The sequence below is a fragment of the Protopterus annectens genome, chromosome 3.part0 (genome assembly GCF_019279795.1).
Source record: "Protopterus annectens isolate FY-2018-M chromosome 3.part0, PAN1.0, whole genome shotgun sequence".
Taxonomy (NCBI): domain Eukaryota; kingdom Metazoa; phylum Chordata; order Ceratodontiformes; family Protopteridae; genus Protopterus; species Protopterus annectens.
Window position 1 is genome coordinate 1162042535 of NC_056731.1, and position 72089 is coordinate 1162114623.

Here is a 72089-nt window from a genome sequence, read left to right on the forward strand (position 1 = left end):
CATACTAGGCTATCTGCCCTGGGGCAATTATAAGCCTAGCCCGATTCTGTATGGCTTACGCCACCCCTTGATTTGAGTATACTGTGCCCTTTTTAAGGTTTAGTTTACTGTGCCTCTGTCTAATAGTGACACTGGAGTAATCCCTGGGAGAAACCTATGATCCCCCATCCACCTATCGAGATTCTTCTTGAAGAGATTCAGTGAGGTGCTCTGCCTCACATGAACTGGAATTCTAGTCCAGAGCGAAGGGAGCCTCTGGGTTATGAACCTGTCCCTCCAGCAAGTTTTATTTATTTCTGTGCAGAGGTTCAAGTCCCTCGAGCGTGTGGCTCTAAGGGATTTAGATTTACTAAGGTGGAGCATGTCCATTAATTCTGGATTTGACATAGCTTTGTATGTCAGGCATAGATCGCCTCGAAGTAGGCGGTATGCAACTGAGTAGAGCTGGAGTTTTTTAACCGAGCAGCATATGGCATCTGTTTGAGACCCTTGATCCTCTTGGTGAGATACTTTTGGGGTCTTTCTAATTGCTGCAGGTGTTGGGTAAGGTACATCCCAAAAGGGGCATTGTATTCTATGATGGGCCTGATGAGGGATGAATAAAGGGGCACGATTACCTCTCTTGATCTAGATGTGAAACCCTTCATGGTGAGGTGGGCTATGTAGAAGGTCTTTCTAACCACTTTGGCAATGTGGTTTTCAAAGGAGAGATTGCTATCAACTTGGGTCCCCAGGTCCCTAATAACTTTCTCTGTACTTAATGGGTTTCCGCCTATGTGGTAATTTTTGGGCACATTGTTTTTGCCAAAGGGTATGACTATACATGTTTTGGCATTTAGCTTTAAACCATGGCACTGGCACCAGTTATCTGTCTCTGTGAGACCTTTTTGAAGGATGTTTGTGTCAGCTGGAGAGTTGATTATGGCGCCCATTTTGCAGTCGTCTGCGAACTTGGTGAGCCATAGTCCTCCCATGTTTGCCTGTACCTCGGAAAAGTATATACCGAACAAGAGTGGTCCCAGAACAGAACCCTGTGGGACACCACTTGTGACTGGTTTCGAGTCGGACATGGCTCCAGCAACTCTCACTCTGTGGGTTCTGTCTTTGAGCCAGTTTGCGACCCATCTTGTGACATAGGGGTTTATATTTAAGCTGGATAGCTTATCTATGATACCCGAGTGGGGTATTGTGTCAAATGCCTTTGCAAGGTCCAGATAGGCTGTGTGGACTACCTTCCCTTCATCTATGGTGTTGGTGACTGTTTTGAAGAAGTCAACCATGTTCAAAAGGTAGGATCTGCCCTTGACAAAGCCAAACTGGGTAGGATCTAGTGTCTGTAGGTCCCCAATGTCTTTGTTTATGAGCTCCATGATGATCATCTCCATAGCCTTGCAGACTAAGCTAGTCAGGCTTATGGGGCGATAGTTTCCAGGGTCCGTAGAGGCTCCACCTTTGTGGAGTGGGACCACTGTTGCTGTACGCCATTCTGTGGGCACATATCCTGTAGTGAGGCTGAGATTGTATAGCTGTTTTATTTGAGGGATTAGTTCCTCTTGGAGTTCATGTAGGATGCAACCTGGGACGCCATCTGGTCCCATGGAAGCAGTGTTTTTTGCTTTGGAGAGGGCAGCCTTCACCTGAGCATCACAGATGTTTGGGAGGCAGCCCTCTGCCGGGATAGATACTTGCTCTTTTTGGGGGGAGGGGGTGGAGAAGTTTGCACTGAACCTGTCTGCCAAGACATTGGCGATGTCTGTGGGTTCAGTGTATTTTTTGTCATTTAGAATCAACTCAGAACAAGTCTGGGAGTTGCATCCCAGGTTTCTAACATAACTGAAAAAAGCCTTATGATTGTCTTTGGTGTCCTGTGCAATTTTTCTCTCGAAGCTGGCCTTGGAGGATTTTATGAGGGATCGTAATTTTTGCTAGTACTGATCAGAGATGCCTTCCCTATTAGGGATTTTGCTCTATCATGTAGTAGCTTCCTCCTTCTGTTGTACAGTTTATTTATGGCAGGGGTCCACCAGACTGGACGCCTGCCTTTGGATGATTGGGTCTTGGTTTTGTTTGGGATAGCATGATCCATGCATTCCTGGAGATGTCTGTAGAATGCATTTATATAGGATTCTGCAGTTTGGGCCATAGTTTCCACTGGCCCTGGGGCCTTGAAGGATTCCACTTCGGTTTTGAGAAGTGAGAAGTTCGCTTTTGAGAAGTTTTTCACTGTGGTTTTCTGGGCTGGGGTGGGGTCGGGATGTGGACATCCAGTGAAATTAATTTATGGTCTGATCTTACCAATGAGGGATATACTTCTGGTGTGGAGCATTGAGTCCCCTTGTTGGTAATGATCAGGTCTAGTATGTTGTCCCCTGTTGTGGGAGTGGTGACTAGTTGTTCCATAGCATTTGAGTTTATAATTTCCAGGAACCTTTGGGCTAAGGTGCTGGGGCTTGAGTAGTGCTCCCAGTCAATGTTTGGGTAGTTGAAGTTGCCCAATATAATGGTGTTCGGAGAGATCTTCATGTTCTCCAATGTTTTCAGGAAAGCAGAGTGGGATTCCTGACTTTGAGAGGGTGGTCTGTAGGATGCTATAAACTGAAAAGCAGTCTTGCCCACCGTCAGCTGCACATGGATGGTCTCTGATACTTCATGCAATGCCACTAACCTGGATGTGTGGATATCCTTGATAAATATGGAAACTCCCCCTCCTTTTGTGGTTCGGTCCGGGTTTTGGGGCCGAAAAGCATGATATGAGGTATAGCCTGGTAGTGCTGGGGTGCTCTCTGAAGCTTTGAACTAGGTTTCTGTCACTGCACAGATATCGATGTTCTTCATACTGAGGAGAGCTTCGAGTGCATGCATCTTGAGGCTAAGACTTCTGGCATTTAGCAGCATTACCCTTAGTTTCTTGTTCCTTGTACTGTCTATGGGGGTGGGTTTGACTTTTGAGCCTTGCCTAAAAAAGGCACTATGGGGGTGGCAAGATCCTTTGCCATTATCCGAAAGCCCAGTGGTGACAGGTGCAAGCCATCCCTAGCAAAGCAACGTGGCTTGTCGAGCATGTCATCCCAGGCTGACAGACACTGGATCCCTTTTGAATGACACCAAAATTTTAGCCAGTTTTTAAAATCAATCATTTTGTCTTTGTACTGTGGCATCATTCTAGGTGAGGGTAAGATGCTGCTCAAGGTCAGGGTCATACCAGCCTGGGCTACATGATCAGAGAGCTCCTCTATGTCTCTTTTCATGTAGTCCAGGGAGGTACATCTCAGGTCATTCACACCAGCATGTACAATAACTGAGTCATACACCTGAAGAAGCTTAATTGTTAAAGCGCTTGTGTTTGCACCAAGTAAAGGCCTGTTCTGGATTCCAAAGCTGTCTCCGTCTCTTTTTTTCTTGAATAACTGAGTCATATTTGTATTTGCTTTGGAGTGACCTGAGTGCTTGCATTATGTGGCGGATCCTAGCACCTGTCAGGCAGCTCACCATGACCTTCTCTTTATTCAGCCTGGTGAGCGGGATGTCAGTGTGTCTGACAATAGAGTCACTTATTACAAGAGTATCAGGTGTGTTATTCAGCCTTAAGGGCTGTGGCTGCTTGGCACACTGACTTTGTGGGTTATGTGTTGTGCGTGTTTTGTTTTGAGGTAGCGTTTGCTTGGATGTCTGCTTTGGAGGTCTCTGTTGCTTAGGTAGGCACCAACATCAAAACAGGGATCGGGGGGGGGGTTCACTAGACAGACACCACGGATGAGATGTTAAAGTGCCATGACAGCACCATCATCAAGATGGGGATCAGGGTGAAGGAACCACTAGACACCACGACTTATTTTAAGTGCTGTGATAGGACAAACATTTCTATGGGGGGCAAATTGGTGTATCTAGGGAAATTATTTTTCTGAGCTATGATACAGAATCGGAATTGCCTAGACATATTAAGGCCCTGCTGAGATTAATTATGGTGGCTGCCAAAAAAGCAATAACTAGAAAATGGAAATTGTCGCTCGTCATTTTCTAACAAATAAGACAAGCAGGCAGGGGGGTTTGTTTAGATGCTTTAATATATAGAAACACATCAGGATGGACAGTAGCATCACAGAGTACAAACAAACTAGTTTACAGACAGACCTTGCATACATACACGCTTACACTCAAAAGCTTACTACAAAATGGCAGTCTAGCTTGCACATGCTCAGTATTTATACACTTGTGTAAGCCCTTGGATAGCTTCTTAAGGGTATATACAAATATATTGATCTACAGCCTCCCTCTTAAAAAGATTGCCCTTTGAAAAAACAATATCAGAATTAGACATACATTGCTATATACATTTGAAACAGAACACAATGTTCGTGTCTAAGCTGCATCATATCTACTACAAGGTTTAGAGATGTGGCCATATCTCATAACATAACAGTCTGGACCAAATTTAGCAACAGGGACAGTCTGGGGTGCACAGCTCGTATCAGGAATTTGTGGACTCGTCACAGGAATGGGAATGTCCTCTGGAACTTCTTCTGGAATTGGAACACCAGACAACTTTCTCTGAGATAAAGAATCTTTCTCACAGGCTATGTGCGGTGGTATAGGCTCAGACACTGGTCTCAAATGTTTCCAATCCTGCCTAAGAACTGCTCCTTGTGATTCCACAGTGTATGACCCTGACTCTGGGCAAATATTGTTCATTACACCAATCTGATCATAACCTTTGAAAGTTTGCATCCTTGCCACTTCTTATCCTAATGAATTGAGCGGTTTGCTGGTTTTATCATAGCAGGACTTCTGGGTTAAGTGCTTCTTCAACAGATTTTTTTTTACTGACCTGCTGTTCTTGACACATGGAACCAACAGTTGACTACTGATTGGTAATGTGGTTCTGGTTTGTCTCAACAGAATTCTCTGAGCAGGTAAACCAAGATGTTTATCACGAGGAACATTTCTGAGATTCAGGAAAACGTCACTATTATCTCATTTTGACTACTCAAGTAACTGTTTTGCACTTTGAACTGCATGTTCTGCCAAACCATTAGACTGTGGGTACTCTGGACTACTTGTAACATTAGTAAAGTCCCATTCTTCAGCAAATCTTTTGAACTGTTGGCTTGTAAACTGCGTACCATTGTCAGAAATAACTTTGTGTGGACTACTATGGACTGCAAAATTATGTTTCATCTTAATAATGACAGTACTGAATGCTAGGCTGGAAAGTAGGTCAATCTTGAACCAATTGGAGTAAGAGTCTACTAACACTAAATAATGTTGACCATTGCACTCGAAAATGTCTGAGGCTACTGTTGACCAAGGTAGTTCAGGAATTTTGTTTAGCTGAAGTGGTTCCTTGGGTTGATTTGGTTTTGTACTATTATATACTGAACAAGATAAAAGTGCTCTCTCAATATCTTGTGACATAGAAGGCCAAAATACTACTCCCCTCACCCTTCTTTTGGTAGATTTGGTTCCTGGGCAACCACGATGCAAGATAGTAATGTACTCTGGTTGCAGACTTTGGAGCAATTACGTTTGGACATTTCATAATGAGCTTTGTTAGACAAAATCTCATCATTTCTTGAGGTGAACTAGATTGCTTTGATGGTCAACCTTGATTGATAAAGTGGATGAGCCTCTGTAAAACTGTATCTGTGGCTGTATGATCTCTCAACTCTTCAAGACGTGTGGAAGAAAAATTCTCACTTCCATGACTTCAAAATCAAGGTTCTCATTTTCATGCTGTTCTGTGGTGTTTCTGGACGATCTGGATAACGTATCAGCAAGATAAAGATGTTTGCCTTTCTTGTAGACAACATTGAAATTGCATCATACATTACAGTCGGGCGCTGAATGCATAAGTTTTCTGATAATAGTGACTAAAGGTTGGTGGTCTGTTTCAATCTGGACAGGTCTACCATAAACATAATCATGGAACTTCAAACATGCAAACACAATTACCAAAAGCTCTTTCTTGATCTGGGCATACTGCATCTCCGTTTGGGTAAGAGATCCCGATGCATAGGCACAGGTTGATCCTCTTGTAGAATGACTGCACCAAGACCAAATTTTGAAGCATCACAGGAAAGTGTTACTAGTTTGTGAACATCACAGTATCTGAGAGTTGGTGGACTAGCAATTCTCTATTTCAGGACTTCAAATGCTCTTTGGCGTTCCTCTAACCAAGATCAGTGTACATCTTTATGTGTCAGCTCTCTCAGTGGTGCTGATAGTTGGCTCAAGTCTGGAATGAACTTGCCTAGGTAGTTGACCATGCCAAAATGTTGCAGGGCTTGAGCATTGTCTGGTGCTGGCATCTCAAGAATGGCTGTTTGTTTTGAAGGGTCTGGTCGCAGCCCTGTACTAGTAAATAAGTGAGCAACATAAGTAACTTCTTGTAGCCTGAATTTGCATTTGTGTGGATTAAGCTTAAGTTTCAATTGATGTGCTCTTTCTAGAATGTTTCCTGTCATGCTCTGCTTCATCATGACCTCCTACTTGTATGTTGTCTACTATAATAGCACAAGGATACCCAGAAAAAATTTGTTCCATTGCATGTTGAAAGACTTCACTTGCAGAATTTATCCCAAATGGCATTCTCAAAAATCTGTACCTGCCAAACGGAGTACTGACTGTAGTGAGCAATAATGATTTCCTGTCAAGCTGAATTTGCCAAAATGAACTCTTTGCATCTAAGACAGAAAAAATAGTGTCATTTGGCATCAAGGCCGTGACTTCTTTGTGCATATTGGATGTCTGGGTTTAATTTCATGAAGTACACAACTGGAAGTTTGCCTAGTTTGTCTTCGAAAAGATCAGCATAGGTAGAAAAAATGTACTGGGTGAAGTTAGAGTAGTGGTCTTTTAAGCTAACTTGGTGGACTTCCTTATTAAATGAAAGCAGTCCCATTTTCAAACTGTCTCTGAGCCCTAATAATGACTGGACGTGCCTCTTGACCACATAAGATAACAGGTTGTAGCTTCTGTCTACTGAGTAATATGAAAGTACTACTGAGCCTTTGGTTTGAATTTCTTCACCTCCATAAGCAACAAGCTTCGCACACCTTGCCAAATCAAGCCTTTCACCTTTACACACTCTTGCAAATGTTTCTGACATAACATTGCACTTGAAACCTGTATCAACTTTGAGCTCTGTGGGTTTCCCATTTATTGTAACAGTACAAAATACTTCATTCTTTGCCCTTAAATCTACTGCATAAACTGTTTTATGAAGCACTGACACACCATCAATATAAAGAGTTGGATTGCAGCTTTCTAATTGATCAATTCATTTCTTAAAATGTTCCTCTTAAATAAAATAATGTCAGCCTTTTGATTTACAAAACCTTTTGAAATGATTCAGTTTATTACATTTGTGGCATTGCTGACCAAAAGCTAAACATTTTTCACTTTTAGATTCATAACTTCCAACCAGGGTTGCCAGATGTCCCTATTTGGGCGGGACTGTCCCGAGATCAGCAGCCTGATCCCGAGTGCCGCCCTGCCGGTTTAAATCCCGGCCAGCCTCTGCTTTTTTTTTTGATTGGACCGTATACCTGGCATACAGGCCAATCAAAAATCGCTAAACACGGAACTTCTTGTGTTCCACATTAAACAGAAGTAGCTCCGTGTTTAACAATTTTTGATTGGCCCGTATGCCGGTATCACTAATCAAAATAAACACGGAGCTACTTCTGTTGAATGCGGAACTGCAATGTTCCGCATTAAACACGAGAAGCTCCATGTTTAGCGATTTTTGATTGGCCCGTATGCCAGTATACGGGCCAATCAAAAATTGCTAAACATGGAGCTACTTGTGTTGAATGCGGAACTGCAATGCATTAAACACTAGAAGCTCCGTGGTTTTTTTTTTTTTTTTTTTTTTTTTTTTTGCTCTTCATTTGCCGTGGAAGACTTTTTTTTTTGTCGTCCCTACCTGGTTGGTTGGAAATCTGGCAACCCTGCTTCCAACACAGTTACGACAGTTGGCAATGAAACTAGGTCGGGGCCCATGCTTTGAGATTGCTGACTCACTCTTATGCTTCACTGTACGAACTCTGGAATTTGCTTGAAAGCTCTGGTGTTTACTAGTGAGTGCTGCAGGGGTTACAGTTCCTGACATGTCCTTGGAGCTGTTTCTTTTAACTATGTGCTGCATACTATCAACATAATATTTGCTACTGTGCTTTCTAGAGCTGTTCTCATTTGTGAGCATACTTGTGTGCTTTTCTGTAAACTCGTATATCTGGTAAATCTCAATGGCTTTATCCAAAGTTAAATCACTATTACGAAGCAAAATCTTTCTCACAGCAACATCTTTTATACCACACACAAGTCTGTCCTTTATCAACTCATCACTTAAATCACCGAATATGCACTTTTTTTATTCTCAGGTCAGTCATATATGCTGCAGAAATTTCATCAGGCTTTTGATCCCTTGTGTAAAATAAGTACCTTTCCACTGCAGCATTTGTCTGGAGGTTACACAATTCTCTAATTTTACGTTTTAAGCACTCAGGGTCCTCCCTTGACTCAGCCTGTACAACAATATGATGTTTTTTCCCCTCTCCTGTATAGATAGCAGGTGCATACATAAATGAACGTTTCTTTTCTATGGCCTCTGACCCAGCTAAATTAAGTAGAATAAATGTCTTTGTACGGTCATCTTTATCAGAAAATGCAGCCTGTATGAAATTGTCATACTCTTGCTCACTCTCCAGTTCTCAGCAATACTACTGTACACTGGGCTTTCGAAATCCATCTGCTATGCCCACAAAGTATACACAAACACAATAAAAATATGGCCCTTGTAATTATGTACGAACAAACTGTTCCGTGAGCTTTTAATAACAATCAAATGCGCAATAAATTCTTCGAAATACTGTACTTTGTGAAATATGCAAATATCTGTAATGGCTGTACTCTGTGAAATATGCCCTGTAATGGCTGTACTTTTACGAAATAGCTTTACTGTAACACTGCACAAACATGCGGACACTTTTATACACTTCTGATAACTCAGATATCTTTGCTTAATACAAAAAATATATGCTTTGCAAAAATGCGGTCATTTCCTTTTATTTTATTCATTTTATGCAGTTTTGGCTTTATTTCAAACATTTTCCATAGTAATTCAAACATTTTTACCAATATTGTACATATTGGTTTGTACAAATATCATTTAGAACGTTCTGCATTCCTCGTTTCATATTATATGAAAAGAAATAGTGCTGAGCAAGTTTTAATATCTGAAACCTGTTTCTGACCTGTTTTATGAAGTTTGCACATTTTAGGGATGAATCTTTCCTGTATATTCTACCAGTTCCTAGCAAGTGCTTTAAGTCATTTTAGCCAAGCTGCCTCTAAGTTCATGCCCCTTGGATATGCTGCTTCTGATTCCATGTCCTTTAGACATGCCGCTTCTGGCACCATGTCACTCGTCCTTCTCTAATACATAAGAAAAGCATGCGGCGGGTGTTGTTTAGATGCTTTATTACATAGAAACACATCAGGATGGACAGTGGCATCTTAAAGTACAAATGAACTAGTTAATAGACAGAATTTACATACATCCATACTTACATCTCAATGGCTTACTACAAAATGGCAGTCTAACTTGCACGTGCTCAGTATTTATACACTTGTGCAACCTCTTGGATAGCTTCTTAAAGGTATACACATATATTGATCTACAGAAGTCAAAGTATAAACCAACTGTACTAGAAGTAGTGAAGATAGTACCAGAGATAAAAATAATAAAATAACTGGAATTGGGATCCTTAGAAAAGAGTAGGAGCAAATTGCATAGAAAAAATGGGATGTATGGGAACAATACATACAGAGAAGGAATGAGGTTTAAAAGGAGGCAGGATTTGAATGAGCTATGTAATGTTTGACTGACAATGATTGGGTAGATTATAAGTCATGTAAAACGTTTACAACTAAAATTATGTTAATATGGATTTTGATGTGTAATGCTTGCAGCTAAGATTATGTCAATGTGGTTTGTTTTCATTTATATAAATGTATGATTGCCTATGTCATAAGTGATAATCTAATGAAGATGTTTCTTTAAAAAAAACATTTCTATGGGGATCAGGGAGTGGGGAGATATACTAAACACCAAGGGTGATTCTGTAAAGTGCCATACCAGCACCGACATCATAACAGGAATCAGGGTGAGGGGATACACAAGTCCACCAGGGACTCATACATATGTGCCATAATGGCAGCAAAACATTATAGATGTGGAGGAACCACAGAAGGGTAGTAGGGACAGGTATAGGGGTTGTGATGTGTGTGTGTGTGTGTGTGTGTGTGTGTGTGTGTGTGTGTGTGTGTGTGTGTGTGTGTGTGTGTGTGTGTGTGTGTGTCTGACTGGGTCTATGTACTTGTGTGTGTGTGAAAGGGAGAGACGTGGTGGTATGCCACTGCCTACATAAACAACATGTTGCTACCATGATATTCTAATCAGCCTTGATCTGTACATTGCAGTAACGACTCTGACTCTAGAAACATGCATATTAGCTGGTAATGAGGGCTTACCTCAGCATGCCTAGCATCTTTCCAATCAGAAATTAACATGTTGTGGTGGAATGGCCTTTCTAGCAAGAGCTGTACATCTTGTGCTTGCAATTTTAATGAATCCCTGGGTAAATATTTTTTATTTTTATCCCTCGCATCCTTTCATTGCGGGAACTTCTCAAAGTACTCTTTCTTTTTAACATTTTCACTAAAATCTGATTTCTATCAAGTTCAATTTAATTCTAAAATGTTTACTTAAGAGCAGTGCAGTCCTATAGTACAGTGTGGAGCTGTTCTGGACTGCAAGAGGAACATGAAATGAATCTTCAGTTTCCAACATGGTATTTGATCATTTCTTTATGCCAGCCTATTAATCAATCATTAATCCGTTAATCAATTAACCTATTTGCTCTAAGATTATTTCATTTTGCATTACAAAACAATAAAACTGGTTTGGATAATTTGAAGCAATAAAACTAGTTCAAGATGGGTAATTATAGCCTGAGATTAAATTCAGACATATTAAATACATCTACCCATGTGGTTATTCTGATTATGTATCTATCACTGTCATTAATAATTTATTCATAAATAGTCCTCTGAAATCACTGTGTAATATTTTCCAGCATCTATATGGTAATTTGCATGAGACTAATGGCAATTGTGTTGGTATTTTCTCATCCACCTGTCATGGTGCATTAGCCTTACATGCATCATAATCAGCTTAACCTTCTAGGCTAGTACATTCATTTTAACAATGCCAGGGCAACCTCTATGGAATTCTTCTATACAGTTTTTTTCAATGTATGGGGAACTATAACTGGACAACCCCATAAATAAACTTTTCTCCTTTGATAGTTCATATTTCTTTCTATAAAATATGTTTAGCTGTCAGCAGCAGTACTTGGGGGTTGAGGTTGGTAAGAGGGGTTGGGAGTTGGCATAATGGCTAGGGTGTTTACCTCACAGACAGGAGGAACAGCGTTTGATTCTCACCGATGGAAGTTGGCTAGGCTTATGTAGCCTAGAAGGGCAGCTAGCCTAGTACTTACCTATAAATCTATGAACTTGTTGGTGAAGCTGTATTCGATCAACCTTCTATCACAAAGTGTATCATTCGTAACAGTCCATGGTCAGTTCTTGTTACCTGTGCCTTGAAAATGATCTTCAGTCAAACTGTCCAGGTACTCTGCAATTCATTCTGTAGTGTTAACTGACATTACAGGTAAAATAATTCAAGAGGATCCAGCAGCATAGCAAGGTTTCTAGAAAACTTTGCACTCTATTTGGAATTCATAGGCTGACAATATTGTAGTGTCTCTTTATTCTTCCCTATGTCGTGGCAGGCAATCTCTGGTCCCCACCAAATAATCTTAATAAAAGTCTAGAGTCACTAGCCAACTTGAATTTTCTTCCCCAGAAAACGTTATGAGATTCCATTACTCTGAAAATTAAAGCAAGTGCTTCCTTCTTGATTTAAGAATACTTTCTGTCAGCAGATGAAATGATTCTTGGCTCAGCAACAACTGGACTTTCATCCCCAAAATGCAGGTCAGTGACTAAGGAATTGCAAGTGACTGTAACAAACTCTTGTGCACCAACATATCATCACAAGTCACCGTGTCTTTGCATTTTCTGATAGTATTTCGCTGAAGTTTTTTCCATGGCAATGACACATTACCTTTCTACAGCCTATACAGTGCTGATAACATTGTTCTTTTGTCAGACATGAACTTTCTGTAATAACTATTCAAGCCAAAAAATGTCAGTAATTCTTTCATACATGTCATAGGAAGGACAGTTCATTGATGGCTTTTACCTTCCCTCCTGAAGAGCATATTCTCTTTCTAACCAGAATATGTCCCAGATATTCAGTATGAGTTTAGCAAGCTCACATTTTGATTTTTAACTCTCAGTTCATAACCTTATAAACAATATAATGCTCTATGTACATAGGATCATAGGATCATAGGAGGTTGCTAGGCTAATGGCCCTGGGGCCCTTAAGCCTAGCCAAGAGTTTATATATAAAAAAACAACCTCAGTCAGCACCTGCACCCTCCTGTCAATGAGGAACACAGGTGGAACCCCTGGTACAAACTTGTAAACTTGTAGTTTCTCATCCACTCATCAGAGTTGTGCTTGAAGATGGTCAGCGAGGTACTTTGTTTAACGTATATGGGAAGTCTATTCCAGAGATGAGGAAGCCTGTGGGAGACAAGCCTGTCTCTCCAGCAAGTTTTGTTAATGTCACATATTAGATTTAGGCCTTTTGAGTGGGTAATGCATGAGGACTTAAACTTACATATATGGAGCATCTCTAGTTGGGCAGGGTCCGAGATTGCCTTGTAGGCAATTCACAGTTCACCTCTGAGTAATCTGTACAATACCGAGTAGAGTGATAGTGATTTGAGCCTATCTACATAGGGCAGGTGTTGGAGACCATGGCTTCTCTTTGTGAGGTATTTCTGTGGCCTTTCCAGTTGGTGCAAGTGTTTGGAGAGGTACATACCAGACAGGGTGCTATACTCAATTATTGGCCTAATGAGGGAGGAGTACAGAGAGGTGATAACCTCCTTTTTTTCTGGATGTAATCTCTTTACTTATAAGATGAGCCAAGTAAAAGGCTTATCTGACCACATGATGGTCGAATGTGAGATTGTTATCAACCTGTGTGCTCAGGTCTCTCACCACAAGTTGTGTGCTTAGGGAGTTGCCATTGATGTAGCAATCAGTAGGGGCTGTATTTTTGCCATATGGTATGATAATACATTTTTTTGCATTTAACTTAAGGCCATGACTTTGGCAACAGTCATTTGTTGCTGTGAGACCCTCTTGCAGTATGTTAACATCATTTGGGGAGTCAATGACAGCACTCAACTTACAATCATCCACAAACTTGGTCAGCCACAAGCCTTTTTCCTTGGCCTGGACCTCTGAGAAGTAGATGCCAAATGGAAGGGGTCCCAGGACAGATCCCTGGGGAATACCATTAGTGACAGGTCTGCTGTCAGAGTTGAAAGCACTTATTTTGATCTTGTGGGTCCTATCAGTGAGCCAGTTGGCCACCCACCTGATGAGATAAGGATTTATGCCAAGTTGTGTTACCCTTTCGATGATGCCTGAGTGGGGGATTGTGTCAAAGGCTTTGGCCAAGTCAAGGTAAGCTGTGTGTGCTGACTTTCTCTCATCCAGGGCTTTGGTGATAGTCTCAAAGAAGTCAACCAGGTTCAACAGACATGATCTGCCCTTGACAAATCCGAACTGGGTGGGGTTAAGTGCTTGGAAATTGCCTATGTCCTTGCTTATGAGATCCATAATAATATGCTCCATAGCTTTACAGATCAGACTTGTCAAGCTAATGGGGCGATAGTCTCCAGGGTCAGTAGTGGCACGACCTTTGTGCAAGGGGATGACAATGGCAGTTCTCCACTCTGCTGGAATGAAGCCTGTACTTAAGTTATGGTTGAATAGGGTATTCAGTGGCAAAGCTAGTTCTTGCTGGAGATGGTGCAGAAAACAGCCTGGGATACTATCAAGTCCCATGGAAGCTGTGTTCTTTGCCTTGGATAGGGCCTTTAACACTTGATCTATGGAGATGTGAGATGCAGGTCAAGTATCAGGGTGCCGATTGGGCCATTGGGGTCAGGGGGATGAAGTTTGCTCTGAACCTTTCTTCTAGCAGGCTGGCTAAGTCAACAGGATCAGTGTAAGTGGTACAATTAAGCACTAGTTCAGAACAAACCCGGGCTTTGCCATGGAGGTTCTTGATGTAACTGAAGAAGGCTTTGTGGTTTCCCTTTGTTTCGGAGGCTAGTTTCAATTCATAATTGGCTTTGGAGATTTTCCCTAATGATCTAATTTGCTTGTTGAGGCTAAGGAGGGAGTTTTTCCAATCTGGAATGTGTTACTTTTTACCCTTAGCAACAGTTTCTTCCTTTTGTTGTAACGCCTGTTGATAGAGAATGTCCACCAGACAGATTTGTGTTTCCTTGAGGAGCAGGTTTTAGTTCTGTTGGGTATGGCTGAGTCCATATAGTTGTACAGGTGCCTGTATACTGCTTTGGTGTATTGTTCAGCATAGCTGTCTGCATCCTCTGAGGGGGGCAGTGGTGTGAAGCTACTGATAACCTCCCATAAGAGGTTGTAGTCAGCTTTTGAGAAGTTCTTTAGCCTGGTTATGGCTGGTGGGGGTTGGGCAGGATAGAAACTTCGAATGAGACAGACCGATGATCTGACCTCACCAGGAAAGAACCTACTATGGGAATGGTGCAGTGGTCTCCCATGCTGGTAAGAACCAAGTCCAGAATGTTATCTCCCCTTGAGGGGGGTGAGACAAGCTGGTCTTGTGTGCTAGAATTGATGAAGTCAAGGAATCATTGGTTGAGTGCATTAGTGCAGGAATACTTCACCAAGTCTATGATGGGGTAGTTGAAGTCATCAAGGATCAGGGTGTTAGAGGGTACCTTGATGGAGTCAAGTAGGTCCAGGTAGGAGGAGTGGGTGTCCTGAGTCATGGAGGGGGGGTCTATAGCTAGCTATAACTTTGATAGGTGTTTTGCTGACTCTCAGTTGCACCTGGAGTAGTTCTAGTGCATCATGCTGGCAAACCAATCTGGAGGTGTGCTTGTCTTTAATGAAGCTAGAGACTCCACCACCTGTAGTCTTCCAGATCTCATTTTGGGGTTGGAATGTGTGGAGTGAGGTATAGCCTGGTAAGGCAGGGGTGCTCTCCGCAGCCTTGAACCAAGTTTCTGTGACTGCACAGATATCAGCATCTTCCAGTGCAAGAACAGCCTTCAGTGAGTGCATTTTCAGGTTAAGGCTCCTAGCGTTAAGCAGCATGACCTTCAATTTGCTTTTTGACAGATCTTTTATGTTGGAAGATTTGTCTTTGGGGCATTGTCTAAAAAAGGCACAATGGGGGAGGCAAGAGCCTTGGCCAGAATCCAGAATCCCGAGGAAGACAGGTGGAGGCCATCTCTGGCAAAGTATTGAGGCCTGTCAACCATGTCATACCAGGCAGACAGATATTGGATGCCCTTGGAATGACACCAGAAACTAAGCCAATTGTTGAAGTCAATTATTTTTTCTTGGTATTGTGATATCATTCTTGGTGAAGGTAGGATGCTGCTTCACTGAGATGCCCAATTTTTGTCTTCCTAGTAATTAACAAATTATACAATTACACAAATAAATTAAAATTGCATAATAAGATAAACATTAAAATAGATGGTACAGAGCTCAAAACAAATTGCAGTTTTTTCTATACAAACACATTTCAGTGTACTAATTATCAGATTATTTTTCAAAATCAAGTTAGACTTGTTGATAAGCTAGGCTGGAACCGTATTGATTTTAGAAAACACTATTCCACCATGTAGCTCATCCCGTCAAGGGAATAGATAGGCCTTTGGGATTACAGCCACATTAACTGTCACTCTATAACCACCACAAATATGATTGGCATTATCATTTTATAAAACAGAAATAATATGGGATTTCCATTCACAGTCCTTCACTGGACTGACAATACCTTCGGCTGCAGGCCTTTCTAACCATTTATCAAGTCTTTCCTTTCCTGCAAATGGCAGCTGTGTAGTTCTGCAAATAAACTTTGATATGATATCCTGCTTGACCAAATTATCAACTTTAATGCAGTTTTCCAACCTTCACATGAAACACCACTTTATACAAACCAAGCATTAAGACTCATGATTATTTTGACTCACAAATTAAATTTGCTTCCAGTTTAACACCTAATTCTGCAACCTAGTTGGCTCCAAAGCATAGAGAGAGAGATAAAGCCCAGACAATGATCCAGATGACCTGGTTAGATTAGCAGTCAAGGTACTGATGGAGCCATCAGAGAGACTGGGGATTGATGAGGTAAATGTCTGCATGCTTTTCTCAATGGAAGGTATATAGGATGCTAGAAAGTGTCTTTACACCATGATTCCCAGAGGAGACTGTGAATGATCAGTAAGGATGACAGTGGTCATAAGAGTGGAGTAGGCTATCTTAGCAATGTGCCAGTGAAGAGGAGGGGATACATCTACTTCTGGAATGTCCATCACATGCTCCTCCAGATAACTCTCCCAGCACACAGGTGCAGTTACAGACTCCGCCTTCTTACACTAACCAGGTTAATTTCCCTGGAGGTAGAACTTATGGTACTGCAGATCATTTCCCCTTATCACCTCCCAGCTTCCTTGACCCAACTCACTGATACAGTGACAGGAGGGGCAGCTTAGGCTGAACATGTCAAGTGAGGGAGGAGAGGTAACTGAGCTGGAAATAGAGACCAATGACAGATGCCTTGCTCCCTGTGGACACTATTCAAACCCACTTGCAAAAATAGCACATCTAGTTCCTCCATCAGTAAGCTCATCATTCACCTTTTACTATGACTAAACACAAACATTCTCTTTACTTTTGTGCCATACAGTAAGAGCACGCATTCATTTTGTTTTTATACCATATTGCAGCCATTGGTTCACCCATAACAAATTTTCATCTGTGTACAATTTAAGGTTTACAGTAGTACTTTGTAATCTTTCCTTAAGAAACAACATGAGAAGAACTCCTTCAGATATAATAGATACTGTATCATCTGTATCAATTTCCAAGTCTAGTGTTAGAATTTATAAAAACTCACCAGTCAGAAAACTTATGAAAGACATTGGTAATTTAGCATTGTTTTCTCATGGTTCTTCATTTGTGCATGTATATGTTTGCAGTGATGTATTGGGATTGCAGTTATGGAGACAGATGTACCTTTGATGGGTGTAACTGAAACATTGGCTTGTAATAGATAACAATAGGCTATAAATATTACTGGCTATAAGTTGTTTGGGAATTATGCACATATAGATTTGGATAACGTGGTACATATAAGTAGGGTTTGTGTTGTGAAATTGTGGAGGGATTTGAAGCTGTAGTATGTAATGGTAAAAAAACAAACAAAAAAAAACAAGGAAGTAAAAGGGGACAAAATGGGTGTTATAACAATTAAAATTATAAAGCAGGGTTAGAATACTGAGCATCTATATTCAAGATCGAATGCTTAGGTGATCAAACACCTAAACATCAAACTTGTAATATCGAACCTAAAAACATTGAACAGCGGAGGAAAACATGTCGGTTGGACATGAAAATAAAATGTTCAATCACCTAAGAATTCGCTCTTATAATATAGACCCGACTGAAATAAGTATAAAGGAAATTTAGCTGCTGGAAAGAAGGATTTGGAGGTGGAAGAAAAACAATATTAGTAAGCCTGGCATAGTTAGTTAGTTAGTTGGTTGGTGGGTTGGTTGGTTGGTTGGTTGGTTGGTTGGTTGGTTGGTTGGTTGGTTGGTTGGTTGGTTGGTTGGTTGGTTAGTTGGTTAGTTAGTTAGTTAGTTAGTTAGTTAGTTAGTTAGTTAGTTAGTTAGTTAGTTAGTTAGTTAGTTAGTTAGATTTATCTGAGGAGGAACACTAATCATAAATGACCAATTTTAGTCTCAGCCTGAGAAAGCAATAAAGTTTGACAATTACAAAGATATATTGCAGGAAGTAAAATGCATATAATTATAGAGTTCTTGGGAATATACAGGAATTATATATAGCAACAGACATAAACATACATAAACACAATTTCTGTTGAGTCACAGAGACAGATGAGCAGGTTTATAAAACATGTGTTGTATTGCTGCATGTAGTTATATATAAATTAATATATCTTTTACTAGAAGGTTATATAAAGATGGCTGAGATCACTTACAATACAGAACTAGAGTTTGAAGTACTTTAGCAGTGCATTAGTATAACAAGGGTCTTAAGAGTGGAGGGATTAAAACAGAGGAAATAAGAAAAGTGTCAGTAAGTAAGTGAGAGCTTATAACTTGATTAGGTTATATGATCTGAGCTTACACTGCCATTTTACCTTTTCAAGGATGTATATTTTTAGCTAAGAGTAGAATTTTGAGTAAGATGATATGTTTTATAGGTTCATAGATTCATAGGTGTGTACTAGGCTAACTATCACTGGAGTCTTTTTAAACCTAGTCATGCATCCCAAATCTCTGACTAGTTTTGGTACCCATGGTAGTGTAAGCAGGGTTTAGGAGATAAAACATTTATAAGTAGTGGCCTAGGAGATGAAACACTCACAGGGTGTCTGTGTCCATTAGAGATATAGTTGCCAAACCAGGGCTGAATTTCCAGATCCCCGTCCAGTTGTCAAAGTTACAGTCAAATTGGTTTGGAAAGTAACCGCTTCACACTGATGGGGAGTCTGTTGTAGAGAAGAGTAGTCTCTGAGATACAAATCTGTCTCTCCAGTAAGCCCTATTTATGTGGCAGGCAAGGTTTAAGTTTTTAGAAAGGGTAATTCTGGTGTAGTTTGTTTTGCAGATATGCAGCAGGTCCATCACAGTGGGGTCTGAAGATGCCTTTATGCCAGGCATAAATCTCCTCTCAACAACCTGTAAGAGACAGAATACAGGGATAGGATTTTGAGGCAGTCTGCATAGGACATGTTATTTAAGCCCTGTAATCTTTTAGTGAGAAACTTCTGTGGATGTTGCAGTTGTTGGATTTGCCTGATCAGGTAAATACCAAAGGGGACATGGTACTCAGTGATAGGTCTGATGAGCACTGAATACAATGGAACAATGACTTCTTGGACCTAGATGACAAAACTTTGTTTGTAAGTTGCCCAGCATAAAACTAATTCCACAGAACCATAGACACATGATGGCCAAATACTAGATTACTGTGTACATTTGTCACCAAGTCACTGACAACTGGGTCAACTGTTATGGGTGCATTGTCAATATGGTAGTCATTGTGGTGGCCAGCCTCCCAACGGGTACTATTATACATTTCTTGACATTTAGTTTTAGTCCATGACTCTGAAACCAGTTATTTGTCTGTGTCAGCCTTTCTTGGAGAACATTAGTGTCTGTGGGGGATTCTATGACTGCTCCTAATTTGCAATCATCTGCAAACTTGATATGCTAGAGGCCCTTGACATTAGCCTTGATTGTCAGAGAAGTAGATGCCAAAAGGAGTGCTCCAGGACCAATTCCTGAGAGACTCAACTGGTGACTGGTCTCCCTGTAGAGGTGGACTACACAATTCTAACTTCCTTGATCCTCTCTGTGAGCCAGCTGGCTATCCTCCAGGTGACATAAGGGTTTATACCCAATCTGTTGAGTTTGTCAACAATGCTGGAGTGGGGTATTATGTCAAATGCTTTGGCCAGGTCAAGGTAGGCAGTGTAAATCATTTTGCCCTCATCCATTGCTTTGGTGACCTTCTCAAAAAAGCCCACCAAGCTGAGTAGGCATGACCTGCCTTTGATGAAATCAAAGTGGGTTGGGTCCAATGTCTGGAGGTTTTGTATGTTGTTATTGATTATTTTCATGATATTTTTTTCCACGACTTTGCATATGAAATTAGTGAGACTTATGGGTATGTACTTTCTAGGGTCCATAGATTCATAGTTTCATAGGTTCATACTAGGCTATCTGCCCTAGGGCATTTATAAGCCTAGCCAGAGTGTGTTTGGCTTTCGCCACCCATTTTAAATTAATTTTGCTATGCCCTTTTTCGAGGTTAGTATACTGTGCCTCTGTCTAACAGTGACACAGAAGTGATGCCCGGGGTAAACCTACGATCTCCCATCCACTTATCAAGATTTCTCCTAAAGAGAGTCAATGAGGGACTCTGCCTAACCTGGACTGGGATTTTATTCCAGAGTGAAGGGAGCCTCTGGGTTATGAATCTGTCCCTCCAGCATGTCCTATTTATTTCAGTGCTGAGGTTCAAGTCTCTCGAGCGCGTAGCTCGATGGGATTTGGATTTTCTGAGGTGCAGCATGTCCATTAATTCCGGGTTGGACATGGCTTTATACGTCAGGCACAGATCGCCTCTGAGCAGGCGGTATGCCACTGAGTAGAGCTGGAGTTTCTTTAACCGGGCAGCATATGGCATCTGTTTGAGCCCTTTGATCCTCTTGGTGAGGTACTTTTGGGGTCTTTCCAGTTGCTGCAGGTGTCTGGTAAGGTACATCCCAAAAGGGGCATTGTACTCAATTATGGGCCTGATGAGGGATGAGTAAAGAGGCACGATGACCTCCCCTGATCTAGATGTGAATCCCTTCATGATTAGGTGGGCTATATAAAATGTTTTTCTAACCACTTTGGCCACGTGGTTTTCAAATGAGAGATTGCTATCAACTTGGGTCCCCAGGTCCCTAATGACGTCTTCCATACTTAATGGATTACCACCTATGTGTTCATTTGTGGCCACTTTGTTTTTGCCAAAGGGGATGACTATACACTTTTTGGCATTTAGCTTGAGGCCATGGCTCTGGCACCAGTTGTCTGTTTCTATGAGGCCCTTTTGTAGGATGCTTGTGTCAGCTGGAGAGTTGATTATAGCACCTAGTTTGCAGTCATCTGCGAACTTGTTCAGCCACAGTCCTTCCGTGTTGGCCTGTACCTCTGAGAAATATATACCGAACAAGAGAGGTCCCAGGACTGAGCCTTGTGGGACGCCACTTGTAACTGGTTTTGAGTCTGACATGGCTCCAGCAATTCTAACCATGTGGGTTCTGTCCTTGAGCCAGTTTGCAACCCATCTAGTAACATAGGGGTTTATATTTAAGCTGGTGAGCTTATCTATAATGCCCGAGTGGAGTATTGTATCGAAGGCTTTTGCAAGGTCCAGGTAGGCTGTATGGACCACCTTCCCCTCGTTAATGGCTTTGGTGACTGTTTCAAAGAAATCGACCAAGTTTAAGAGGCAGGATCTGCCTTTAACAAAGCTGAACTGGGTAGGATCCAGTGTCTGTAGGTCCCCAATATCTTTATTTATGAGGTCCATGATGATCCTTTCCATAGCTTTGCAGACCAAGCTAGTCAGGCTTATGGGGCGATAGTTTCCAGGATCCGTTGAGGCACCACCTTTGTGGAGAGGGACCACTGTTGCTGTATGCCACCATAGATGGTCCACCTTTGTGCAGTAGCATGATAGTTGGTGCTCTCCATGTGTGATGCACAAAGCCTATTTGGAGGCTATGGGTAAATGTGATCCCAGACGGCCTGATAGGTCATTTTTTCATGCTATTTAGAAGGCAGCCTGGATATTATCACAGATTGATGCAGTGTTCTTGGCCTTAGAGAGAGCATTGTGGACCTGCTGCCTAGTTGAGGGAGTTGTATTTGATAGTATTTCCTGAGGGGAGGCTGGGGGCTGAAGTTGGAGATGAATTTGCCTACACATAGGTTTGCTATATCTACTGGCTCAGTGTAGGTGCTCCATTAATAACGTACTCTGCACACAAATGTGTATTGCCTTTGAGGTTGCAAACACAGCTAAAGAATGCTTTGTGATTGCTCTTGGCCTGGGAGGCTAAGAAGTTCTGTCTGTTGTTACTTGATTGTTGAGGTATTTAGAAAAATGTGAAAAATATGCCTATATAAATTGATATAATAAGAACAACAGTTAATATCTATTTACCTGCACAAGATAGAGGTCAGTTATTAATGCAGTTGAGTTTGCAATTGTGTAAGCTTTAAGATGAAACCTTTTAAAACCTTGTACATAGCACGGTTTTGGAATTATTGAGACAAATATGAACAAGCAATATTTGAAGCTTAGAAGAGTCAGTAGGAGTTAGCTGCAGATGCACCTGGAGGCATTACTCGGATGTAATGAGTTAAGAAGCTTATATAGCATTTCTGTGAATAGTTCTGCCTAGGCAGTGGTGTTTTTAGGGTTTATGCGGCTTCAGATTTTGCCAGGTTATCACTTAAAAGTAGGAAATTAGCCTGAATGTTCCAGTGTTAGCATTAGTTGTCTGATCTTACCAGGCAGAACATAGCAGTAGGGGATGTGCAGTGTTATCCCATACTAGTAAGGACTACATCCAGTATGTTTGCCCCCCTGTTCAGTGTACTGTCAATCAGGATGAGGGCATTTGTGTTTACAAACTCCAGGAATCTCCGTGTCTGCACATTTGATGTTGTATATGATTTCTAGTTAAGAGTGGAGCAATTAAAGTCTCCCATGAATATAATATTAGATTGGATAGCATGTACAGTAAGCTTAAATATATGTTATGAGTTTCCTGGGTCATAGAGAGGAACTTATAGCTTGCAAGGAATAGGTATGGGACTTTACGTATGGAGATATGAACGTAGGCAAGATTAATTGCATTGTCCTGCTTGACCAGCATTGAGGTGTATTTATTTTTGATTAAATCAAGATGCCTCCACCTTTATTCCCTGCCTGTGTAGTAACTGATCTATAGGTTTACCATTATATTACTGATATGCACAAGTTTGATCCCAAAAAGGTCAAAAGTGCATTTTCAAAATCACAGAATGTCAAAAAAATGGTCCGAATTTGCAATGAGCGAATGCACAATGGTATTCACTCATTGCAAATTCGGCATTTCAGTTGCAGATCGCACTATAGCGGGGATCAGGAAATGAACCCTTTCCCTCATTGTAGTGCAATCTCGGAGTTAGTATATTAAAGTAGGGGGTGTGGGAGGTGCAGGGGGGCTTGCTCCCGTGCATAATGATGTGTAGTGTAATTTGTAGTTCGAAAATCATCGAATCTGGTTTTCCAGATTTTGATTTTCGAACTTTAGTGACATTCGACGTTTGATTTTTTCCTGTTTAAATTTGCACAATAGTCTGTTCATAGTTGTCATTCTCAGTAATATAAAGGTAAATCACTCTATATCTGTGGAAGGTATTATAGCCTTCCACTGCTGGGATGCTATCCAATGCTTTAAACCATGTCCCAGTGACTGCACAAACATCAGCATTCTCTATAGTAAGGACAGCCAGTAGGGAATGGAGTTTCTTGTTTAAACTCCTGGCATTGAGCAGTAACACCTTTAGATGTTCTTGGTTTTGATTTGCTGTGTCAAAAAGATCATCAGGTTGCTTTTAGCTAATATTCAAAAACCTGGAGAGATTATATGCAGACCCTCCCTGGTATAGCAGCCTGGTCTGTTGATCATATTCTTTCATGGTGACAAATATCTCACCCCCTTAGAATGATACCATAACATAAGCCAATTATTAAAGTTAGTTACATTCTGTTAGTATTGTGGCATCTTACTTAGAGAAAGTAAAATGCTGCTCAATGCTAGGCTCATAGCAGCCTGCAACACATATTCCAAGAGCTCCCTCATGTCTCTCCTCATATAGTTTAGGAGGGTATATCTCAGGTCATTACACCCACATCGACTATGAATGAATCATACTAGTACTTGTGACCTGAGTGTGTGCATAATCTGATGGATACAGACCCCTGATAACCAATTGACCATGACTTTCTCCTTACTCAGCCTGGTGAAAGGGACATCAGTGAGTCTAACAATGCAAGGCTGCAATGACCAGAATGTTGAGTTATGTGGTGGCTTACCTTATGGGCTTAGAAGCAGAAACTCCATGAGATGTGGCTGCATGTGTTGATGTGTGCTGTTTTGAAAGAGTGTATTCCAGGCTGCCGAGGGCATTTATTATGTGTGCTTCATTTAGGAGGTCCTTGGGGTTTAAGAAGGTTATGTTTACAGTAAGTGCCTCAACATATATGGGTCTATGTGCCTGATTTCTGCTGTGTGTGAAGGGTGCAGATTGTGTGTACTGCTCAAAACCTGATTGACGTTAGGAGTGCTTTTATATGAGAGCTTTGCCTCCAATGACATTGCATAAACACATCTCTTGCATACCTTATTAGTTTCTTTGAGAATTAACTGGTTGTCAATGAATATTGTGACACCCGAGCCCTGGCCCAGTAATCAAGGAGACTCAATCCTCACCACTAACACCAGTGTGGGGCAAGCACATTGGGAAGGATAACAAATACACACACAGTAAAGTACAATTTCCCTAAGAGCACACAGAGATCACAGTCGGTCTGGAGTTGGTTTCTCCCTTTCTCTCCAGATCCCCAGTAAGACTCCCCACTGGCACAGCTATAGGGTGCTGATCTCAGCCTAGTGGTCAAGCTAAAACCTCCAGCACCCTCTCTGTCCAACCAGTGCTTCATGTCCCTTCCCAATAGCTGACACACACACACTTTGAGATAAGGGTTATATACAACCACACAGACACTCCTGGGGAAGTCTGGCACAGGTTCTCCAGCTATGCCCCTTCCTGCCAGTCTATAAGGTAGTACCAGCTACCACCAACCACTAATGTCAGCTACTAAAAGGCCCTTACCAAAGGGTGTCCAATTATTACTGTGCAATATTATTATCCAAATAGTAAGTGTGACCCAGGGCTAAAGCTATTGGAGTGGCTTGGACAGCATCACTATATACGTGCAATGTACTTTAGAGCTTAAATTATCTCTACACAAAACAGTCACAGTTGAAAGGTTTAAAAATATTTAATAATAAATACTAAAAACACAAGACAATACTTCTTACTACACAGTGCTAGTAAAGAGTTCGGACATCACAGGAAAATGCTTAAAATAATACTGTATAATAGTTCTGACATAAATATAGAAAAAAGCTAGACTAAACTTATTATTTTCAATTTTTTCCTAAGAGCAATCAGAGTTCTAAATAAACATACATATAGAGCAAAGCAGAGTACTGGTGAGTTGTTGTCAGCTTTAGACAAAATCCAAAATGCTCTCTCCCTGTCTCTGAGAAATTCCTTTAAATTGGTAATACATCCTGCTGACCCATTTTAGATTACATCATTCTTAACAATTCTCTTGTTTTCCAGGCTAACAGAAACTCTGCATTTATATTTCTTAGTAAGCTTGCACCTGGTCAGGAAACCACAGCAATTAAAGACATTATATATGTAAAATTTTGCAATTAACTCTGGTCTCAAAACAATAGAAAGAATCTGCTGGTTCAGACACCACGGCTCCACGCCCTGAGATCAAACAGTCATAAAATGCTTGACTTATCAGCTTTCTTACAGCACAGTCCACTGCTGTTACATTCTTTGCAGTTCAACATCCAATACAGTCTTCTCACATTTAAGAGAACAAGCCAATGGCTTTTATTAATATTTACAAAGACATAAAATTATCTAGAAGTTATCTACATAAGCTGGCAGCCTTCACATATCTTCACAAACATGAAGCAATTTCTACATTGCCTCAGGATGCTCGTATCCATCAAATGCAATGGAGATAGTGGGAAAGTTTGTATCTATGGCAAAAGGCCCCTTTTATTGATTAGATGGTTGTTGTGAGAAAATTAAAGTCAGGAGTATCTGGTTCACAACTCAGGGGCAATGTTTGTCACTGTAAACTAGTTGTCCTGTGTGCAGCTAGGAATTAGTGAAATTTCAAGAGTAGTTTTACTGGGAAAATGTCAACTCAGGGTGCCTGGCTCTATACAGGACACTGTCAGACACTTGAGGGAAGCTATTGTAGTACACTATAATGACTTATGGATGAAGCATTTAGGGAGATACCCTGAAATTAAGTTAGACACAAGTAGCGAATCAAGCTGTACTTATTGCAAAGAAAGAATTAGCTTTGCTAAGAATTATGAATAGTATGGATTCCCCTAACTGGCTACTACTACTAGTGCCGGTGGTCTCACAGCAGCTTCACTCTGCTGATATTTAATGTCTCTTTGTTTCTTCTCTCACCAAAAGCAAAACAATAGCATTAATCCCAAGATAGAAAGCAGGCTATAGGCTCTTTGATGATCAGTAGTCTCATATCAGATGATGTAGGGGTCTGTAGGCTTGCTGTATCCTTTTTCTGGTGGGATCAGGACAGTTTCAACCCAGATGATTTGACCCCAGTGCAATTGGATACACTTTCATATTAAAATTTACATTTATTGTATATGAAGCCATGGTGGTACAGCGGTAGTGTTGTTGCCTCACAGCAAGAGGTTCTCCTGTTCGATTCACGGCTGGAGTGCCTTCTGCGTGGAGTCTGCATGTCCTCCCCGTGGTCAAATGGCCTCCAAAAGACATGCGTGAATGGGCGTGCCTTCGCTGAAGGTTGGGCGTTGGGCTGGCAACTCAGCACCATAAAAAATCTACTGCCAATCATTAGTTAGCGGACCGGAGTTCAGCTGTGGCGACCCCTAAAAGCCAAAAAGACAAACAACAAACAACATTGTATATGAGAATAGTAACTGGACAGTTTGACCCCAGACTCTTTGACCCCAATTAAATTTAATAACAGCTTTGTACGGCTTAATATTTTAATCAAGAATTTTACATAGGAAGTTAACATATTATTTAACATTTTCATATGTAAATGTCAATTTTTTGATGCGTTATTTAATATATAAATATAATTAATTTAATTAATAACAGTTTTTAACATGTTAACAAAAATAATCAGGAATTTTACATAGGAAGTCAACATATTATTTAATATTTTAAACATTAAAATCATAAGAATTTAACATTTATAATATTATTATTTTATATAGATCAAATGCAAATGTTTTAAATAGTTTTATATATATATATATATATATATATATATATATATATATATATATATATATATATATATATATATATATATATATATATTAAAGTTAGCCCATTAAGAAATTGTGAGCAAATCCATGTAGGTACTCTAAATTTGTGCAAGTGGAACGATCTCTTGCTAATCTTAGAAGTCTTTGTAGTTCTGTCAGTGCTGTGATTGAAACTAGCGTGATGGGTTTTTTTCTGCTCAAATTGTCCGAGGTCAAAAATATTTTTATTCTTGCCATTTTATTAGGGTCCTGCAGGTGGCAATGGTGCCATATTTTTACTGTGCTATGGTGTAACTGAAGTTTTGAATTGTTTTGCCTTTATAAGAATAAATATATCGTGGCTTGCACACTATAAATTAATGCAAGGATTTAAATGTATTCCTGGATTTAAAGTTTCAGTATATTGTATTTTTGTCAGCCCCATGATTGAAGCTACAGTAAATGAAGTTTTATTCAGTGCATTTCAAGTTTTTTTTTTTAATTAAGTTTAAGTGTAATAATTGATTGTAAATGTCTTTCTTATCTAAACTTTTTTTCAGTTTTACCTATTTAATTCTTAGCAAAGGTGGTTTTATTTTTCAGTGATGGTTCCAGTTTTTCTAGTTTGCTAACGTCAATTCTCTGTTATTGTACCACGTTAAAGACGACTACTGCGAGTAATATTTTAATCTCTCCTATATGGATTATAAACTATTAGAAAACTATTCAGTGTGGTACAGATCTAGCTATGCAATGTGTTAATGCAGAGGTCAAAATGGCTGGGGTCAAAATATCCTGTACCCTTCCTGGTAGATGCCTTGAATAGCAACCATACCAACCAAGCATGTCCCATGCAAACACTCAGTTACAGACACTCAGGAATCAATGACCCTCTTCTCCTTCTCTCACCAGGAGCACAACAGAAGCACAAATTCCAAGATGGCCCCTATGAAACAGTTATCAGGATTTCTGGTGATGAGCAGTTTCCAGAAAATAATGTCCATACGCTCATTCTCTCTCCAGGAGCAAAACAGAAGCACTAATCCCAAGATAACTACTGAGAGGCAGAATGTGGGCTCTCCAATGATTGGTATTCTTGGACAAGATATTTCAGATTTTAAAGGTAAGATGGAAAAACGGGTTAATATCATAAGAGTTGCAGTGTGCACTAACCTGTTAGCAAGAAATGAAAGGGGGTAACTTGAGCTTTAGCAGTCTAAGGGGGGAGCCACTAATTTTAAAACAGCAAGATGAACTGGATGAGAGGTGGGTACTCCATATTCTGTCTCTGTGGAATACAGTATGAGGGGAAATAAATTTAAATAGCTTATGGGGAGTGACCTCACAAAATTACAACTTTGTGCTTACTGACAATAGCCAATGAAAGAGGAGAGGGAAGGAATTATGTGGTCAAGTTAACACAAGGGGCAGGCAACTAGAGTGTAGTCTAAAACAGACTCCAGTGAGCTTTTCTAGTAAAGCCTTAAAATGTTTTGTTTTGCCCATAAATACAATGTTTAATTCCTAGCTTCTCTCTCAGTTTACAGGTGATTAACCTTACGACACCTGTTCTAATTTCTGTGCGACACAGCTCTTGTCTCTTTCCTAGTTTAAATATGCAATAAAAAGCACAATGCAATTAAATACAACATAATATACAAAACAGAAGAAAGCAATAAAGCAATACAAAATACAAGAATGCAATACAAGGGAAAATAAACTAAGCTTTCCTTCACATAAGCATATGGCAGAGTCTAAATCAGCTTTTTCAATAAAAGAGAGGCTGATAGGGATTCCTAGATGTTGGGACCTAGCACAGAAAAGCAGTAATTAGTACACTGGACTTAGTTTGATTGGGCCACTAATCAGGGTGCAGAATGGTCAAGGTTTCTGGGGTTCTAGTTTAGGGAGTCTCATATTCATCTCAAAGCCAGTGAAAAGAAACTTTATATTCCCCCAGGCGATAATGCTACAAACCTCAAAAACATCCTAAACTGAATCTCACATACAATTTCTAATGAAAAGATAATCCTAGGTGACATTAATTTTGATTGGCAGATTGTCTTTACAAAATATCCCTCAATTAGCCTAAACCCATTTTGGATTGACTCAACAGATTTCCTCACCCACACTTTATAACTATCCCAAAACACAATGGCTCAGTTCTCAACTGGATAATGGCATCCAAATCCACTAGTATGTCTCCAGTGGCACCTTTCTGATTCCCTCAGTGATCACCTCCCTGTATATGCAAATAGATTCAGTACCCATCATGACAAACAATACTTACTTAGAACGTCCCGTAGCCTCACTAATTTTAACCGTGATACATTTAACAGAATTCTAAGCTGCTTTAACTGGTCTATCCTGAAAAATATTCCACTTGATGAAGCTGTATACAAATTTAACTCACTTTTCCTGAAAATCCTCAATAGTCTGCTTCCATCTAGAACAAAAGGAATAAAGAATAAACGTACTCATTGGTTATCCACTCAAAGCAGCACCTAATGTATGAAGATATAGGGCTTGGAAAGAATGGTCAAAGTATAGATCTCCATAAAACCTACAACCCTTTAAAGAACTATACAACCATTCTAAAAGACAAATTATCACAGACAAGAAAATCTACTTCAGTAACCCATTATAAATCAGTCTTCCACCCCTAAAAATTTCTGGTCTTCTATCAATAATATACTTCACTCTTGAACATCCACCACTAATAATCCTGTGATGAATAACCCTCCAATCAAAATAGCTGCTCAATTTAATATACATTTTATAGAAATAATTATAGCCCTTATTATAGGTTCATAGGTTCATACTAGGCTATCTGCCTTAGGGCATTTATAAGCCTAGCCAGAGTTGTGTGGCTTTCACCACCCCTTAGGTTGAAGAATACTATACCCATTAGTTTGCCGTGCCTCTGTACAGCAGTGATACAGAGATGATCCGGGGTAAACCTACGATCTCCCATCCACTGGTCAAGATTCCTCTTGAACAGAGCCAGCGAGGTGCTCTGTCTCACATGGACCGGGATTCTGTTCCACAGCATAGGGAGTGATTTTTCTTACAAAAATCCTGACGTGTCCTCTCCTGAGACAGCAAGAACCCCCTATTTCATCCTATAATCCATCCCAACCTCCTACATCAAATCACTACTTCTTAAACTGAAACCTTGTTCTCCTTCAGTATATAATCTCCCAGCATAATACCTCAAGCTGGCTGACAGTTTCATAGCCTATCCTGTGTCTCTTCTAATCAACAGATATATCAAAGAATCATATGTTCATATGGAAAAAATCTTCATCATCTCCCTTCATGAAGGAGAAACCTCATCTGATATAACCTATTTCAGACCTATCGCAATATTATCCCCTTTGACAAAAATTCTGGAGAAATGCATTCGCAAGCAACTTTGTCAACATATTCTTGAGGAAAAGTTCCTGACCCCACACAGCATGGTTTTAGGACCACCCATATCACTACCATGGCTTTATTAACTTTCGCAGATACTACTAACAAAACCAGAGAAAAAAGGCAAACTCATTCCCTCTGTATTCCTTGATTTCTCTAAAGCTTTTGATGTAGTCTCTCACCGAAAACTCCTCTACCGACTGTCCCTTGGGCTATTACAATGGGTTAACAACTACTTAACCATTAGATACCAGTCTATTAAATGGGTCTCCACTTTTTCTCCCTTCCATCTTTCCTGTCAATACTGGTGCGTCATAGGGCTCCATTCTCAGACCTCTACCCTTTAATATATTTACTAATAATTTACATAAATCCTCTCAGCAAGCTTCCCTCGTACAATACTCTGATGATTCTGCTCTAATATGCATTTCCAGCAACCTATTACATCTTTGGAGAATTACTCAATAAGCCTTTAACCCTGTTGAAAGTTGGCGTGGATTGTAGGTATGGATTCTTACAGCTGGTAATCACAATATTTGGAGTACCTTGCCCATTGCTTATTTTCTATTGCCTTTTATTATCATATTACTATTATTATGATTATGATTATTATTACTACTACTACTACTACTACTACTACTACTACTTTTATTTGAAGTACTAAGTGCTGATTCTCAAAAAGTATCTCAGTGCAGTTTTCATGTGTGCATAATCTGATATGTAAGCAATATCACCTCATATTTTTGGCAGTTCATCTAGGCCAATCATCGAGTATAATGCCCCATTTGGCATGTACCTCACTAGACACATGCAACAGCTGGAAAGGCCACAAAAGTACCTCACAAAGAGGATCCTAGGCCTTAAACACATGCCTTACTTGGACAGAATAAAAAAAAAAATCCATCTATTCTCTGTCTCATATTGTCCACTTAGAGGTGATCTCTGGTTGACTTACAAAGCCATGTCTGACCTAGCTCTCTTAGAAATGCTACATCTAAAGAAATCCCAAACCCTCCGCACCACATGCTCCAGAGACCTCAGCCTCATTATCACAATCAACAGAACATGATGGAGGGACAGGTTCATAACCCAGAGACTGCCCATGCTCTGGAATAGACTTGCCATACATGTCAAGCAGAATACCTCACTGGCCCTCTTCAAGAGAAATCTTGATGAGTGGATGGGAAATAGAAAGTTCACCCCGGGGATCACTCCAGTGGCTCTAATTGATAGAGGCACTGGGAACTAAAGTCAGGCAGCATGATGCCAGGCACTTCTATGGGCTAGGCTTGTAAAGACTCCAGGGCCATTACCCTAGTACACACCTATGAACCTATGAACCTATGTGTACTATAGCAATAACTGATACATAACAAAAAAGAGTATGGAAAAGTAAGTTTACAAAGAGAAGTAAGTTGGAGAGAAGATAATTATACTTGATACAGGAATAATTTTCCATGGTCTGCTGTTACAAATTAATTTGAGAAGCATTTTGCAGTATCCAATAACTTTTCTGCAGAACAAAGGCAGAACCATATGAGATTAAAAACTCATGAGTGGTATGCCAACATTCTTTGTCTAGTTCTGCATTGTATTTGTCCACCAGAGAAAACAGTGCAGTTGGCAAGTCATTTACCTAGAGGCTGGGTTGTTATAAGTCAATGTTGTTTGCCTTTCACAAAATAGTTAAACGTTGCTCAGCTTTTCTAAAAGTTCATGTAAAAGAACACATGCCTTACCAGTGGACATGCACAGAGTATATTCTCCCTTGGCTTCATAGTTTGGGTAGTTTTGATAATATTTAACTGGAAGGACTAGTTTAAAGTAAACTCAGATTCAACCTTAGGTATAATGGTAATGCTCATATTAGAATATCCATCCTAAGAAAAAAATGTATGAGGCTGGGTAAATGTTTTGATGACCATGGCCCTAACCTTTCCAGTATTTATCACACTTCAGCAAAAAAGAGCTGACCCATATGAGGAGCTATACAGTAACAACATATGTTTTATACATAAGTAGGCCAAACATCATCCATCCAGTCAAGTATGAGGCTAATTGTCTGAACTGCAGAGACTCACAATGCTGAGCTCCAGAATGCAAAGACTGAATGGCTAAAAATCCAGACTTATATATATTAAGTCTGAGATTGTCATTTACCAGAATATTCCCTTTTCTCTGAAGTAATTAAGGATCTCCAGCACGGCCAATAGTATATAAGCAAAAGCCAAGCGATAAAAAGCTGGTCTTAGTGGTTTAATAAAAATATTTCAAAGCAGTAACACAGAAAAAACAAGTATCAGTTTTTTTCTGTGTAACTGCTTTTAAATATTTTTAGTAAACCACTAAGACAAGCTTTTTATCGCTTGGCTTTTGCTAATATACTACTGGCGGTGCTGGAGAATTTGTGTTTTTATCTTGGCTTAATTATAATTGTACAATTTCTCCTACTTGTGGTTGCTTCATGGCCTTTGTTTTATACACACATATATATATATATATATATATATATATATATATATATGACTTTCGGCTTTTCCCGGTTAGGGATCGCCACAGTGGAACTCCGATCCGCTCATGATTGGCAGTGGATTTTTACGGTGCCGTGTTGCCAGCCCGACACCCAACCTTCAACCAATGGCATGCCCATTCACGCTCCCACCTACCTGCATGTCTTTAACGTCACTCGACCATGGGGAAGACATGCAGACTCCAAACAGAAGGCGTTGCAGCCGAGAATCGAATGGGAGAACCTCTTGCTGTGAGGCAACAATGCTAACCGCTGCACCACCGCGGCTATAATATATATATATATATATATATATATATATATATATATATATATACATATAAATTTATATATACATATGTTTGTGGGGTGTGGAAGCTCGCCCTCCTACACAAAACAAATTCAGATTAGAACCGTGATGTTAGATATTCACTCTTCTCTTGTGTTTTTGATCTTTTTTATTTCGGGACTCAGCATAGTGAATCCAGATATTTTAACTGGGTGCCAGTTTGAGTTAGTAAGACACTGATCCAGACCTCCCCCAAAGCTTTTCTCATACAATAATGTCTATAAGCGAATGCTTCTTCACATATAATAAATAACCAGTAGGTTTCCTAATCAAACTGCTCTAGGTTCCAAACTTAAGAGATCTCCACTGATTTCTGCTTGCAATAAGCACTTTGGACTCTCATAATTAATTAACAAGACTGCAACTGAACTTAACAATGTTTTAAAACTTCATAAAAAAGTACCATGTTGGTAATATGCTGTGTTTCAGCAGAAGAAATAGCACCCAAAGTATTTGTTATAACCTGTATATGTAGTCTTCTCTGAAGTGACTGAATTCTGTTTACGTGTTTGAGTGCTTCAGAACAGACGTTACTATGCAAGATGTTTTAGTGAAGCCAGCTGGTTTGTCTCCAGTCATCATCATCTATTTTCAAAGTTGGCAAAATGTGTTATTAAGTAATTGGCCATAGTATGCTAACACACTCACAATTTTAAAGTGTCTGTAGACAGTACTCTGTCCAAGATATGCAAATAAAGGAAGTTTACTTAATTTACTGAAACCATTATTAAACATAAGCACTTTTAACACATTAACAGATATATGCTGGTAGATATTAGGATTTTATTTATTTATTTATTATTTATTTGACATTTGTTGATCTGGATAATTCAACTGTGCTACTGCCCTTTTTCAGTGGTGGCCCGGAGATATTTTATAATTTGTTGACCATGGTCATTAACAGATCCATGTGAACTTATTTCAGACTGTTGCCTGAGAGCACACTACTAGCAGACAGAAACAGAGTTTACAAACTGCATACTACTATGGTTACAGTCATATTTTTTAATTTATTGTAATTTATTTGTTAATCAGGTAAGTGAAATACACATTCTCAGGCACTTTTCAAACACTACCTCAGCTACAAGGGGAAGAATAAATGCAAAATATATGCAGACAACTTACTAAAGCAATCAGCCAGCATGATTTGGAATAAAAACAAGAAAGTCCAGAAAAAAGCACACACATACACAGGAGAACATGCAGAACTCCACACTAACAGTGTCCAGTGTAACCTTGAAACCACAATTTATTACTCAGCCACCATGCTGGCTTGTTTATATCCAAGGATGAGGATACTTAGAGTATGCAAACAGAAGTAGTATACACAATTATTTTCAACTCGATACAATATGAATCAGAGGTAGATGTGCTTCATTTGGGGCAATTACATATTTCATATTTGCATATAACAGTGAATAGTACTATCCTTTGTTAAAAGAGTAGATGAATGAGCAGATTTAGTCAGAATCCTAGAAGGTCTGGTTTGGTTGAAGAGAAATGAGTGAGTAACATACCTGTTAAGGGTGTAATTTAACAGTTCATGAGGAGATTTTGAGTTTTTCTGTAAGTGTACATGCAAAAGAACCAATCATTATAGACAAAAGGACTAATGAGGGGAAGAAATGTGGCACTCAGGTAACAGCAGAATGGGAAAAAACAGCAACATTTGACACAGTTAGTTATGTGTTCTACTGTTTAGGTACACTCTTTACAATCACTGACAGCTCGAGAGAATGATGCAGGTAGGAGTAAGCCTCCAGTTTGAGTATGGAACAGAAAAAGAGTAGCTACTGGATTTTAATTAGATTTGGGGTGTCATGGCACAATGGCCTCATCATGCTGTGGGCACAGGCTGTTTTTTGGGGAGGTAATGGTGCTGCGGTAGCATTGTCACCTCACAGTTAGACATTGCCCGTTCGATTCTCGGTTAGAGCATCTTCTGTGTGGCGACATGCATGAATGGGCGTGCCTTCATTGAAGGTTGTGCGTTAGGCCCGGCAAGCCAGCACGTCAAAATCTACTGCCAATCATTAGCGGACCGGAGTTCCGCTGTGGCGACCCCTAACCGGGAAAAGCCGAAAGAAACAAACAATGACAGAACTTTAATTTTAGCAGTCTAAGTGGCAGAAAGGCTCATAATTAGGTTACATATCCCTTAATCAGTAGCCTGTTGACATTTTTAAATACAGGAATATTCTCAATGAAAGGTTCATGCAGTGAAATATAGATTTTGTTTTATGCAGTTTGTAGGAGAGGTTTTGCTTTTTTTCCTTTTTTTCTTTTTTTCATTTTATACTGCACCAGGATGGATGATTTAAAATAAAGATGATTTAACAATGATGAACAAGTACCAAAGGGCAAGATGTAAAATAACAAAATTGCATTCCACAGCATCCATTACAAAACTTGGTGGCCTGTCATTTCCAGCAGTACTTTTCAGATGTCAATTAATTCACTCCAGTTGAGGAGTCAGGCTGACAGCAAGAAGATGCCAGTTTTCAGTCACACAGTCACCTCTCCACAAAGACTTCTCTCCTTACATTTGGGTTTCATCTACAGACTGAATAATTATTATCGTCATAGTATTCAATGTATTCATATATTATGCCAGTATATAAGGCCCTGAGTATGAACTAAAGGTTTACTTGTTGATGCATTTTTATGCTATACATAGCTCAGACTAGTCCATACCAGACCAAACTAATTCTGTGATTCTTGAATACAAGATCTATGTGCATATGTCTGTGAGGTTCATATTTTACGATTATTACTATTTCCCATGGAGTTGTGATTACTGTTTGTTTTCTCCAAGTATATTTTCTGGTTTGTTGATAAATATTATAAATTACAAGAATTTAAGCTTCATAAGTAACTTTAAAAAGAAAGAAATTAAAGAAAGCAAATAAAATTTGTAGGAATTCTGACTGCTTTTGATATGAAACCCCAGTACAGTCAGCAGTATTCTAAAAATGTTGGGACAGTTTGGTTTGTTGCCATGAGTCTGATAGTGAGTACAATAAAACAGTACGCCCTTATCAGTGCAGCTGGAACTAAAACCTACAATCTAATGAAGAAACTCCCTAATCCTAAGAAGCAACTAGTAAGCTTGTTAAAATTAATTTTAACCTCAAGTTCAGAGGGAAAATTCAGAGATAATAGGTTGGGCCCATAAAAAACTGGCTGTGTATGTTGCTGAGCTAAGAAAGTTAGCCTAGGAGTCTAATTATAGAAAGGCATTACAACAAATATTGAAAGACATAAGTCAGTTCCATGGCATAGAAGAATAAAGCCTTGGCCGTGGTCAATATACTGGAATAGCTGACAGAGAACAAAGAGGAACAATAAGCCTTCCTGCCTCTCTGTGGTGGACAGTGTGCTGTATATACCCAGAATCTCAGTCTCTATGTTAAATCCCTGGTTGAGACCTAGAAATCAACAGAGGTCATTTTCTCTTAAGGGGCAGCTTTCTCATATAATTGGGAGACATATACCTTCATTTTACATCATCCCTTTGGATGAAACAAACAAGCAGGTATGCACACTGAGAAACAGATAGGGCATAAGTGAAAAAATCTATATATTTCCATGTGGGTGATGGCACTGCTCCTATCATTCAACCATAACCTCTGGGAGGAACAGATGAACTTTAGGGCAATAAATGGGCAAATTAGGCAGAAGTAATGCAGGCATTATTATTATCATGAGATCAAAAGAGACAAAAAGAATTATATTGAAGGACAGAATGATATGTGGAATAAATGATTGGTACACAGAAGGGAGACTGTGTTGAAAACTAACTTATTGGTTGAAAATGCATTAAGAATTGTTTTAAGCAGTATAACCTGCAAACAAATATATACCAAATGCGTAAATAAGACAGACTGTTCTCGCATGTAGCAGCATCCAATAACAGAAGTGTAAATAGCATTTAACACAGACTAATGAAGGCAGGCAACACACCCAATGCTTGGTACAGAGGTATTGGGAAATGGTCATGTGAAATGAGTGCAACTCCAAGATAGTGAAATGCTGAACTTGGTGTAGAGCTGGCTACATACAGACTGTGGAAATTAGGGAAGTAAAGAAAGTGTGCATTCATACATGAAGTGCACAGTGGTACTCAGGCTATCATTGCTGTCTCGCAACACAAGGTTCTTTTGTTTATATCTTGGTGAGGTACCTTCTTTCTGAAGTTTGCATGTCCTCCCACTGTACTTGTGAGCTTGTGTGTGTGTGTGTGTGTGTGTGTGTGTGTGTGTGCGTGTGTGCGTGTGTGCGTGTGTGCGTGTGTGCGTGTGTGCGTGTGTGCGTGTGTGTGTGTGTGCGTGTGTTTATTGAACTAGGATTTATGTGTAAGAAGGGCAGCAAAATGGTACATGTTCAAGGTCTCCCAGCATTACATTGAGAAACTGATTAATGCTTCCATCATCTGGACAACAAAGACTATTCAAAGCTTTAACCAAATGAAATTAACAACCAAAAACATTTTTTGAGTGACGTCAAGCTCCCACCTACAACCCATGTGGAGGGCTGTATCCCCACATCCCCATATACTAATTACACAGTTATACACCACAAAAAGAAAGAAAGAAAGAAAGAAAGAAAGAAAGAAAGAAAGAAAAGCAAAAGTTTAAAAGTATTGAATGTCTGCTGGCACACAAATAGAAACAGTTTTCACATTGATTTCCTGTGGAGAACAGGATTTGCATACTGACGAATACAAACTGATGCGTTTTAACTTCCTCATTACACATGCATTCATTCAAATATAGAGCAAGATTGTAATTATATATTTGAAATATGTAAGTTAGAATACTTGTCACAATGAAAGCATAATCAAATTATCTGTTTTCAATCAGCTGTCCTACTGCTAAGACAGGCTTTGCTAGCTCCACAGGAAAGAATTCCTTGAAATAAGAGAATCCACTAGCTGACTTTTGTATGTTCAAAGTACTTCTGAATATGTAACCAGACATGCCTAAGCATAATTTTTGCAGTAGTATGACAACAGATTGTCATGCGTATTTCACCACATTTTCAGTTGTGTGAAGTCATTAAAATGGATTTATCGGCCATGTTAAGGAGCTCCATATGTTTGCCATTTTTTAAGCCTGCTGGCTACTGAAGAGAGTTTGGCAAATCTTAAGTAATTTAGGTTTAATACTGAGCCATACATTTCATATAAATAACAACCCTTTTAATAGATATTGTGGAGCTGTTGGTCCAAATACCACACTGCCTGAAACTCTGTTAGGATGAAGGCTTGGCAGAGAATAAAATTACTTTTTGCTCATTTGCTGAATTGCAATAACTTTAAAATGTGCCTCAGGTTTGATAAAGTGTATTTAATTCCAGGAATCTCAAACTCAAAGGCTCTGAGCCTCATGCTGCCATCAAAGTTCCATAGCTCTTCAATACTTACCTAGCTGCAGTCATTACCTTTCTTCTTGTTTTACAGACTGTGGCCTTTCGGAAAAATGAACTAATTCTCATACAGCCCTCATGGTCTTTGGTGCTTGAGACCCCCTTGTTGGAAAACCTTATCACATTTCTTAGAAACATTTAGTTATGAAGCATCATTCCAACAGAGTAATTGTTTGAAAGGAATCAGCCAGCAGAGGTATTGTCCAAAACATTGCAAGTTCATTTCTTAATTAGGTATGGAACATTTTTAGGACAAATCAACCTTTATTTCTCGGATAATGGAATAGCTCATATAATATATCAGCTCGTAGATACGTTGCTTTGTAGAAGATCACAGTACAGTGATTTTGCATTGCTATGAACCATGTTCTATTGACAGGGGAGCCTGTCTGTGCTGTCAAGAGACTTCAAAAGAAAATATAGAGGAATAACTATATAGTTTTGGATGAATATCTTAAAAAATGATAACTAGTAGGAATGAGGGCTCTTGATGGTACAGGAATTTTCAGGAGAGTGATACCAATACAAGAACAAGTACTAATATACGGTGAAAGTGCTAGAAGGTGACTTTAACTGATGTTGAACTTGTGATGGTGGGATGATAGCTGAGTTTAAAGCAGCTCCTCTTGAGGACGTTTTTAAGATATAGTTTCATCCTTTTCCAGTAGACGACAAAGGGGATATATCATCTGATGAATAACACTACCTTGAAAACTCATGCTAAGGAGATGTGACCATATAATAAGCTTCTTTTCTCCTTCAGTAAATACTGCAACCTTCCAGGTGTAGTAAGTTTGTAAAAGTTGATTAGTTGGAAGTGTTGACACCAGTTGCATTATTAATTAATTACAAACTGACAGTGTGTGTTGATGACATAACTTCATCATGAATGCCATGTGCAAAGGTAGTGTATTTTCATGAATCTATTGCCAAAAAAAATGTTGTTCAAGAAAAGAAAAAAAAATTAAACAGGTACAATTTCACTTTAATTCAAGCTCCATGAAATGGTAGGCACAGCAAAATGACAGAATTATGTCAAAGAAGGCAATTATCAAGAGTCAAAGTCTCCTAATATGGATTTTGAAATTTACTCTCTGTCTCTGTCTCTCTCTCTCTGTCCAAAGTATTCAGATCACTTTGCATCATTCTGGAATTTAGATACTACATACTCATTTTCCCCTATTCTTTCTGGTGTCCCTTACCAGCATAGCTCTCAACCACTAAGCACAAGAAATCTGGACAAAGCCAAAAATAATGGGGGACAAATTTTAAATATTGCTGTTTTTATTTATTTATTTTATATTTGATGACCTGAAAAGTCTGTCTAAACAAGCAGTCCTTTTTTCAGCAGAGGCCCAGGGAGGAAAGCTCCACATTTAAGTACAGTACAGTATTAGAACAGACAGCATAAACTTAGAAACTTGCTAGCACAAAAGGTTAAGTGTTAGCATGCATTTTCTGAAAAATATGGAGTCTTTAACCCAAACGACTCATTATTTAGTGACTTCATTCCTCAATAAGTTACCAGAACACTGGATGGTTGAGAGGTATGCTCACCAAAGGTTTCACATTTTTTAATATATAATTTTTCACAAAGTATGTCTGTAAAGCATTTCCATCTACTTCAACTGTGTCATATTTAACATTGTTTTTAAATTTTCATCGGGGAAGGCATAAATTCCTTAGCTAGAAATGAGACCTTTTTCTAGACAAAACTATCAAAAACATGGGGAAAATTTAAAAGACAGTGTAAATCATTTATCCTAAAACAGTTAAGGTACTCAGTTGTATCTGTTGAATTCTGAATGCTCCTGCAGAATGACCATCAAGTGGTGAACAATACAGAGCTGTATGAAGGAATTCAAAAATATGAGGGCAAAATGAATTATATATTAGACAGAGCTGTGAACGCTGTCATGCAGTGACTATTTAAAACAGGGACTTACTGCTCAAAAAAGACTAACAGAAAATAAGCCCAAATACTACTGCCTGCTACAAGAATCATCTTCAGATTAACTGAAAAAGCTCAATCTATACAATAAACTGCTTCTAAATAAGATATGTGGAAATATATTAGTGGTTGAATGGCAACAATTTAACACACTTGTTGGATGGGCTACAGTGTTGCAACACAACTCTGTTGCTAAACCCAAATTGCAGTACCAAATGCTACCCCCAGTAGAGCAATTTAGGAGAAAATAGGGGTTGTTGCTTTAACTAAATCAGCCAGTGTTATAGAATTTTACATACTGTAGCTCACAGTATTGTTAATGTTAATGAATCAAGACAGAGACAGCTTCTATCAAGTTCTCACATGGTTCAACAAGTTGGCAATCACCTTAGTATCTATCACATATGAAGCAGAGGGAGTCATAGAAAAGTTATATATCAACAAAGATGTCACAAAAGTTTGTAATACATCTGCTGCACCCTGTGGGACAGCAAAGATAAAACAAACTGGTAACTCTGCAAAAATGATTTAATGAATGCCATCTAGTCTTAATGCAAAGAACTGCAAAATAGTATATACTGATAAAAATACATGGAAAGATTACGGTGAAGCATTAAAGTACTCTGTACAAATAAACCAGTCAAAACAAATCTTTGAATGATAATGCCAAATGTCTTTAAGATTAGACATTTGGAGGATGCTGGTATGCAAGGTGAGTGTCAACACAGGTAGAAAAAGAAAGATATTCTGCATATACAGATAACTGATAATGCAGCATTGTGTCATCCACTTTTGGACTGTTGGCTTTGTAAAGGCAAATATAAGGTTACAGCTCTCAAAAAGCAGAGTAATTTAAAATGTATGCAATATACATCAGAACTTTTTCAGGTATGGAATATACATCAGAACTTTTCCAAACAGAACTTAAAATAATTCGGTACACATACCGTAAGAGAGGGGAGACAAAGAAAGACATAATATAGAATTAATCTGACTAGGGAAAACAAAGTTGAGAAGTATTTTAGAGGATACAATAAAGTCCAGGAAGGTATCTTTCAGAAAATGAGCACAAACATGGAGTACACTTCATAAAAAAGGACTGGAAGACTCAGAACTGATGGAAGAAAGTAGTTTTTCGTAGTCAATTGTGAAACCAAGGACCAGCATCTCACAAAGATGGTGGAGTCAAAAATATTAAATAAGGTCAGGGTGACATGGGAATGACATAATCACAAATGAACAAAATTAAGTAAATACAAAATAACATTTATTTGCATTTTTTCCCTCACCTAGGACTTCTTATACGCTGTGACCTTTACTAGAATCAGCATTCTGGGATAGCAGGTTATTAGCATTCTATTCAGAAATGCACAAAAGATGACAAGAAAGAGGAAGCATTAAAAATAATGGGTTATCATCCAAGAAGCAGTCCCTGCTTCCACATTTCTTCTCAGGCTTGTAGAATATTTATTCAAATTCTTCATTAAATAGTATACAACAATGCAGATTAAAATGTGAAGGCCTAAATAATCTTCTCAAGTTACTAACAAGAATATGACAAAATTAAGGGCAAAGTTCAAGGTTTTAAAATGGCAAGGAGAACAAATTGAGTAATATCTGTGACATTTTGAACTTCAAGATAATTAGGAAGAAATGTTCCATCTTCAGTTATAAAGGTTAGAACTATTGTAAAATGCAATCAAAGTCAAGGCATTTAAAGGAACTCTGAAACATTATTGGCAGGGTGCTATACAGAAGACTGAAAATGTGGTTGTAATGCTATTATCTGGGTGGGAATACTCACTGACAACAGTGGGAACACACTTTAGAAGTATATTTATTATGATGGAATTTTTTGCAACTATATTTTAATGTCACTGCATTTAGTTCTAAAGTTACCTTATACAGACATATGGGCTATATTTAACCAATGATCCATGACTGGGAGTGAGTAGCACAGGATTTACCCACGGCTGGCAAGGTTTGATCACAAGGGTAAGGTGTAATATCTATATTATTTCATAATGTAAAAGGAGTTTAGTGGTCGTCTGCCACCTTCTGTTAGTAGATATGCATTGCGCATTCATAAGGTTGTATATGTTGCATAGTACATTGAATTGAACAGCCCCCCCCCCCCCATCCAAGACAAATCACAGCTCTCAACTGTCCTTGATTTTTCCTCCTATGTTGCCCTGTCCCTCTTAAAACTTTTTGACATTCTGATAAATCACCAAGGATTACAGTAAATCAGTAAAGCCTGATATTAGAGTTTCATACTTGTTCTGTAAAAAATGCATGTTAATGCAGGAGTTGTTGTTTAGTTGCAGGATTTTTTTTTTTTTTTTTTTGTCATTGAATGGTGGCCTTCTGTTTAATGTATAAAGTTTCCTCCTGTTTACAGAGAAGAGCTCAGGGAAGCTGTAACTATTTCTTTAGCGTTTCAACTGCTTGGACTTCAGTTTGATTTCCCTGCTTTGTGAAGATAAAAGTTGGGCAGCTGTAGGTATGTATTTTAATAGTTACAACTGCTCTAGGTCTGTTTTTTTTTTCTCTGCTTTGCATAGATGAGGATACGGCATCTTCTGTTGCCCAGAGTGAAGTTTCTGTTGACCAGACATTTTCCTGCTGGCAAGAGTTGATTTACAGTGTGCATGCTGATTGATCTATCCAATCAGCAAGCACGTTTTTGAATACTAAATATTATTGTATAATTTATTTTACTTTTTTTTTTTTTTTGCTTTGATAAAGGGTGATTTAAGGTATAAATATGCTGACAAGCTTCAAACAACTTCACCAAAATTGTATTTAGTCTGCTTCATCATTTATTTAATACTACATCTGTATTCCCATTCCCAGTTATAGAGTTCTGTAGTGGCATGTATTACAACAAACTTTGTCTGTGACTAGTTTGCCTGTTTCCAGTGCCTTCACTGTACCTAATATCACAATGCACTGCTGTTTATAAGAGATGTACTGTTATAGCAATAAACAATGATTTCAAAAGCATGACAGCATTGCAAGGAGTAGAAGGCAAATGTTTCTGATTATAGGATCTCACAGGAAACTCTAACAGACAGATATAATCCATCTATGAAGTACTTAACTGCATAAATAATGGGAAATGGAGCAGAATATGTATGTGCATACCAACCAGCAGTGACTACCATGTGCTGTCAGAGTGGTATGTGTCTTACCATTAGGTTTTTATGAAGAATGCAAACTATCATCTATTCAATGTATGTACTAACTAATGCAGTTTTACTTAAAACTATCATCTGTTTAATGTATCTACTAACTGATGTAGTTTTAACTTGAACAATACAGTAAGCATCTTCTTTGATTTCTTCAATAATTTAATAATAATATGGTCCTCGTGCATATCCAAAAAGTGTAGCTTTGCTTCCGTTAAACAGGTTTTAATACATGATAATATCTAAAAACAACAAGCTACTTTCTATTCTGAATCTAGTCACTCAGGTACTTCAAATTACAGTAGATATATTTTGCTATACAGTAACTGATAGGTCTGTCCGTGTTATGTTATTAATCAGTAATCCATGAAGCTCAATTTTCTCTGCCTCTAAATTTTATTAACATAAGCCTATAGAATGATGCAATGTAACAAATGCTGAAAAAACAATGTTTCAAAGGATTTTTCTCAGTGTCAGATTTTAATCAGAGTTGGCATCTATGAGAACAATTTGACTGTAGTTCATAGTAAAATCTCTGAAAATAACTTTGAAAAGACCAAGCCAGCTTTCATTAGTTAATTTAACACAAAGCAACCTGGGGAAGGGTTATAAACATAGATACACATACACACACTCACCACAAAGACACACATGTGTATGTAAACAATGACTCACAATGCGGGGGGGTGGAATCTGTGGAATAGTTACAACTGTGGGTGGAATAAAATGTGTACTAAATTAATCGGCTAAGATTTTAGCTGTTTCCTTTAGTAGGCACTATTACTGTAAATTAACTCTGAACATTACTGGGTATTAATCCAGCACTTTCTGACATTGTTAAAGAATGATTGTAGATACACTCTGTTTACATATATTTTGTGGTTAGACTGTGTGCATATATTAATCTACTATTTAAAAAGAATATAAGACATTAGGACCAGAGTAATATAGTGGGCAAGGGTAGGAACAGGTATAATTCAAGGAATGTCTGTGTTTTAGAGTGTGCTCTTCTCAGTTGGATTACCCTACTGAATATGTTATATCATTTGTTGAACTTTGTAGGGTATTTATTTATCCTTTGTTGACCAAGTTAGTCCTATTTTGGCTATTGTCTTCTTTTCAGGAGACAGACCCGAGGTTGTATTTATAACACTAGAGAACATTTGGACAGGGTATTGGGGAACTTCCACTACTCACCATTGTTGCAAGTGGAACTCATTTTGTAGGAGTACTTCCTGTCTCCATTCCAGGTGCAGAGGTGATCCGGAGAAACAGGGAGGCAGATGGAGAGAAAAGGAGTTGATGGAGTGATGAGAGAAATGGAGGAGAAGGCAAATTGAGGGTTTTGAAGAGATGTTTCAAAGAAATCTGTGTAATGGAAAAGAGTCAACAAATGATGGATGTATAATTATACCCCTCCAGTTAAGAAGGCTGCCAGATGATTCACTTAAAGAAACTGTGATGCAGAGTGAGCCAGAAAATAAAGGAGATGTTTAATGAGGGTACATTACAGAGAAAATGCAAAAAAAAATATGCAGAGACAATCCTGAAGAATAGTGGTGAGACACAAAAGAAAACATATGCAGAGAAAGTAAAAAAAGCAGAAAAGGCAGAAGAAAATGAAAAACAAAGTATGTGGTAAGAATTCAAAGTAAAGGAGACAAAAATAGACAGGTATGAAGTGTGGGACAATTTAATAGCTCTTTTTGGTGTAAAGCACATGAGTTAAGAGCATTTATTCTTATTAACAAAGAGCCATTTTGTGACATTATATTTTAGACTACTTTTTCAATGGCAAATTTTCTTGGATAATATGAAAAAAAGAAAGACTGCAACCCAAGAATCTTTATGTGATCAAAGCACTGAAGAGCAAAACAAAAAAGTAAATTCAGGTACAATTTCAAACAGAGGTAGTAAGAGAGACTTTGAAAGGACATTTGAAAACTTTAAGTAAAGAAATACCAGACATTGCAAAACATTATGACAAAATTAGCTTATGGCCTAGTGGCTGGGATTGTAATGTTGTGTTAAAAATAAAAAGACAAAAAAATTATACATATAACAAGCATAATAAATGTGGAAGATAATAGGTGTCATAAAATACTGGGGACAATCTAAAACATGTTTTTGTAGAAAAGAAAGACATTTGATAAGTAACTGTGACAAAAGAAAATGTTATATTTGTTGAGAAATGTGTCCTGATGCAAAAAATGTAAATTTAAATGCTATAAATGTAACAAAATTTGACATTTACGGATACACTGCAAAAATGAATATAAGAATAAGGAAAAATAAAAAAAAGAAAATACATTTTAGAAGTAGTACAAATAGAAGGAAAATTAGATGAGAAATAAAATAATAAAGAGGACATAAAAAAAGGATCTGAAATATGTGATGAAGATGACATAAACTGAGAGGTAGTAAAATAAAAAAGAAATATATTTTGTAAAAGGGTAAAACACAGAAAAAAATAAAGGGGTAAGTACGAAAGAAAAAAGAAAGAAAATGGATGAAAAAGAAGTGATGCAGTAAATGATTGTGATTGGTATAATGGTTAAGGTCTCTGACTCACAGACACAAGGTGCAGTGTTCAATTTTCACCTTTGGGAGGGATAGCATGGCCTATTAAGAAACCTAGCTTAGTAACTAGCTATGAACTTATGAATCTAACAGAAAATTAAAAATTTGGAGTGCCGTCTGTAAATGTTAATACTATTAAGAATACAGTAAGAAGAATAAGGACTTTGGACGGGTGTAATACATGTGATGTAAATGTAATTATATTAGAAGATACAAGATTTTTAGCAAATAAAGAAAGATTACAAACAGAGAAACTATGGAGAGGAAAGATAATCTGGAATATGGGAAAGCAGAGATGTTCTGGAATAGCTATATTCTGTAGAAATACAGTAAAGATATTAGATAAAACTTTAGCAAAAATGGGAAGATTAACCGTTGTTGATTTAAAATGGAAAGTACAAGTATATAGAACTACATTATATGCATACTAATTATAAACAAAGGTAAAGCTTATTTCATCAGATTTTAGACAATGTAGTTTATTTGTGTCTTTCGGCTTTTTCCCGGTTAGGGGTCGCCACAGCGGAACTCTGGTCCGCTAATGATTGGCAGTAGATTTTTACGTACTGGCTTGCCAGGGCTAACGCACAACCTTCAACGAAGGAACGCCCATTCACGCATGTCGCTACACAGAAGACACTATAACTGAGAATCGAACGGGCAACGTCTAACTGTGAGGTGACAACGCTACCGCAGTACCACTACAAATATAATAACAGGAGACTCCAATTGTTGATTTAAGAGGCAAGCATAAAAAGAAAGGAAATAACATGAGAAAAATGTGAAGTTATAAGATGTGGTAAGTTAAGACTTTGGAACAAAGCTAATGAAATAGATTATTTTACAAGTGTCGGAAGGTTTAGTTGTAGGAGAAGAGGAGGTAGTTGAAACGTGTTTCTGATCATCTTGCAGTATGGCTAGAGATATATAAAAATAGGCAAAGGAATAAAAAAGATTAATGAGAAAGCATGAAATGAAGAAGGAAAGAGATTAGTAATACAGTTGTAGAAATATCATATTACTATGAGAATATTTTATAAAAATTGGTCTAAAGGGTAGATGATATTTAAGGAAAAAATATAAAACATGTTTTTAAAGTGGCAATATTATGTGAGAAAAGTAGAGAAATAAAAATTTAAAAGAATATATAATGATGCACTGGAAGATTTAGAACATAAAGTACTTTAACAAAGAAAAAGAATTATATGAAAGAAATCAGTAAAAAAGTACAAGAATTGTTATATAAGCAAAGATATTTTTACAAGGAAAAAGAGAAAAAGTATTGAGTTACTTAAGTAGATTAGAAAAGGAAGATAATAGTGTAATGAGAGAAATAAAAATATAAAACGAGAAGTAGGAAGAACTCATGAAAAGATTATGACTAGTGTATTACAATATGTACAAAAATGTTTAATGAAAAAGTAAGGTAGTGAAAAAACATGGAAACATGGAAAGTAAAAAAGTTAACAGAAAAACAAAATAAAGAGTTACAAAATAAGATTTCTTTAAATGAGCTAGAGAAGATATTAGGACAAATAAATATAGATTCAGCTGCAGGACCCATTGGAATGGGGTATAAAATGTACAAAAATGCAAGGGATTGGCAAAAAAATGTTTTTAATTATCTTGAATGAATGGTTAAATGAAGGTTTTATGTATAAATAATTATTAAAGGAAACAATCCCAAAGGATATAGCAGCAAACCAGACACCAGTAAAAATAATATACCACCACACAGGCCGAACAATGAAGGAAACCACCACAAATTTAGTGAAGACCACAGTTTAGTATCGCTTTCGTCTCCAAGAGACTTCATCAGAATAAATTAAACATGCATCAGCAGATCCTTATATATCAAACCACTAATTAAGGGTCAATAACTTTCCCCCTATTTTATTATATGGGTTTAGTAACAATAATAAAACACAAGTTCTTTCAGGTGGTATAAATACTAACCTGAACAATAAAGGGAATTATGGTACCTCATGTGTTTTGGATATGTCTGTTGACAGACATAGTATAAGATCTGTTATACAATAAACAAAAAGAAAGGCATAGTAATCCAGCAGTTGTATCCAAGTCTTTAATCCACACCAAACGTGGAAGGTAAAGAAACAGACTCCACACATAAAATAAATAACGCCGCAATAAATATCCTTTACGTTTTCTTCAAGAAACTTCCTCAGAATAAAATAACCCTAACAGATCCATCCTATATATACATGTGTTGTTTAAAAATATCCAATAGCTTCATCCAACTAACTAGATACATTTAATTAAATAAATGAGTTCAACAGTATTAAAGTGTGAGAGGGAAGACATAGGGCAGGATTCACGAAGCCTCCGTGTAAGAGTTATAACTCATACACGGAGGCTGCAGTTAAACGGAGTGATGTCAGCATGCTCTGCATATTCATGAGAGCATGCTGAATCACACCTAAGTCTAACACGGTCCGTGTAAGACAATTGGGGGCGTGTCCGTAGGCTGAGCCCTGCAAGCGGACACGCCCCCATAAGTGTAAAGGTGTCCAAAGTAGACACCCACAACAGAGTCCACGGAAATGTGAATAAACACAACACAACACATGCCCCTACAGACTATTAAACATAAAAGAAATCTAAATGAACATGTCATATTTTTTTTAAATAGTAAAAATGTTTAACCGTGAGTGCGCTCGTTTGCGCGAGCGTGCCCGTAGCGCAGCTACAGTTAGCAGTCAATGGGAAAGCATATAAGAACTAAATATGCAAAATAAGCCAGGAAGCAATAGCGTAGCGGTAGAGATGCCGGCTGTAGAGCAGGCATTCATGGCTCGAGCCCCCACAACACCATTTTTTTTTTTTTTGCAAAATAAGCAGGAAAAAAGTCCCTGACACATATGTAGACATAAAACCAGAATATATGTAAAATGCAATGAAATAGCCCATTTATGTTGAATAAATGTGAGCTAAGAAATGAATAGAAACTGCCAGATGTGCCTATAGCTGAGCTACAGTTCAACAGAGTGAGTGTATGTGCCCGTAGATAAGCATTGGTCCAACTGGTGCAAACTGAGTGCCCGTAGCTGAGCAGTGGTTTACCATGCTAAATATATGTGCTCCTAACTGAGCTGAGCAGAATATGCATGCCGATAGCCAAATGAGGCTTAAAGCAGTGTACCCGTTTGCGAGCTGCGCTGAAACAAGCTAACCGACGGGCAACGTTGAGCAAGCCGTATCAAAACTGCCTTTACACAGACACACCCCTCAACATGTCTAGACAGTCATGAAAAATAAAAAGCAGTGACCAGGTTCGAACCCAGGATACTATACACCATAGTCAAGGTACAGAACCACTAAGCCATGACAGCAGTACCTAGAAATGCAATAATAGCTCATATATAGGAATGAATACAAACTACAGCATGACAATGCAGGTTTACTGAAGTTGATACAATTCCAAAATGGCCAATCACAGATATGTGCGGGAAAAACGGACTATATAAGCCCCATAGGCGGGAATACACAGCATAAACGATTGTAGAACAGACCTGCAGGCAGAATGTCAGGTGTAGGAGAGGGTAGTCTTTCGGCGCAGAGGTGGGGTGTTGAGGAGTCCAGGTACATGGCCTGGCTCCTAGTCCACAACCATGAGGCCCAACTCATGCAGGGCCAGGTCCTCTGGGGAGCGTACAGGGCTGAGGCGTGGGACCAGTTGGCTCATGAACTCACCAGAGCCACAGGAATTCCAAGGACAGGTGAGCAGGTCCGTCACCACCATGCGGACCTGAAGAGATGCAAGCAGGACCAACTGAACCTTTGGATCCAGGAGGCCCGGCAATCACCAACGCCCACCACTGAGTAAGTAACAATTAATTATGTATGTAGAAAGTTAAACTACCTGAAATTATGGAGATGTGTATTCCAATATTACTTCATTTATATTACAGCTGCAGGTGTCCGTTCTGCGAACCGCAGAGCCTATGCCGATAGGCTGGTGCGGTTGCGCCACTAGGCAGGTCAGTAATCCACTACCAGTAACTGTAAAGATATATAAATGTATGACAGTCAGCAAAAGAGTGCAGTGTAGCCAGGAAGGAATTAAATCTGCAAGTAACAGTGTGAAAGTGTATGCAAGTATTGCTTGATTACAACAGTTCCCAGCCTGAAAGTGTAAACTAAACATGAAACTGTCCAACATATATTTTGAAATAAAAATGTCCTGCCTGTAAGAAAATAGTACACAACCTGCAGCAGCATGTAAAGTATAGCTGCAGAAGAGGATGAAATCACATGTGTGAAATATATCCCTGTGGAAATACTGAAACATGACAGAAGTGAGCCTGCTGGAAAGAACTGTAATAACCACTGTTAAAACATGTCAATAAAGCCTAGAAGTACCAGTCTGAATAGTAACATGAAAGCAAGTGAGAGAGTGTGAGAAAGTGTCAGGAATACAGCAATACAGTAGTAATAACCCCTGAATAAACTATACTGCAGTCAGGACAGAATTAAATGCATGTGAGACTCAGAACCAAACAGCAAAATCTGTTCAAAGTGTTGCTGCATGTGGAATGTGTACCCAAAATCTGGATATGTTGCTCCCAGTCTGAAATACGCAGATAGGATGATTGTCTGATATACCAAACATCCACACCTGTCTACAAGTATATAAAGCAAAAGTAACAGGATGATGTATCTGAACAAAGCTTGATATGAATGTGTATGAACAGCAATAAAATGTAGATTGATGTTGCAGTAACAGTCCCATCTGCAAGGTGAAGTAGTTAACATATAGGACACTGTAGTTAGAACAGTAGTGTGTATATAACTGTAGCTATTAGAAATGTACAGCATATGTATTTGTATTCGAAGGTGTTAATATTAATTCATTTACCCCACCCTCTAACCACCTATAACCCATTCCACGTGAAAATGGTATGTGCAATCAGAATTAACACCCCTGGACGTCTGTCCTGTTGGGTCATATATATTTGCATGTCTGTTGATGCATCCGCCCTGTTCATACATCCACACCTGATGGCCTGTTGCCATCAATCAACCCTGCATGTTGTTGGACTGTGTATTACTGTTCAAATTATGCATGTGTTTTGCACGCTGTTCAATGGTGTGAATATCTGGGTGTTTGGTTAATGGGAATACTAATGCATGCTGTTACAACTAACTGTGAATGGTATTATATGTCACTAACCCAAACTGTCATGACATAATGCAAAACATAGAACAACAGGGAAGGCGGGTTCCAGCGGACCCACCTCTCCCACCTCAGCTGGCGAGTGCACCTGGCACTAGTGCCAAGTCCGGACCCTCTTCCGGTGGCCCTGTGCCACCTGCAGGTGGAAGCGCTGCAGGGGATGGGGCTCGCCCCCCCTTCTGCAAGTGTGGCCGGAGGAGATCCACCACTCACCCTCCGTAGTGTTCGGACTGTGGTGCGTAGGGAGATTCAGGACTCTGTCCTTGAGCCCCTATGCCAGCTCGAGGCACAGGTGGCGCAACTAACGGGCATGCCCGTTGCCCCGCCTACACAGCCCCCAGCACAGCCCTGCCCTGGGCAGTGAAGGGACAGTGGCAACTGCCTATGGGTGGGGATATCAGTTCCACTGTTGCCATCTGTGGGCTCATGGGCTCTGGATATCCAAACCTCCGTCCCTGTCATTTGTGTAACCCCCCCACACGTGTCATACACCGCCCCTGTATGCATCTTGTTTGTCTTGTCTGTTTACCTACCCAGCCTACCTCCCCATCTGAACCAACTTCCTTCACCTGACATAACACTCTTACCTGAAAAAAAAAAAAAAAAAAGGGCACTCTGTACCCACAAAAAAATCACGCCCCATACATAGCTGCCCATTCCGCACACATGTCCACTGGACATGGACCCTATCAATTACAATTGGCTGTACAACAATTATTATTGTTGTCCTGACACCTCTCCCAGGGGTGGAAGGTTTCAAATGTCACACCAAATTACATACATATGCACAGCTGTTGCTGATGAAGAAATGGGCAGCTATGGGCCTTACCTACATCCCTCCTGCACATCCCAAGCTTGTTTCCCTACTGTCTTACCATCTTTGTGACCCCTTTTTCACCACTTTCCTGTCTCCCCATTTTCTTTTCTTTCAAAGAAAATAGCGCGGGTGTGCGCCAGAGTAAGCACTGTTAAGCAGTTGTAAGCGGGTGTGCGCGGAGCTAACCGCCAGTGCGCATGCGTGAGCTCCGCGCAAACCAGCGCTAGCCCGGTTACAACTGCTTAAAAGTGCCTTAGTCACTGTGATTGACAGGTCCTGTACTCAGTTCAAAAGAAAAATGAACTCCCACTGTCAGTCCCGAACCCAGGACCTTGGAAACACTAGTCTGTACACCCTACCACTAAGCCATGACTCTTATACAAACACATTGTGTTAAAATAAATATAACATGTAAATGTAGGGATGAATGTAAAGGGAATATAGGATGTGAAGTACACAAAGCATGCCATTTAAAATAAATGTCACAAACAATGGATATCCATAATAGTAGTGTGTGAAAAGAATCAGCCATGCTAGTTGGCAGCCTGTAGATAATGAGGTCGGTTAAAGTACATAGGTATATGTACGCATATGTACATATATATATATATATATATATATATATATATATATATATATATATATATAAATATATCTAGATATACTTGTAGGAGTCAAAGTGCATACACACTTGCTACAGGGAACATGAAAGAGGAATGGAGAACTGTGAATATACAACACAGCCTGAAGCATGAGAGAGATACTAACCTTTACAATCACAGAACACTGTCCACAGCATACCAGCATGGTCCCCGCCCACACAATCTGAAAGGGCAACGCCTATCACACATACCCTTTTATAGCACTGACCTGAAATCACAGTGAGAACTGCAATCAGTACACAACCAGCTGTATGCAATTAGCAAATGCTGGCCCTCAATTGGTGCAGAGGCCATCACATGGACCTATGCAAATACCTACAAAAGCATCCAGTGCTAACACTCCCCACATGCAATAAATTAATTGCATTGTCTGGAAGCAGACAGAGAGAGGCCGAGAAGTGGAAGAGAGAGAGAGAGAGAGAGAGAGCACCAAAATAAAAAAAAAAACACTGTGACTCTCCCTACCCTGAAGCTGTCAGCACTGACAGGGATAGCAGAGGCAAGCAGAAGCTGTGGAACGCAACCAGCTGTGACATACAGAGGTAATGCAAAGAAGCAGGTTAACAGTGTGCATACTGTGAACCCTCCAAATGTGTCATAGGTCTGTATCCATAGGTATGTCCATGTGATATGTTGTGTGTACGTAGTTCCAACAAAAGGGGATGACCACACATCACATGTCAAGCAGGCATAGGCCAGGACCCTGGTAGCATGTGTCTGTGCGTTGGCCTAGCAATGGCTGTAGTGACTGCTCTGAAATGTCAGCCAGGCCCCAAGCCAGGATCAGCCCATCCCAAAGGCACACTGGCTGGGAACAAGTGTCTGCAGGTACCTGATGTCAATGCACATGCATCCCATACTGCAGTACCCCATAGCGTAGCAGACCAGGCCCATTATGCATATGATGTGGTAATTCCCAGGGTCAGTCGAGGTGTCCCCTTAGTGTTGTGGGACCACTGCTGCTGTATGCCACTGTCCAGGTACATATCCTGTAGCACGGCCAAGATAAACTATCACTGTTACATGCGGTGGATGTCCCCCAGAGTGCTGGTAGCACACATCCAGGGGGACCACGAGGTCACAGTGATGCTGTGTGTTCTCCTCTGCTGAGGGCAGCCCTCACCTGGACATGTGTGATGATAGGGAGGTTACACCCAGCTGTGATAAATATCCGAAAGGTGAGGGAGAGGGAGGGGGGATATGTGCACCGAACATGTCTGCAGGAATGTTGCCAATATCCCTCTGTTTGGTGAATGTTAAGTAGGTGTGGACTAACACAGAGCATATCCGAGGCATGTGGTCGGTATGTGTAACATAACTGAAGAAGGCCTTGTGGTCATCCACAGTGTTTGTGTCTATTACCCTCCCAGAGTAGGCTGTGGCTGTTGTTACGATGGACTGTAGCGTAGTACCAGTGCTGACCACAGATGCCTACCCTTAATGTGAATGTGCTCTGTCCTGCAGTAGCCCACTGCTATTGTTATACAATCTGCCTCTGTCTGGGGTCCACTGGACAGGATGCCTAACCGTTGTGCATAGGGTCCGGGTTAGACATGTGTGTGCAAGTGTCATGCAATCTGCAGCATGTCTGTGGTAAGCATTTGCAAAGGGGTCAGCAGTGTGGCTTGTGGCTTCCACTGGCCCAGTGTGCTGCATGGATACCATCCCAGTCCCAGCAAGTGAATAACTGTCTAACCACATACATATCAATGTAGTCTACTGTACTAGTGGTGGTGGTGGGATATGTATATCCAGGCCATGTAACGTCTGTCCACAGCAGAGTAGTGGATGGTGTCCCACATACAGTACCTTGGGATGGACCCCCAGAGTGAGGTTGTGCATAGCACCTGTCAGTGTGTGCTGACCGATGGGGCATGCTACTACGTAGTATGGAATGTGGCAGGTATTGTTGCACAGGTAATGGCTGAGCACTGATATCTGGCCATGTACCTGTGTATCCACCACGACACACACACATGCAACATATGGGAGTAGTAGTATATCACTACACATGCATAACACGTATAGTATGTGTGCCATACATTGCTGACATGGTCTGCTGATATCCTGTCTGTGCTCTCTTCCAGGGAGATGGCGTGACAGCGTAACCCTGCCTACTCTGTTGCAGAGGATGAGGAGATCCACCAGAGCCTGGTGCGGGAGTATGACATCCTGTTTTCCCGCACCAGTCAGAACCAGCAGGAGAGGGCCGCACTGTGGCAAGACCTGGTCCGTAGGGTAAATGAAATTGGCATGCATAACAGGACATATGAGCAGGTACGACATCACTGCAGTGATTTAATCCAAAGTGTCCGGCAGCGTGCAGCAGATATCCACAGGCAACAGGTCACCACAGGAGGTGGGGTGGCCACACATCCCCCCCTCACCAGACTGGAGGGGCTACTCCTAAGTGTTGTGGCTCCAGCCCCGGAACACCAACAGCAGTACACCTGCATTATGATGGAGGCTGGTTCCACACAGCAGCACGACATGGAGCGTGCAGGTAATATGCCATATGTACACCTGACTGTTCTGTACACTGTATCATATGCAATATCAATGGGACAGATGTGCCCACTAACATTAATCTCATCCTTTCTGCAGGTCCCTCCAGGGTTACAGAGAGACAGGCCATCCATGCTGGTGAGTGTGTTTAACATAACCTATAATTGTCCTGATAATGCTAGTAACAGTAGTGTAACTCAGTAGTGCTCTGTGTGTATACTGCAGGGTGTGCATGTGTGCATGTGTGCAGGTGTGTCAGTACCCATGTGTGCACATGTGCAGGTGTGCCTGTGTCCAAGTGTGCATGTGTGCTTGTGTCCACGTGTACATGTGTGCATGTGTGCCTGTGTCCACGTGTGCATGTGTGCCTGTGTCCACGTGAGCATGTGTGCATGTGTGCCCGTGTCCACGTGTGCATGTGTGCCTGTGTCCATGTGTCCATGTGTGCATGTGTGCATGTGTCCATGTGTGCATGTGTGCATGTGTCCATGTGTGCATGTGTCCACGTGTGCATGTGTGCATGTGTCCACGTGTGCATGTGTCCACGTGTGCATGTGTGCATGTGTGCCCGTGTGCATGTGTCCACGTGTGCATGTGTCCACGTGTGCATGTGTGCATGTGTGCCCGTGTGCATGTGTCCATGTGTGCATGTGTGTATAAGTGCATCACTGGTAACAATGTCTGGAGAATGTAAACTGTGTTTCCTGTCTCCATCCCACAGGTTCTGGGGCTGCTCTGGTGACCTGCAGCAGGGAACCTGAATCCTGTGCCACGGCTACTGGTAATGATGATATATGTGTAATGGTACAGGAAGGTGTGTCAGGGTCTGCCATTGGTCAGCCAATTGACAGTACACAGCTGTCAATCCCATCATTGCACAGTCATCCTGCCTATACATCCTATGTCACCATTGTCCCTAGGTGATGGACAGGATACAGCGGGCATAGACCAGGATAATGTGGTACCTGTGGCACATGCATCCCCACACAGCAGCCATGGGCAGGGTCCTCCGATGGTACCACACAGACAGTTGCCCATGGGTTCTCGTGGGAGCATCCGTGGGCGTACTGCCTCTGGCCGACGTGCCCAACGAGGTCTGTCAACCTCAGCGATGTTTCGGACTGTCATGCAGGCTCAGTCACGTATGGAAAGGTACACCAGACAGGGTCTGAGGGAGCTCAGAGCATGCCGCACAGCCATGACAGACAGTATGCGTGACATTGCGGATGCTATCCGTAACTTCACCGATGTTATAGACAGACGTTGTGGGGACATCTTACAGCAGTTCCACAACCAGATGTTCATGAGCCAGGGCAGTGGTGGGCGTCTGCGGCATCGACGTGGCCGTATGCCGGCAGCAGCAGCAGCTGGCAGTCGGCGCGGATGGCAACAGGCTTGTGCATGCCCCCATAGTGCCAGCAGCAGCCCCAGCAATGCTGGGTCTGTGCTGTCATCGGAACGCCCCAGGAGACCACGTGCGCGTGGCTCTGGACAGTCCCAACAGGGACATGTGTCCAGTCAACACACTCCCGCTTCTGATGACAGTACCCAGTCAGGTGTTGTACTGGATACGGTCCGTAGCACCCCTGCCAGGCACAGGTACCGTGTCCGTGCACACAGACACTGATCTGTACGGCCTGCCAGGTGCAGTCTGTGGCTGTCCACAAACCCCTGTATATGGCAGCCATGAGGTGGAACTGTGTGCGTGCATACACACATGCGGAATGTCAACACTTAGGGCAACCACATACACGCACACACTGCAGCAACACTGGCCCACCCTGTACTGCTGCCCCTCACCAACACACATACACACACATGTCAATTGGTGGTATCAGTGGCTGACTCAGGCATACCTAATCCACACCCTGTGCATATGATGACACTGTGCCACCTCCTGCAATCTCCAACATCATTGCAGGAACAGGTAAACACGTTGCTGATGCACAGGGTGACTACATAGACGTGTATTATTAGTATCATGTTGGCAACAGTACAGTGTGCTGCTATGACTGTGTGTGTACCCCAGCATGCCTGCTGTAGTAACTGTATGAATGTCATGAATTGTTATCTGCACCCATAGTACATACCAAAGCATAACAGCTGCACATAATTGCATGCCGATGGTAAGGTTGTCAACAGATAGCCGCATACATGGGTAGCACAGGGGGAATGCTACCGCAAGTAGTGATATGCAATGGTGGACATATACAGTAATGGTGTCAAGATGCCCACAACAACTATGCCATGTGTATGTTCATGCATCTAGATATGTGTGCAGTACCAATGTTGTCCAGACCACAAATAAGTATGACATAATATCGGTTCCACCATGGCCATCTGTGCTGCGTATTCCTGGGTACATGTTGACAGTGCCTACATATATGCATTGTGAATTACTGTTATTGTTACCCCTTCTTCGTTGTATGATGCAGTACTTGTAGCCCTGTGTACTGTAGCCTTGTATGCATGCATGTTCACCTGGGGTCCCCTGGAACACTGCTTACACCTGCAATGCAGGGTTACAGTGCTTCTGTAGACTGCTACTGACATCTGCATAGCTTACCATATGTATGTCAACCTTACACATGACAGAACAGCACTGTCTGTCCTGTGCACATGTAAGTAGCCTGTGACACATTGCACACGTCTTACCCGGCATATACCCATGTGTGCAGTCATATATGTCAGTGCTATGAGACAGAGGCAGTCCACCCACACATACACACCTTCAGTATGTTGTTCCCCATTGGCCCTATGTGTTGGTACTCACCATGGCAATCACACTACTAGGGTGGCATGTCCAAAGGTAACCTGTGAATCGCCTCTATGGTCCAGTCATGGTGTATGTGGGTCATGTGTCATCGTCACAGCTGCCACATGTATGCAGTCAGCCATCACCCTTGGCCAGGTATATACAACACATGTGTGGGATGCCACCACACAGCCAGTCTGGGGACCGGTCTCTTTGAACCCAGTGATGCCATACCCTGTCAGGTGGTATGTCATATATACTACGTACAGGACAAACGTCAGACCCAATCCCTGCCGTTACTAATGATAATACCCCTGAAGACGTTCCTGATAGCTTTGACCAGTCCTTTACTGAGACAGTGCAGGCCCTAGCTTGCTGACTACCTTCTAGCTCCCCTGGTTCCGAAAGCAGCACCCCTAGAAAACTACATGCGTCCATCTGCCAACCGGTCGCCACTTCACATCTCCGTACCTCGGTTGTAACAGTGAAACCCACTACACTGTGTGCCGATCAACACCCTGCCGAGTACCTATCAACACCAGATGATGCTATTGCTTACCCCGTCTCAAAGGTAATCAAAGGTACTATGTCAGAATCTAACATTCCCACCATCTGTAAAATGTCATATGTAATCGCACTCCACACAGGAGGCAGCTCTACTGATGTCTCCACTGATAGGCCAGTAGCTATACACTCTCCACTTACAGAGGTTATGGTGACTTTCGACATAGACAAGTCATGCACCGCCTAGTCCAACATTGCAGTATGGCAGACACTCAGCATGGCTTACGTTCTCATCACAGCACTCTGTCAGGCCTCCTAGCCTTTACTAACACCATAAGCCATACCTGCAACATCAATGATATATCCACAGCCCTCTGTTTGGATAACTCAAAGGCATACGATATGGTTGATCACCAACTTGGACTCTGCACCCTGCACAGACTGTCTAGATACTGGAGCCTTCCAATGGTGTCAATCCTACCTGCATGGTCAACAGCAGGCCGGCCTCTGGCAGACCAAACCCTCTAACTGTCTACCAGACACCCTCAGAGTACCGCAAGGCTCTATCCTAAGGCCCTTGCTGCCCTCCATCGTCATTAACGACCGTTATACTGTCATCCCAAATGCCAGCTGTATCCAATATGCTGTATACCCTACTCTGATCTGCTCAGCCACATCTCCAGTACAGTTATGTTCAGCTACCCAGACCACCTGTAATACAATAGCAAACTGGCTTTCTGAACGTCGTCTGATCCTACATCCCAGTCACACTGGACTGCTGTTATTCCACAAACATGTATGTCTACCATGTTCACCGTTACCATAACAACAACCGATGGCACAATACTCTACCCTGACCCATCTCAACAACTATTAGGTGTCATCATAGACAATAACCTCACATGTGACATACATGTTAACCAGATTAGCCAAGCCATCAATAGAAAGCTAGGGTCACTTTACAGAATTAAAGCCTTCCTAGCCCCTCCAGCTAGAGGTGCCATAGCTCACTCACACCGTGTTGCAGCCCTTCTGTATGCATCCCCTCTACTCTCACATATGAACAAGACTGTCCTTAACAAGCACTGGATTTGCTACAACCACATTGCCAGGCTTGCCACTGGCCCGCCTGGTAGGACACATCATTGCATCAATCTAAATCAGCTTGTTTGGCTTGCAATACCCAGCCTAATACAGTATAACCAAATGATTATGGCCTATAACATCCTGTATAATCCGGACAATACTCCTGCACTTAAATTACACTCACCCCCTATAATAATCCTAGACCACTTCGAGCCTCTAACATTGTACTGCTTCGGACTAGCGAGTCTATTAACACAGCTGGTGATTCTGTCTTTGCAAATCCTGTACGTAGATCCTGGAACCCACTTCCAGCTGATATTACCCTAATGTCCACCTTAGTTCATTCAACAGTAGACCCAAACAACATTTGTCATGTAACTGGCTATGTCAGTGTATCAGGCCTGGCTAACTCGGATGTGTAACCTGTGTGAACCACTGTACTGTGTAAATACAATGTAATCCTGGCTTGTGCTCAGGTCTGACATTAACCTGTGGAACATGTTGGACCTGCTTACTTATGTAATCTCTGTTCATAATCTGTTTGTACTATGTCATGCTAGTATTTCCTAATGCTGTATCTGCTACCCTCGTAGCTTGTCTCCACGGGCCTACCCTGGGAATGGACATGCATCCAGTTGGGCTATCCCAGTCAACATATGTAGGACCAATAAATGTATCAATACATGATATTACAGTGACAACAATACCAGGCAGACATTGCCACACACTGACAGCATGCTGAACACACTGGGGCATACGTAGGAACTCAGACTAGTAGCCTGCCTGTGCATCACACACCTCCGCAGCTGGCACACAGGCATATGTTCCATCGGAACACAGCACATGCCACACATGGCACACACTTCCCCTGTACCGCACACCCACAGCCTGTAGGGCTACACAACACACCTGCTACAGACGTGTCAGGTACCTGTCATGTGTGCTGCACTGGGGTCCCGCTCAACAGGCTGTATCTGGTGAAGGGCACAGTGATATGACTCAGGGGCACTATGGTCCACCACAGCACACATGCATACAGGTCAGACAGAGGCATGGACAGATATGACTCACTCATTGACCATGCCAGTGTGGCTGCCTGGGACATACCTCCCTGGACTACGTGATAGGGAACATAGAATGGATCTCTCAGCATTTGGCACAGGCCAGTATGAGCCTGATATTAGTTGCCAACATACTCTCCCCAGGTATTCTACCACTATATGTGGGAAGGCTGTTGTATGTCTACATTATGCTCAGTCTCCACTGTCATTCATAAGGTATCCACTGGCTGTCAACGTGTGCTTACATGCTAGGGAAGCCACATTGCTGTTCACGAGTCATCTTGCACGTGACACACATGGCCCGATGTATACTGGCAAGGCTCCTTGGTACACACATACTGCCTTATGCTACAGGACATGGTTTACATAGCGACCTCCGTGGGTATCACACAGGTTAGGACACTGACAGTGCTGCTACACAACTACAGCAGTGTACACCTGAGGATGCATGCACCGGACACTGCCCTCAGCACGGTGAACTGCAGTGTCTGTGCAGTACCAGATGCATGAGTCATGGCTCACAGGTGTTACCCATCACTGACAGGCTATGCCCCTTACCATGCCTGTCGTCCCCTACACATGTACCACACTTGGATAGGGGTGTGGTATCCCGGGTCAACACAGATACACACACCTCCAGGTTGTTGGCACAGCACAAACCATCAGGGCCTACTCAGGTGCAGCTGACAGTGTGTTGGAATGCCATCTGGTCCATAGCATGGCACACACAACCCTCACATACACAGGAAGACCACCTATCCTCCATAACAACAGCGGCAATATGACAGTCCCATGAACTGTGTTTATAAGGCCATACTGCATCCAGCCGAACATTGTGTGTGAGCATTGCTGTAGCTACAACACTCTAGTTGATGGGTTCACAGCATGTGGTCACCGAAATGCAGTGGAATGACATGTTACCACTACCACAACAGGTGGGAACATACAGCACCTGTACATTGACTACATGTACACTATATGGGCCAGACCAGATGTGTATCCCCTGCTGTAGGTCTTTCACCATAGACACCCACACTGTCTAGGGACATACCACGTGGACCCTGCACAGCAGGACACACAGTCATATTGGTATACATTGCTAATACCATTTATCCACACAAAGCATGTGTCAGACATGGTAACTACTGCGGCTCACAGGTATTTCTGTGTATGTGTCACACACATACATCATGTGTGCAATGCCATTGCTGGGTTAGGCAATGGCATGCATTGGAATGTACACACACCCGCACAAGGTCATACTGTGTGACACAACCACACGCGATAGTTGTGGGTTACCCAAACATACCTATCTGTACTCTGACGATGGTAATAGACACAGTAGCAGAGCACACTATTGGCATTACTAGCCAACTAGCCCTGTCTGGCTGTGCTGATAGTGTGGTGACATCCCCTGTGTTTACTGGTGGGGTATGCAGCATCTGGTATACAGTATTATTTGCCAAAAGGATCTGTACCCTCACACTTGCATTTACACACACCTTACTACCCCCACACACATGCAAACGTGCCATATGCAGGATTCATTCCTCTACCTACCTATGTCATGACACGTGGGAGGGACGCATTAGCAAAGCGCACTGTTCGGTTTACTACATAGTTCCTCATCTCCGGATATACTTAGAGGGTGCTGACAACATCAGTACTTTGAAAGGATAATGTGCATCAGGTGGTGTGATCACCTGATTGCCAAAACTAACATGTCTTTCATACGGACATGCACACACACACATGTATGTACAGGTTTCAAATCCCTACGTAATGACATTACGATACACAGGGGAAACACATTAGCAGAGCGTGCTATTGGCATTACTGGGAGCCTTCCCTTCTCCTGCTGTACCTATACGGTGCTGACATCATCTGTGTTAAGAAAGGGGTGTGTGCATCCTGTAGTGTGTTCTCCCATCTGGCAAAAGGAACATTTCCCTCATACATACCTGCACACACACAATCAACCCCCCCCTCCAAACACACACATGTGGCATCTGCAGGATTTAAACCACTACCTAACTATGTTCTGACACATGTGACGGATGCATTAGCAGAGCGCGCTATTCGCATTACTGGGAGGCTTCCCTTCTCCTGCTGTACTTATAGGATGCTGACATCATCTGTGTTAAGAAAGGGGCGTGTGCATCCTGTAGTGTGTTCTCCCAGTTGGCTAAAGGAACATTTCTCTCTCACAGCCTTTCACACACACAAACCCCACTCACCATTTGCAGGATTCGAACCCCTACCTAACTATATTATGACACTTGAGGGTGACGCATTAGCAGAGCGTGTTATTCGCATTATTGGGAGGTTTCTTTTCTCCTGCTGTACTTATTGGGTGCTGATGTCATCGGTGTTTGGAAAGGGAATGTGCATCCTGTAGTGTGTTGTCCTATTTGCCAAAAGGGATATTTCCCTCACACACACTACCCCCCTCAGACAGGCACACACACTTGCCATTCACAGGATTCAAACCCCTACCTAACTATGTTATGGCACTTGAGACGGACGCATTAGCAGAGCACGCTATTCGCATTACTGGGAGGTTTCTTTTCTCCTGCTGTACTTATTGGGTGCTGATGTCATCGGTGTTTGGAAAGGGAATGTGCATCCTGTAGTGTGTTGTCCTATTTGCCAAAAGGGACATTTCCCTCACACACACTACTCCCCTCAGACAGGCACACACACTTGCCATTCACAGGATTCAAACCCCTACCTAACTATGTTATGACACTTGAGATGGACGCATTAGCAGAGCGCGCTATTCGCATTACTGGGAGGTTTCTTTTCTCCTGCTGTACTTATTGAGTGCTGATGTCATCGGTGTTTGGAAAGGGAATGTGCATCCTGTAGTGTGTTTTCCTATTTGCCAAAAGGGGCATTTCTCTCCCGCAGACTTACACACACACCAATCACACTCACACACACACACACACACACACACACACACACACACACACTGAGCATTTTCAGGATTTCAAACCCCTACCTAACTATGTTATGACACTTGAGACGGACGCAGTAGCAGAGCGCGCTATTCAGATTACTGGGAAGTTACTTTCCTCCTGCTGTACTTATAGGGTGCAGACATCATCTGTGTTTAGAAAGGGGAATGTGCATCCTGTGGGGAGGCAGACACTAAGCACACTCTGGCTAAGCTGTCATTCCCTAGGGCAAACGGCCTACTGTTGACCTCTACACCCATATGTTTAATTGTCAAATGCACATTATTTGTTGCTGATAGACTGTTTGCACATCTTTATTGCCATAACATTCCCTGTTTGTATGAACAACTTGTGCATCTGTGGAAGATGTTTGCATATGGGAGGGATCCACTATATCACGTATGTCTCTGTAGTCATCTAGCTGTGTGCACTGGGCAGACTGCTATAATGTGGTTGGTTCCTGGATTACAACATAACAATACCAGCTATGTGTGTCCAACTGCTACACCATGATTTGGCCTAAGTGTGTGAGCATGCCCAGTTCAGCCTTCCCATGGCATGTTATCAATGTGTGTGAGCATGCCCAGTGTGAGCATTCCATATGTTGGACTCTGCAGCCCACCACATTTGTGGATGGGTGTGAACTTCAACAACTATCACCCATTTATGGTTGTGTTGTGTGTCATGTTGTGTAGTTACGGTACAACTGCTTTGTGTGTAAACACAACAGGGTTATACTGTGCCTGCAGTGTTTGCATGGGATACTTTGCATACAGTTGTCAACATCCTTTCACACTGACCTAACACTGTAGTACTGTATAGTGTACTGATTTTTTAATGTGTAGACAGATAGACCAAGAATTATAACAATATTTTCTAATAGAGCAACCCAAGATTCCATACATAAAAGGGTTGCCGAAAATACATAAAGGTATAATACCACCACCCTTACGACCGATAGTAGTAGGTGAAGGGTGGGTTACTCAAACTTTGTCGGTCTATACAGAAAAGAAACTAAGGCCTATTATTAATGAGATAACTTCCATTTTAAAGGACACACACCAACTACTAGAGGTTTTAACAGGTTTTAAAGAGGGCATTCCCACCAATAGTGTCCTAATTACTATGGACATGAAGAACTTATTTACCTCCATTCCTAATAGTTATGGCTCTGAAGCCATTAGATACATTATTCATAGCACAGACAAGTTTAACAATAATGAAAAGATTCTTTTGAATGCTATCCTAGACCTTATACTGAATAACAATGTTTTTATGTATGACAACACTTTGTTTTTGCAGCAATGGGGAGTGGCTATGGGCACTCCCTGTGCAAATACCTATGCGAATCTTGTTGTCTATTACTGGGAGTGCATGCACTTGTTTAATAATGTTAATTTTGGAAAAATGTTGCTATATAAAAGATTTGTAGACGACATTATAATCTTCTGGGATGGTACCCTACAAGAATTTTTGGATTTAGTGGAATATTTAGAAACTACGACTTCTTTTTTCAAATTTACATTTGAACATTCTACAACAAGAGTTAACCTTTTAGATATTACCATTATTAAGGATGACAATGGCAAATTAAGTCATACTATTTATAGGAAACCTTGCTGGAAAAACACATTATTAGAATACAGTAGCATGCACCCCAGACACATATTTTATAACATTGTTAAGGGCCAACATACTAGGATTAACAAGCTATGTAAGGATCAGGAAGATAGAATGGAACAGTTACTGAAATTAGATGACATGTTTATAGAGAGGAACTATAGTAGGGAACTGATCCAACAGGTCAAACAATCATCTGGACCAACTTCCACCTCTTTTGTACAGAGAACAAATTATTATCAGACACAAGATGCATACAAGTTGAACAAAAAAGTCATATCATTCCAAACTAGATATACTAGTGACAATAGGTGTATTACTGGGGTCATACAAAAGAATTGGCATATATTACTTACAAATGATGACATCAAGGACTTGGTAGGAAATAAACCAAGATTCATCTACACAAATAGCAAGAATCTTAAAAGATTACTATGCATTGAAAAACATAATGATAAGTCCATCAGGACAAATGATATGGAATAAATTGATATAAGAGGGAGATTGACTAGACCTAAAGAAATAGGAACCTACCCATGTAAAAAAATGTAATATGTGTGGCTACATTTCAAAAGATATAGAATTCATGCACCCTAAGCTAGATATCAACTTTAAACCTAACTTCAAATCAACCTGTACTAGTTCAAATTTTATATATTTAGCTAACTGCCAGGATTGTGATGCGTTCTATATTGGAATGACAACAAGATCTCTGAAAGAACGCATATACAATCATATATATGACATCAGGAAGAAAGATCAGAAGAATGCTTTAGCTAAACACATATCAAACAATCCTGAACATAGTTTTAGATTTAGAACATTACAACTGGTACACATGAGTAATAGGAAAGGAGACACCTTTAATGAACTAGAAAGCATAGAATTGCAATGGATTCTCAAGTTCAAAGCACACTACACCCCAGGACTGAATCAATACATTAGTGTTAGATCGGTACTTAAAAAAAGAAGTTTAAAATAATAATAAAAATAAAATAAAACAAAATATAGTATAATATAATGAAATAAAACAAAATAAAACATACTAATACTGTAATAAAACTTCTACATATGTGTACCCATTTCAACTGATAGATTCACATCTCAGTTTAACTTGTAAGTATTGTCACCAATAAGATTTGATGACAATAGAATAATTTATACATCTAACATTAAATATATTAAGACTCCCATTCTTTAGATCTTAGTATATGTTTCATTTACTAAATAAATTGTATAGTCAATATTTATTATATTTAGTTTTTATTTTTAGTTTTAATAAATAACTTATTATTATGAAGTTTCGAACATATTAAGATATACTGATTTTAATCTATTTATATACATTTTTTATAGATACTTATTTATACTGTTATTTATCTATATTTATACTGATATTTATATTTATATTTATACTTATATTTATATATATATTTATATATACCTTTTATTATATATTTAGAATTTATCCATGATATTTAACAATGAAATTCATATTCTATATATATTTTTGAATAATAGTAATAAATATATATATATATATATATATATATATATATATATATATATATATATATATATATATATATATATAAGAAAACATATTGCCTTGAAATCAAATAAATATATAAACAATTATAAACAATTATATATCATTTATTTTAATATGTAACTAACTTTATTTATCACACACACATATCATTTCTCATATATATACATATATATATATATATATTTTTTTTTTTGAGCAAATGTTCCATAAAATATGAACACTATAACATATTATGTAACAAATATATAAAATATCAAATAAGACATGATTATATTACTCATTAATAAATATAATAATTTTTAATTCATTTTTATGTTCATGTTTATTTTCTTTTTAAATATATTCTATACTGTTACACTCTATACTGTTTCACATTTTAGGCAGGCCTTGCACACAAAAATTTATACAATTTCATTAAAAACATCGATTAAAAATGAATAAATATACATACAGTTTTTATCCAGACATTTGTGTTTTACACATATACACACATATATCTGAAGCAACTAGCGCATTTAGAAACGCTGAAGATTTTAGCCTTGGATTCGCCTCAAAAAATGAAAGGAGGTGCTGACCTGACTGCATAGTCTCATACTTATAGTCTCTTTGATTTTTCATTAGATTTCTTCATTAGATATACATATTATTTTATTATTTTATTTTATTTTATTGTAGTCCCTAAACATAGAACACATTATTGGTTTACAGTTTAACCGTATAAAAGATGTATTTAGAAGATTTGTACAAGCTGACATCTTTCAACTGTTCATATATGAAGTGAAATTTCAACTATATATGTTGCATACATTATGTCTATATACCTTCCTTTCGCCATAATGTCTTATTTTCTTTAATGTCTCATTTCCTCATAATCGATTTAAGAATTGAGGTCCTTGTCAGTGACGTTATTATGAGGATTTATACTTTTTTATATATGTCTCTGTATATATATTTTTATACATATTTTTGTTTTTATATATAGAGTGAGCTTTCATGATTTCTTCTTTCTTCAGAAACTGCATTGGAAACTTTATTTGAAGTAACAGCTGTTTGTTGTTTTTAGTTTTGTAATTACCATACTAATTGATTAATTAATGTAATTCATCAATTAAATGCTCTATATAAAGAACTGTTTTAGTTACGATAAAATAGATCTGAAGAAGCGTACAGTTGTACGTGAAAGCGCTCATCTCTCTTTTTGTACTCAATAAAGAAGAACTGTTTGCTGCATAATCGTGGTGGTCCTCATACTTGTGTTATTCTACGGATTTTTCCTGTTCTTTGGCTTAGTGGTGAGGACCTTTGGAGGTTTTGCTGGGATTGTGTCATATACTATATAGTGTACTGGTAGTACTTTGACTGTGGTGGGCAGTATCCTAGGCTTTACTGCTATCACTGCTTTACATTTCGATAGTGGGCACAACAGCCTGGTTACGGGCCAGTTGTGTACATCTGACCATGTTGCATTCTGTTCAGATATGAACTACTTAAACCAGGCTTGTCCGACATTGGTAGTGTATTCCACAACATAGGTGTACATTTGCAAACACTAGTGATGTGCCCTAGTCCATGTGTAATGCTAGTCGGGGAGTATGTTTGTCCTTCAACACACATTGTAAGTGGAGTTTGCCATGACATATGTCATGGTTAGTATACTGTGCCTCTGTCTACCTGTGACATGCCAGTGGTACCCAGGTTAAATCTACCATCTCCCATCCACTCATCTGGATTCCTATTGAGGTAGATTGATATGTGACTCTATGGGTAGCCTGTGCTGGGGGGTGGCTTCTGTGTTATGGAGCACGCAGTACAGCTTGTCCTATGTAAGTCAGTGCTGGGGTTCAGGTCTCTCATGTGCATAGCTCACTGCCATTCAGATTGTGCAAGGTGCAGCATGTTTATTGATGCCAGCAACACAGGCAACACATGGCATCTGGGCAAGCTCTTTGATACTCCTGATGAGGTACTGTTGGGGACTTTACAGTTGCTGGAGGTGTCTGCTGAGGTACATCCCACAGGGGTGATTGTAGTCAATTGTACCGCTGATGATGGATGACTGCAGAGCCACAATGACCTCCCCTTATCTAGATCTGACAGCCTTCGTGATTAGGTGGGTATATGGTATGTTCCTGTAAACACTACAGCACATGTTTGTCCAATGCAGGATATCTATCACCTTGTGTCCCCAGGTCTCTCATTACATGTTGACTACATAATGGGTTAACACATATGTGGTAATTGGTGGGCACTTACTGTATATCCACGGGGGTTGACTATACACGTTTCTGCACTTAGCTTGCTGACATGGCTATGGCACCGGTTGTCTGTTTCTATGTGGCCCTTTTGTGGGATGCTTGTGTCAGCTGGTGGATCATATGTGGTGAGCAGTTTGTAGTCCTCTGCAACCATGTTCGACACAGTCCTTCCATGTTTGCCTGTACCTATGGGACATATATACCAGACGGGGGAGATCCCAGGACGAAGCCTTGTGGGATGCCAGTTATATCTGGTTTGTAGTCTGACATGGCTGCAGCATGTCTGACCATGTCTGTTCTGTCCTTGGTCTGGTTTGCAACCCTCTACTGACATGTGGGTTTATATTTAAGCTGGTGAGCCTATCTATGATGAACACGTAGGGTATTGTATAGATGCCTTTGCAAGGTCCAGATACACTGTGTGGAGCACATTGCCCTCATCAATGACCTTACTGGTTGTTTCAATTGAGTCAAACATGGTTAGGGGCAGGATCTGCACTTGGGTGGGCCACACTAGGTTGGGTCCAGTGTCAGTAGGTCCCCAATATCTTTATGTCTGTGGTACATGCTGATCCTTTCCATAGCTGTGCAAGCCGAGCTTCTCAGGATTCTGGGGTGGTACTGTTCAGTATCCATTCAGGCAACACCTTTGTTGAGAAGGACCACTGTTGTTGTACACTGCTCTTTGGGTACATATTCTGTGGTAAGGCTGACATTGAACAGTAGTGTGGTTTTGCATTCCATTCATCCTGGAGTCCATGTTGCACTAAGCCCAGGACAACATCTCATACCATTGCTGCTGTGTGTTTTGCTTTGTAGATGTTGGCTGTTACCTCAGCATCTGCAATGTCAGGGGGCCAGCAGTCTGCTGGGATAGATATTCTGCATTCGGGTTTTGCACTGCACCTGTCAGGATGTATGTTGGCAGTATGTGTGTGTGTTTGTGATATTTGTGTGATTCAGGGCATATCTGTGAATTCCCAACATGGTTCCTACCATCAGTTGTGAAGGCCTTGGGATTATCCTTAGTGTCCTGTACAATTTGTATCTTCATAGGTTCATAGGGTCATAGTAGGCTATCCACCCTGGGCATTTGTTAGCCTAGCCAGAGTGTGTGTGGCTTTTGACACCCCTTGCTATGTGCATATTATGGCCATTGATGTTTTGCTTGGCTGTGCCTCTGTCTGGACATGACACAGTGAAGACCCCCAGTGTAACTCTACAATCATCCATCCACTTGGCAATATTCCTGTTGAGGAGTGTCAGTGAGGGGCTCTGCCTAACATGGAATGGGATTCTGGTCCAGGGTGTGGGGAGCCTCTGGAATATGTATCTGTCCCACCAGCACATCCTATTTCATTATTAGTTGAGGTTGACATCTCTCCCTCTCACAGCTCCAATGGCTTTGTGTTTTCTAGGGTGGGGCATGTCCATTACTCCTGTGTTGGGCATGGCCTCCTACAACAGGCATGCAATGCCTCTTTGTAGGCCGTATGTGACTGGATTCAGCTGGGGTGTCTACAGCCAGGCAGCATATGACATGTATTTGTGACCCTTTATCCTATTGGTGAGGTACCTTTGAGGTCTTTCTAACTGCTGCAGGTGTCAGGTAAGATACATCCCATATGGGGCATTGTACTGGATTATGGGTGTGATTGGAGAAAGGTATAGGGGCACAATGACCTCTGTTGCCGTAGATGTGACTCCTTTCCTGCTACAGTGTCACATGTAGACAGTCTTCCTAGCCACATTGGCAATGTGGGTGTCACATAACAGGTTACTGTCCACGTGTGTCCCTAGGTCCCTGGTTCCTCTTTCTATACATACTGGTTTACCACCTATGTGGTAATTTGTGGTACCTTGTTTGTTATTTGGTGGGACATTCATACTGTCCATTGTCTTCAGGACGGCTGGGTGGGTTTATTGTGTGTGAGGGTGCAGTCTGTAGCATACTACAGACTGCACAGCAGTCTTGCCTACAGTTAGTTGCACATGTGTGTACTCCAATGCCTTGTGCATTGTCAGTTACCTGGACGTATGGGTGTCTGTGCTGACTAGGATACTCACCCTCCTTTTATGTTTCGTTCCAGGGTTTGGGGCCATGACACATGATACGTGGTATAACCTGGTAGTGCTGGTGTGCTGTCAGGAGGCTTGCAGCAGGATTCTGTCACTGCACAGACATCGATGTTCTCCATTCTGGGGATGGCCTCGGGAGCATGCATATTGGGGTGTACACATCTGGCATTGGTCAGCATTTCCCTTATGTTTCTTCCCACTTATGTTTTGTAGGGTGGTGGGTCAGTCTTTTCAGCCTTGCCTACGAAAGGCTCTATGGAGGTGGCAAAGGCATTATCCAATATTCAGATGCCCAGGGGTAACAGGTGCAGGCCATCCCAAGGACAGCTGCATGGCTTGTCAAGCATGACATCCCAGGCAGACAGACATTGCATCCCCTTGGACTAACACCAGTAAGTGTGCCACTTGCTATGACTGATCATTCCGTGTTTGTACTGTGGCATTACTCTTGTAAGGGTAGGATGCTGCGAACGGTGAGTGTCATACTGGCCTGGACTACATAATCAGATAGCTCATCTATGTCTCTTTTCCTGTAGTCTAGGGTGGTACATCTCAGGTCATTCACACCAGCATGGACTATGACTGCATCATATTTCTACTTGCTTTGGAGTGACCTACATACTTCTGTTATGTGGC